The 60,948-nt window shown below is 44.3% G+C and overlaps 4 protein-coding genes and 1 pseudogene across 5 annotated transcripts; 2 read left to right on the top strand and 3 right to left on the bottom strand.

The window, feature by feature from the left end:
• The first annotated feature begins 1,134 nt into the window (after positions 1-1,134).
• LOC127782867 (uncharacterized) lies at positions 1,135-16,904 on the top strand (annotated as a pseudogene).
• A 2,197-nt stretch (positions 16,905-19,101) lies between these two features.
• On the bottom strand, positions 19,102-20,068 carry LOC127782736 (cytochrome b561 and DOMON domain-containing protein At5g47530-like). The gene has a single exon (XM_052310004.1). The coding sequence runs from the start codon at positions 19,977-19,979 to the stop codon at positions 19,365-19,367; it is 615 nt and encodes a 204-aa protein (XP_052165964.1). The 5' UTR covers positions 19,980-20,068; the 3' UTR covers positions 19,102-19,364.
• A 1,907-nt stretch (positions 20,069-21,975) lies between these two features.
• On the bottom strand, positions 21,976-31,264 carry LOC127783289 (LEAF RUST 10 DISEASE-RESISTANCE LOCUS RECEPTOR-LIKE PROTEIN KINASE-like 2.1). Of its 2 annotated transcripts, none has more exons than XM_052310531.1 (4): positions 30,568-31,264; positions 30,239-30,429; positions 24,089-24,157; positions 21,976-23,450 (listed from the first exon to the last, which is right to left on the bottom strand). In XM_052310531.1, exons 1-4 carry the CDS (start codon positions 31,164-31,166, stop codon positions 22,363-22,365), a joined length of 1,947 nt encoding a protein of 648 aa, XP_052166491.1. In that variant the 5' UTR covers positions 31,167-31,264; the 3' UTR covers positions 21,976-22,362. The 2 variants fall into 2 exon arrangements, with proteins under 2 accessions (XP_052166491.1, XP_052166492.1); XM_052310532.1 differs by having other exon boundaries at positions 24,089-24,154.
• A 4,089-nt stretch (positions 31,265-35,353) lies between these two features.
• Positions 35,354-51,697, top strand: LOC127781656 (pre-mRNA-splicing factor ATP-dependent RNA helicase DEAH1). Its single transcript, XM_052308663.1, has 27 exons — positions 35,354-35,698; positions 35,798-35,928; positions 36,029-36,226; positions 36,315-36,401; positions 36,506-36,592; positions 37,917-37,950; positions 38,039-38,093; positions 38,861-38,920; positions 39,044-39,115; positions 39,289-39,352; positions 39,849-39,928; positions 40,020-40,087; positions 40,205-40,262; positions 40,870-40,927; positions 41,008-41,070; positions 41,240-41,308; positions 41,598-41,687; positions 41,896-41,982; positions 42,133-42,248; positions 42,342-42,408; positions 42,493-43,533; positions 43,629-43,691; positions 50,565-50,688; positions 50,763-50,863; positions 50,969-51,031; positions 51,119-51,191; positions 51,289-51,697. The coding sequence occupies exons 1-27, from the start codon at positions 35,599-35,601 to the stop codon at positions 51,333-51,335; spliced, it is 3,156 nt and encodes a 1,051-aa protein (XP_052164623.1). The 5' UTR covers positions 35,354-35,598; the 3' UTR covers positions 51,336-51,697.
• Positions 51,698-55,067: 3,370 nt separating this feature from the next.
• LOC127781657 (probable fucosyltransferase 8) lies at positions 55,068-57,088 on the bottom strand. The gene has a single exon (XM_052308664.1). The coding sequence runs from the start codon at positions 56,996-56,998 to the stop codon at positions 55,208-55,210; it is 1,791 nt and encodes a 596-aa protein (XP_052164624.1). The 5' UTR covers positions 56,999-57,088; the 3' UTR covers positions 55,068-55,207.
• Between the last annotated feature and the right edge of the window lie 3,860 nt (positions 57,089-60,948).

The raw sequence follows: 60,948 nt of genomic DNA, 5'->3' as shown, positions 1-60,948 counted from the left end.
CTCGCGAATTAGTCCAGGGTTATGGAATGAGTTTTATCAATAGTCTACGTTTAATACTTTTAATTCGTGCCAAACATCCAATGTGACAGGGACTAAAACTTTTAGTCCCATCAAAACAGCCCCTTAGTTAACTGGCAAAATGATTGCCGTCAAAAAAGTTTTGGGGGGAGGGGGCGGGCCTTGTGTAAGGAAAGTCTAGTTAGCAAACGTTCGCCGCTAATGTATCTCGCGAATCTACCCTATAATTCACCAACTCACTCTTACACCTACATTACTCTTTCATCAAATCCAATGGCTCATATTCATCAAATCCAATGGCTCATATTCATCTAACTGTGATCGAACGTGCCAGATGAGACCCCCTCCCCTCCGCACTCCTTCCCCATGCGGCCACGCCCACGCGCGGACGCGCCTTCTCTCTCTCTCTCTCTCTCTCTCTCTCTCTCGTAACTCCTGTTCTCACACGCGCCCTTCTCTCTCGCGCACCGCTATTCTCGCTCGTTCCCCTCACCCATCGCCGCCGCGATTCTTGCCCCTCGCTAATCGCCGCCGCACCCAAACACCAAACCCTGCCCCGCCGCCGGCATGCCCCTACCCCTCGCCTATCTCCGCTGCGCCGCCGCTCCAAATCCCCAAACCCTTCCCCGTCCTCGGCACTACGGGTTACGAATGCCACCACACCTCCTCCATTGAGACGAGCCACCATGGAGGCCGCCGTCTTTGCTCCCCACCAGGTCGCCATCCTGGCACTGCCAGCGGTGGAGGCGGAGGCCGCCGCCGCCGCTGCACTGGGAGGATGGCTGCGAACGGCATGAGATCGATATCCAAGGGCGGGGCTATAATTAGGAGGTACACCCATGGACCATGGTGGACCGGTGTGTGCGGCGGATGCGGGCAAGGAGGGAATCGCGCAGCTGGTCAAGGCAAGATCCCATCTCTCTCTGTTAATCTCGATCTCCTCATGAGATTGCTCTTGAGGAGAGGGAGTACGTCCCTGAACTTGATTCCTTGCATCAGTTCATCCCTTCTGTTGAGGCTTTGAGTGGCTGGGGCTTTTGATGCTATGTGCTCTTGGTTTGACTCGATTTTTGCTCTGTTTTGGTGCATGCAGTAAGATCATAGAGTTGAGCGGGAATGGGCCAGAAGCTGTGGCTCGCTAACTGGCATATTGCACAGGTAAATTCCCATATGATGGCAGTAAGTTTTCCCCTAAATTATATCCCGGAAACTTCAATGTTTAGTTGCCAATTGAAATCTGTATAATGAGTTATTATTCGTTTCACACATTTTGCTGGTGAAACTTGCTTATTGCCTCTTTTTTGTTCTGCAGGAGCACAACCTTAGGAGGGATAGAGTCACATCATGGCTCTCTGATGATTTTGTAAATCCTGTTAAGTAACTTTTTTATTGATGGCATATTTAGCATGCTACTGATCTGTCCCCAATTTTTTTTCCATGAAGCTAAAATTATTGCAATATCAGTTTGCTTGCTCGAGACCTATAATCATAGCCAAAATATCTGAATTGGAGGTTTGGAGATGCTCCTATAGTGGCTGGAAATTCAGCCGGTCATGACTGGTAAGTTTAATTATTTTCTATTGTGATTTGCCATCTCCAGATTACCCTGCTCCTTGCAATAAATCAATCTCCCATGGTATTAGATTTTTTTTCTACTCTTCCGTCAATAAAAATGATGGCACATGATCGCTGGAGCTGTATAGGTGAACGTCGGCACACATGTGTTCATACTTCATACCGGCACAGGGGCACATTGCAGAAAAAAAAAAGAGAAGTAGATTTCAGGTTCGATCGCCGCTGCACCCCAAGGTCTCACGCATCGATCTGCACACTTATTTGTAGTCAAACTAATGCAGCTCCAAGGTTTTGATTTGATTTGCTAGATTTAGAAATAGCTTAACAAATTGTTCTGTTCAGGTGTCTCAGCTTCTGTGTTAAGAGCGTGCCGGATCAAGTACAAGAGCAGCCGACACAAGAATGCAATCCAGACTCATCAGCAAATGAAGAGGAGCGCAGCTGCGGTCCTGGGCTGGTAAGGAGATCAAGCAGGACCAAGACTACCAACTCCGCTATTATGGGCCAACCTGGGCCGTGTAATTCCTTTCTTGTAATAGGGGAAGAACTCTGAGTGAGAGAGAGAGAGAGAGTATAAGTATTAACTCTGTAAGAACATATTGCTATCTATCGACGAACTTGGAGGCGGCTTGGCGGTGGCGGCGCTCGATCCTGTCGGATCGAGTCGAAAACCTATCTGTTCTTGTGAGTTCTTGAGGGAAAGCGAGTTGGAAACTAGTTAGGAAGGAGAGCTGCTAACAAAAACTGGTATCAGAGCCACTCATCTCTTATCCCGTTCTTGATCCGGCAGTAAAATTCCGTTGGGGGGATTGGATTCAGCTTTGCTGAGATCCGCGAAAAGGAAATTTGCCTCCCTCGGTTTGCTGGATTCGGAACTAGGGGTGAGTAATTTTCAGTCACGCTGGAAAAGCCAAGGTACCAGACGAAGCAAACATTGAAAATCATGGAGAACGAGTCCAAGTTGGATCTGATCCTCAAGAAGATTACGGATACCGATCAAAAGTTGGCGGATCTAGAGAAGAATTCCAGGGCGGACATGAGCACTCTCAAGACGGTGATGGATTCTTGGCGACCAACTGTGGAAAAGAAGATGGGCGATCTCGCATCTGCTGTGGGAGGAATACAGCAGCAGCTGGATCAAATCCGAAAGACTGCTAAGCCGGAGCTGGGAGCGAATCAACATGGCCAATTTGGCGCCCACGATGCTACTTTACCATGGGAGGAGGTGTTTGGGGACGTGACCCCCACACCACCCCCGGCCAATGGTAACAACTTGTTCCCTTCTACTTCCCCTGCTCCTTACTTCCATGACACTTCTATGCACAATGCTATGTCTGGTTGCACCATCACTGCTAATGGTAGCCTACCACCTATGACATGCCCACAGTTTGATGGGGACAACCCACAAATGTGGAGGGAGAACTGTGAGGCTTATTTTGATACCTATGGTGTCAATCCCTCTCATTGGGTTAGGATAACCACTCTTAATTTCATTGGGAATGCTCCCTTTTGGCTTCAGTCAGTTAGGTCTCAACTGATAGGAGTTACTTGGAGTGAATTGTGTGATAAGGTCTGTGCTAAATTCACTAGGGATAGGCACCAACAGCTTATTAGACAATACATCCACATTAAGCAGACTGGTAGTGTTACTGATTATGTAGAGAAGTTTGATAGTATAATGCACCAAATGTTAGCTTATGACAGAGTTTGTGGAAGGGCTAAGGGATGCAATTCGTACTGTAATTATGGTTCAGAGGCCACAAGATTTGGATACTGCTTGTGCTCTGGCTCTCTTGCAGGAGGAGGCCATGGCTAGGGTCAGGCAATTTGGTTCTCCACGAACTGAATTCACCAGTAATCAGAGGCCCAGTTACAAATCTGCTGCTCCTATGCCTTTACCAACACCACTAGTTAAGCCTGTACAAATTGATGAAAAGAAGATCAGTGACCCTGCCAAAACTGTATTGAGGAATGATGGTATTTCTGCTCTAAGGAGTTACAGAAGGTCTAAGGGACTTTGTTTTACTTGTGGAGAAAGGTGGAGTAGAGATCACAAGTGTTCTCCTACTATACAGTTGCATGTCATGGAGGAATTGCTTGAGGCACTGCAAGTTAATGAGGACCCATGTGGTGATGACATTGTAGCTGAAGCTGAGAATTCATTAATGGCAATTTCCAGTCATGCTGTTGCTGGAGTTGAATCACCTAGATCTATAAGACTTAGAGGTTGGATTCAGGGGGTTGAATTGCTGATGCTGTTGGATAGTGGCAGTACTCATTCTTTCCTTGGAGAACATATTTCCAGCCGACTTCAGGGTCTAAGGAACTTGGATCAACCCGTACAAATTAAGGTAGCTGATGGTGGACTGCTGCTGTGCTCAATGGAGATACCTAACTGTGATTGGTGGATGCAAGGCAATCATTACAGAACCAACTTCAAAGTTTTACAGTTGGGTGGTTATGATGCTATATTGGGTATGGATTGGTTGGAAAAGTTTAGTCCTATGCACATTGATTGGTCCTAGAAATGGTTGGAATTTGTCAAAACTGGAGAAGTGGTGAGAATTCAAGGCATCCTACCGCAGACAGATCAGTGCTCAATTATTTGCCCTATACAAGTGAAGGGTCTGTTAAGGTCTAAGTCTGTGATGCACCTAATACACTTACAAAAGGCAGAATAACCTATAGATTCTGCAACTCCTTCAGTAATCCAGCAAGTTCTGTCTCAATTCCAAGAAGTCTTCCAAGAACCAAGTGGATTGCCACCTAAGAGGAATTGTGATCATAAAATTCCTCTACTAGAAGGGGCCAAACCAGTTAACTTGAGGCCTTATAGGCATACTCCTGTATTGAAAGATGAGATTGAAAGGCAAGTTGCTGAGATGCTGCACAGTGGAGTTATTCAAACTAGTAACAGTGCATTTTCATCTCCAGCTTTGCTAGTTAAAAAGAAGAATGGAACATGGAGGCTGTGTATAGATTACAAGCATCTCAATGCAATCACTATTAAAGGAAAATATCCATTGCCTATGATTGATGAGTTTTTGGATGAACTTTCTGGGGCAGTCTATTTCAGCAAGCTGGACTTGAGGGCTGGTTACCATCAGATTAGACTTCAACCAGGGGAGGAACATAAAACAGCTTTTCAAACCCATTCTGGACACTATGAATATAGAGTTATGTCCTTTGGGTTGACAGGGGCACCGGCTACTTTTCAAAAAGCTATGAATGACACTTTAGCCTCTGTCTTGAGGAAGTTTGCACTTGTCTTCTTTGATGACATTCTTGTGTACAGTCCAACCTTAGAGTCGCATGCACAACACCTACAGCAAATTTTACAACTGCTGCTTGACCATCAATGGAAGGTTAAGCTTAGCAAGTGTTCTTTTGCTCAAAAACAGTTGTCATATCTAGGCCATATCATTGTTGAGCAGGGTGTTGTAACACCCTGAAAATTCGACCGATGAAATCAAAACACTAAAAATATGGATTTTCAAAAAACTTTTTAAATAAATTGCATCATGCCGATTTTGTTCGACTATTTTGTTGGATTCGGATTTCGGAGTTCATAAATCGCAAATAAAGAACAATTGATTAGGAATAAAACCCAAAATTAAATAAGTAAAATAAATGACTAGAATATGATTTAAAATAAGGTCGAGGTGAGATTGGAAACAAATAAAATATTGTCGCGACCATATTAGCAATAATCAAATTTTGGTACGATGAAATAAGAATTAACCCTAATTAAAAATTCAAATAAATTATATAAATGAAATATGGGTGATATTAAATTAGGGTAAATTTTTAATTAGGATAACACAAATATGGAGTAAACTCCAATTATGCTAAAATTGGAATTTATAGGGCTATATTTAAATAGAAAATGGGCTAAAATTAGGATAAAATAGAAAAGTCACTGTTCATTGCACTCCAGGTGCTCGACACGGTCCCCCTAGCCCCGCCCCCCTCCCCTGCCGCGCGCGCCGCTCGCCGCGCGCCGCCCGCCCGCGCGCCGCCCGCCCGCGCGCCGCTCGCCCGCGCGCCGCCCGCCCGCGCGCCGCTCGCCCGCCGCGCCGCCGTCGCTATCTTCGCCGTCGCGTCGCCGTCGGCCTTGCGCCCCGTACCTCCGCCTCGCGCCCCGCGCTGCGCGCCCGCCTGCCGCCGCGCGCCCATCCCGTCGCCGCGCCGCGCGCTCGTCCCGTCGCCGCGCCATCGTCCTTTCGCCGTCGCCATCCCGCGCCGCAGCACCCGCCCATCGCCATCGCCGCCTTGCGCCCCGCGCGCACGCGTCGCTCGGCCGTCGCGTCGTCGCCTCGCGCCCCGCACCCTGCCGCGCCGCTCGCCCGTCGCATCGCCGCCTCGCGTCCCGCGCCGCGCCACCCGCCCGTCGCCATCGCCGCCTGCCGCGCCGCGCGCCGCCCGTCGCGTCGCCATCGCCGCCTGCCGCGCCGCGCGCCGCCCGTCGCGTCGCCATAATCCGCCGCCCTCCCCCTCTCCTCCTCCCATCTCTACAAATACCCCCCCTCCCTCTCCATTCTCCCCCACTCCATTCCCTCTTCCTCTCCCTCTTCCCCTCCTCCACACGCCGCCGTCGCCACGCCACCGCGCCGCCGCATTAGGCCGCTGCGCCACCGCTTTGAGCCACCGCGCCGCCCGCGCCACCGTCGTCCGCGTCGCCGCCGCCGTCGTCATCGTCGCTGCCACTGCCGGTGAGCCGCCTTTCCCCCTTCGCGTCCACCGCCGTCGCCGCTCGGGTAGGGAGAGAGGGAGCCGAGAGAGAGAGAGGTAGGGAGGAGCCGGGAGGAGGAAGAAGAAAAGAAAAGAGAGAAGAGAGAGGAAGAAGGAAGGAAAAGAGAGGAGAAGAGAAAAAGAAAAGAAAAAGAAAGGAAAGAAAAAGAAAAAAAAGGGAGAAAAAGAAAAGGAAATAAATAGGAAATTAGAGGGAGATTAGGGAAGTTTAGAAAATCTAAAATAATTAGAATTTAGTTATAGATTAGTTATAGTCGTAGGATTGTGAAATTTGATATAAAATATGGATTATTCTTGGTAATTTCTATAAGAAATCAATTCGCGGTAGTAATTTAGATGTAATTAATAACTAAGCAAATAGATGAATTTTTATAGACTATTATAGATTATTTTTGAATAATCTCTAGAACTAATCGACTCACGGTATAAATTCGGATTTAATCACTAGGAATTTCAGTCGTATATTATATTTAATCGTTTAGTCCTAGACTAAAATTAAATCGTATAATATTATAATTTTAGGATTCCGTCCGATATTTAGCTTGCGATAGAAATTTCCAACCTATTCAATGGATATAATGCTTGGGTAGATTAAATTAAAAACTTATGATAACAAAATATTTATACCCGCAAAATAGTTTAGGATATAAAAATCGAAATTGGGTTTGCCTTAGTTCGCGAATAGTAAAGTTAATATAAAAGAATCGACTTACGCGTTCGACTTCCATTTGGATTTATTTGGATTTTTATTTGAATTCTAACCGAATTCAAATCAATTTTCGCACGTAACTATAGAGCCCGAGGGAGTTGTGGATCCAAGTGAAGGCCAAGACCCGCAAGACTTTGAGCAAGGCAAGTCATCACTATTCTTTGAACATGTTGATCCCAATTGCGAAATTATTTTGTTTACAAATAAAATTGCATGCAATGATAAACATCCTACTTGTGATTATGCCATGCCTTGATTATTGTTTACCCTTAAAATCCTTGTAACCATGTTTACGTATGAGTCCCTAGTCAATTATGACAATTGCTTAGAAATGCTATTTTAGAATCATGCATACTCATATTTATCAAATGTTATGTGCTTGGGCAATTACCTTTGGGAAGGTAATTGAGATGCGGCATGTGGAGACATGAGCGCTACATTGCCATGATGTTGATGACATGATTTGTGAAAGGAGAAATAAAAACTAAACAACTGTTTTCGACTGGGGCGGCTGGAGGATTTGGGTGGTGTCCGGAAAAGGCTAGTGCTGTCCCTGGTCAGTTAAGGACCGAGCCATGAAGCTAAGCATGAAACGACCCCCATACAACCGCACTTCTCGTATGGGTATAGACCTAGCGGAGTAGATGGCTGAGCGGAGGCAGTATCCATGCGTAGTGGTCTTCTTTTAGGTGTGTGATGCGGCAAGCAGTCTGCTGGCGGATGCCCGGTACGGATGGCCAGGTGGATGGCGGATGCCTGTTCCGGATGGTCAGAGGCTGGCTTGGCAATACAACATGAGGATACCCATAAGAGAACAATCATGATGGACTGGGTTCAACGACAAGAAGCAACGTAGGAGTGTGTGTTTTTCCCTTCCCGGGAACGCCAGAACTCCTCTCACTGCTAGAAACGTATGACGCCTAGAGTGCATGAGGACTAAAGTTCATGGAGCGGGTACTGCCAATGCGAGGTTATCGAAAAGCTTTGCCGTGACGCGTCTCATGTGTTGGGACGAGGCTCATGTGTTGGGCAGTCGCGGAGTGCGGGTAAAGTGTACATCCACTGCAGTGTGAGTAAACCAAATCTATTCGAATAGCCGTGCTCGCGGTTATCGAGCACCGGGACATGTATTACACTTGGCTAGACTCTAAATTCTTAATTGTGTGGGATGGGATATTGCATGATGATTTCTATGCTGATGGAGCCACTTCCTGAGAGGCGGGAATGTGGACGTCCTCAGAAAACCATGACGACTCAATGGCGGGAAGCTATCCTTGGGATCACAATGGATGGTGGACAGAACCGTCATTGTTTAATATGAACACTGGTACTAAAATTTGATCAGTCTGTGCTAGGTCTTAGGCTTGTGAAAAGAATTACAAAACTTGCTTTGCGCAAAAGAACCATAGCCATCCTTTGAATACCCCTGTCATGTGCATTATTGCTGTGGTGGCTTGCTGAGTACGGTTGGTACTCACCCTTGCAAATATAAAATTAATCAGAAGCGGGAGATGAAGCTTCGGAGGATCCCTATGCCTACTACCAGGAGGGAGATGAAGACGATGGCGCTCAGTAGGTCTTAGTTACGGTCGTTGCCTGTGGCAATGGCGTACCGCTGCCTTAACTCCGCCGCCTTACCTACTTCTGTTTTTGGAATGTATTCCGGACCGCTTGGTCCGATGATTTAAGACTGTGCCTGCGGGCTTATGATGTAATAATTCATATTAGACTCTCGTGTATGTGCACTTGATATTTCAGCCATGAGTTCGTGTGTACCAGACTACTTGATCCAGGGAAATGGTACTGTTTATACGATTGATTCCTGTTATAAAAACGGGGGTCTACAGGTGTTTCCACTGATCCTTCTAAAATTGCTGGTGTTGTCAATTGGAAGACTCCCACCACAGTCAAGAAACTCAGGGGTTTCTTAGGTCTTGCTGGATATTATAGGAAATTTGTTAAGAATTTTGGTGTCATCAGCAAACCTCTTACTCAATTACTTAGAAAGGACACTCCATTTGTGTGGACCAGTGCAACCGTATCTGCTTTCCAAACTCTTAAGTCTGCTCTAGTGTCAGCCCCAGTCCTAGCTCTTCCAAATTTCTCCAAGACTTTTACCATAGAAACTGATGCCAGTGATACAGGTATTGGGGGCAGTACTGTCACAAGAAGGGCATCCAGTAGCCTTCGTGAGTAGGGCTCTGGGACCTAAAACTAGAGGCTTGTCGACCTATGAGAAAGAATACTTGGCCATATTACTTGCTGTTGATCAATGGAGATCTTATTTGCAGCATGGGGAATTCTTGATTTTAACTGATCACCATAGCCTTATGCACATTACTGATCAAAGGTTACACACACCATGGCAGCACAAGGCTTTTACTAAGTTATTGGGCTTACAGTACAGAATTGCTTATAGGAAGGGAGCACATAATGCAGCTGCAGATGCTCTTTCTAGGAAGTATGAAGATAATGACAACGCCTGTTTAGCTCTATCTGAATGCACTCCTACCTGGCTGGATGCAGTCGTTCAGGGCTACTACTCTGATGAATACTCTAAGAAACTTTTAACTGAAGTCTCTTTGGACCCAAATGCTAGGAATCAGTTTCAGTTGTCTCAAGGAGTACTGAAGTTTAAGGGAAGGATATGGGTAGGCAATAATACTTCCATTCAACAGCAACTGCTGAATAACATACATTCCAGTCCAATGGGTGGTCATTCAGGTTTTCCAATCACCTACCAAAGGGTTAAAGCTCTATTTGCTTGGCCACATATGAAGAAAATGATTTACCAATGGGTACATAATTGTTCTATTTGTCAGCAGGCCAAACCTGATCGTGCCAAGTTCCCTGGGTTACTCCAACCCCTTCCAATTCCTGAAGGCGCTTGGCATGTGGTAACACTGGATTTTATTGAAGGATTACCTAAGTCCAGACAGTTTAACTGCATTTTGGTCATAGTTGACAAGTTCTCCCGCTATGCCCACTTTATACCTTTGTCTCACCCATTTTCAGCTTTCGATGTGGCAGTAGCATATATGCAGAATGTTTACAAGCTTCACGGTATGCCAAGGGCCTTAGTTTCTGACAGGGATAAAATCTTCACAAGTAAGCTATGGGAGCATTTGTTCCAAAAGTCTGGTACCACCCTTCACCTGAGTACTGCTTACCATCCACAGTCAGATGGCCAAACAGAGAGAGTTAATCAATGCCTCGAAATGTTCCTCCGTTGTTTTACTCATGCCACTCCTTCTCAATGGTCTAAATGGTTGCATCTTGCTGAGTATTGGTATAATACATGTTTCCATTCGGCTCTAGAGAAATCACCATTTGAAGTACTATATGGGCATCCTCCTTCTCAGTTAGGCATCACCTTGGACAGCTGTGCCATTCCTGATCTACACACTTGGCTTCAGGAAAGGAGACTTATGACTGAATTATTGCAGCAACATCTCAATAGGGTGCAGCAACGCATGAAACTACAAGCTGACAAAAATAGAAGCTTCAGGGAATTCTCAGTGGGTGATCTGGTTTTCTTGAAGCTCCAACCTTATGTGCAGAAGTCTGTTTCTAACAGAGCGTGCCATAAGCTATCTTTCAAGTATTATGGTCCCTTCCCTATACTGGCCAGAATTGGTACTGTGGCTTATAAATTACTGCTTCCAGCCGAGAATTCTATCCATCCCATATTCCATGTCTCCCAGTTGAAGCTTGCTCATGGATTCAAACACTCTGCTGAAGCTGAGCTACCACACTCATTGACTTCAGTATCATTTCCTTTACAGATACTGGACTCTCATCATGTTAAGAAGGGTAATCGCATTATTCCCCAAGTCCTTGTTGTTTGGTCTGATTCTAATGCAGATTCTGCTACATGGGAGGACAAGGACGATCTCAAGCGCCATTTCCCTTTTGTACTGGCTTGGGGGCAAGCCAGTTCTAAAGAAGAGGGGCTTGTTAAGAGCGTGCCGGATCAAGTACAGGAGCAGCCGACACAAGAATGCAATCCAGACTTAGCAGCAAATGAAGAGGAGCGCGGCTGCGGTCCTGGGCCGGCAAGGAGATCAAGCAGGACCAAGACTACCAACTCCCGCTATTATGGGCCAACCTGGGCCGTGTAATTCCTTTCTTGTAATAGGGGAAGAACTCTGAGTGAGAGAGAGAGTATAAGTATTAACTCTGTAAGAACATATTGCTATCTATCGAAGAACTTGGAGGCGGCTTGGCGGCGGCAGCGCTCGATCCTGTCGGATCGAGTCGAAAACCTATCTGTTCTTGTGAGTTCTTGAGGGAAAGCGAGTTGGAAACTAGTTAGGAAGGAGAGCTGCTAACATTCTGCCTTTGTTTCAAATGTGTTTAGCTGTTAAGGAAAATAGGTTAGGCTTCACTTCCGAGATTATGCACTTGTTTAGAAATTTTTTACGATCTGATAGTCCCAGTTTCTGCCTTTGTTACAAATTGGCTGCCATTCCATATGAAGGAATCACAAAGTCAAAACACTGTTAGATTGAATGGGAAAATCATTTAATTTTTCGAAATTCTTCTATTTGCTATTACATGGCCTTAATTCTAGCAGCTAAAATCAAGATCATCTTGCCTATCTTATTTGTCTTTTCATTTCTAACAAAGCCAATCTCAACCAAATATTCCTTTTTTAGTAGGACAGATCGTCTTCCTCGTGCCCAAATGCCGTCCTCGGTCTTGCTACGCAGCCCCTCCAACCGTGCAAGTTTGGATCCTCTCGATAGCGGAGGGCGTCAGGCGGTGGGAGATGGATCTGCTCCCCCCGCCGAGTGCGTAGGTCCAGTCCTTTCCATTATTTTCCCTACTCTCTTTCTTGATCCAATTTGTGGAGAATTTGTTGCGTGCTCGACGTTATTACATGCAACCTGTTCTGTATATCTGGAATTCTTAGGTGCTGTTTGTTCCTTTCGTGTGTGTTTATGCGTTGGATTGTCTTCTACAACCGCAGGAGAAGCTAGGCTGAGAATCGCTGGTGAGTGGCGGGGAAGGGGAACGTTTAATTGCTTAGAGTTTCTTGGATGGGAGATTCTAGAGAGATCGCAGCAGGTTTATAAAATGCTATGATCTAGATGAATAGGTTTCCTGACTATTGTTGTTCATTTAAAACTGAACCAAATATGCTGAAACTATTCACTGAAAAAAGGTCAAACAGAATAATTCTACTGTCACACTGCACTTTCAAAAGTGTTTGTTGATACTGGATTTTATTCTCTTTATGTTCCTTCAGTATTTTTTCTTATATATCAGAATTAAATAGTTTACAAGAATATGAGTGAGAATTATTCTCCTTCTCCTTCTCCTGAACCACATCATATCGTTCTTAATTTTCCTGAAATGTCGCATGCATCCTATGGTTTTTTTGGACTGCTTTCCGTGGTGCCTAGCTGTTGGTGCCGTGCAATATTGATGATTTATGCGTCCTGTGTATTCGCAGCGTACAATGAAATTTGATCTGAACATAAGAAATTTGACAAATGCATTTCCATGATCCGAAAAGTTTATCTGCAGATTTAACATAGTATTCATGTTCATTTTACCTTTTTCAACTCATTTACATGAACAAAATTGCAGCCATGTAAAAGCCTAGCGCTTTCAGTTCAAATAAATAATTTATTATCATTTGCTATTAAATGCTTAATGCCTATATATTTGCTTTGCTACATATTTTTGCCTTAGTAGAAACCGGGATGTTTTGCCAAATATTTTGGGAGTTAAATTACTAATGCTAAGTGATGAATATGTGTCACATCCTGATTTTTGTTTTAGGATTTATAAATTATTTAATAAATTATTAATAGAATTTATATTAAATGTTCATTAATTTACAAGTGAAGTTAAATGTGGGAAATAAAATTTCCTTAATTTAAAGCATGGATGGATTTAATTTGTATTAAATTCTCCATGATTAATTATACTCTCTGAAATTTTCTCGGAATTTTCGGAGCTCAATTCCTAATGTTAATAATACAAAGAACAGTTTAGCAATTATTTAAATAATAAATTAATCATTAAATGATCTAGATATTATTATATTAAATACTTTGAGTGTCCAAGTATGTTCAAGATTTTTCTTGGAATTATTTAAGCATTGAAAGTATTTTTAACAATTGAAAGATCATCTCTTTGGTTAATTTATTTGAAAAGTAATAAAAATCCTCCTCCTCAGCCTGGGCCGAATCCAGCCCATTCCCTCCTCTCCTCTCTCCCTTCCTCTCAGCCCAGCCAAAGTCTGTTTTACCTCCCTGGCGCTAGAGTACTCCATCTTCCTCCTCCAGACAGAGCCGAGCCAGCCGTGCTCGTGCACTGCCGCCGCCTCCTCTTTCCAAATCCAACCTCTCCGTTGCTCTTTTTTCCAAATTAGTTGCGGGAATGGAATCCTCTCAATCTCCTCTTCCTTTTCCCCAAGAAATCCCTAAACTTTTCTATGGAAATTCTTTCCAATTTCGCGGATCAAATCTTTCCTTTTTCCGGCAAAAATAAACTTTCCCGAGTTTTTCCCGTCGATTTGGGCCCGGACCCGAGCTCCCATGGCTATATAAAGGACCCCCTAGTCGTCCTCTACCCATCCCCTCAAGTCCCGTCCGCCGCCGTCGCCGGAAACGCTCTCCCCCCGCTCTCCCTCTCTCTCCACCTCCGGCCGCCGCTCCAGCCGCCATTCGCCGTCGCCCCGGCCGTCACCGATCAGCGCCGTCACCTGCATCGGCTCCGCAAAGTCGAGCTCTACCCCGGCCACCCGTTCTTTTGCGCCGAACCCCGCCGGAAGTCGCCGTCACCGTGAAGGCCGAACCGTTGCCATGTTTTGATCTCCGGCGAGGCCCTGCTGCTCATCCCGTCGTCGCCTCCTTTGGGTTCGCAGCTGCGAGGTGAAGACCGTCCACCCCTCCGTTGTCGCCGCACATCGCCGGAAAGTCGTCGCCTTCGTGGACAGTACCTCGCCGCCCTTCGAAGCTCGTCGCCGGCCATCTTCCGTCGCTGTCCGTCGTTGCGTAAGTGTTGGTAAGAATCGCCGTCGCCTTCTCTACCTCCCGGTGCCCTCTGTTTGCATTATTGTGCCGTTGTTCGCCGGCAACCGCGCTCCTATGCCGTTCACCTGTGAAGTTTTCCCTAGGGCCTTAATCCGATATAACCTAATCCGCTGTCTGTCTAGCGTAGTAGTCGTCTCCGTGTGTTGCCGCCGGGTAGCCATCGTCATCTCTCCCTCTCCGATCGCTTTGGTTCGGTGAAACTTCTATCCGTGTTCCCTCGGTTTAGTTTTTAATCTCTCGTTTTTGTCGTCGAGTAGCCGCCGCCGTGCCACGCTTAGCTGTTGCCCTAGCGTCGCCGCTGCGCTAGCCGCTTAGCCGCCGCTGTGCCGCTTAAACCTAGCCGCCGCTTTAGCCTTTGCTCGGTAGTCAAGTTGTCTAGCTGTAGGTGCATCCCTAAATTCCTACCGGCCTATCGTTTGCCGTACCGGGGCTTTACCGTGAATCGTGTCTAGCCCACCGGTTTAGCCGCGGTCGTTGTTGAGTCGTTCGCTCGTTCGTTCGAACGAGGTGTTCCCCGTGCTTCGTCCGTTCGTCCGTGTTGAGTCCTCCTTTAGTTTAGAGCCGTTCAGAGCCGCCGGTTCCGTTCGCCGGTTTCGGTTGATCATTTGGGTGATCCCGTGTCACGTAGAATTGACTCATTGAGTCGATATCTCGTGAGGCTCGCTTGCCAGATCAATCTAAGCCATCCTATCTTGGTCAACTCTCGGTCAAGATTAATCTTAGCCGTCCAAAATTGATATAAATCCGTTCTCTCTTTTCAGTGGCATATTATTTCTTTTTAATATATGTCATCTACCAACTATAATCTAATCTTTTCCGGAGGTTGTTTTAATCTTTTATCTCAGTTATAAATCATTTGTAAATTATTTAATTAATTTGGAATAGTCTTTTCTTTAATAGGTTTAATTGGAATTTGATCTTGTAAAATTTGTAACTAATTCATATGAAATCGGAATGAGGCCGTTCAAGTCTCTAAATTCATCTAAAATCATGATCTACATGTTTGTTTACTTTATATGTATTGTTTATTTGGTTTTTATTAGTCTTTTTCCTCGTTTTGTGTGATAGCTTGTCGTTTCCGTCGTTGCGAAGGTTCGTGAGTGCGTCGGAAGTATTCAAGAAGACTAATTGAAGACCGATTATTGCAAGGCAAGTCACACAGATCCCAAACACAAGTCCTTTGAGCATGTTGATCCCGTTTAAAGCTATTGTTTCTATTCAACTATTGCATTTATTTTTGAATGTCATTGGGTGGAATTAACCTATTGTTTGTTATAGCCCTTTTGTTCTTGATTACTTTATTCCTTGATACCTTGGGTTATTATAACTTGACTAGTTGGGCTTTATATATTGGTTCAGCTAGATATTAGATATGATTGCTTAGCCATGCTTAGAAACATTAGCACACTATTGGGATAACTTATGACTCACTATTATTTAATGATGGCTTAATGATAGCTCATGATGGTTAATCATGATTGGTTAATTAATTAATTTGCCAACTAAAACCTGATGATGGTGGGTTGTGAGCACATGGTTTTGATGGTCGTGCTCATGGCAATTAAGGACCGGTTCGCGAGCTACTGTTGTGAAACATTAACCGTGCCAATCACAAGCCAGCGTAGGCAATGGCTTTACCTTTTGTATAGCATGGTTCATTGCAGAGCACCAGACTGAGAAGTGGCGGAGATAAGCCCACGGGGGTCGCTGGGGAGTCCATGCCTTGTTTTATAAGGGAGTGATTATGATCCAGGAATGGTGCACTGTGGTGAGTTGTGTTGTGCAGAGGGTATTGTCACAGCCTCTATTCGGGTACTTTCCAGTATCACGACGCATGGTAGACATGATGTTGAGGCTGTGTCTTGTAGGTACAGTGGTACACCTCTGGCCAGAGTAAAACTATTTGAATAGCCGTGCCCGCGGTTATGGGCGGGTTGAGCAATGTTTTTCGTGATTAGTCTCACACCTCTCACAATAATTATTGATGCTATAACTGGTAATAATTTGTTTAGCTCCTGGTTTGGAGTTAGATCTGTACAGCCGGGTATGGTTGTTCAGGATGGTTGGGCCTGTGCAGCATGGGTATGCTGTTCAGTGTTGATTAAAATTTCTGATTAATTACTCTACTGTTTTACTACTCTTAACTCTTTGCTAAATGCTGCTTTCGTAAATGAGACTATATTATGCCATCCTTTGGTATCCTTGTGCACTTGCATATTTGCTGTGTGGCTTGTTGAGTATGTCATATGCTCATTCTTGCAATAATCAATCAACCTCAGTTGAAGAAAAAGGATCCAGAAGGAGAAGACGTTTGGCTTATACTCCAGTTGAGTTGCCTGTGGGAGTGGAGCTGAAGCTATCACTAGACCGTTAATTTCGCTGCTGTTTTTCTTTTCTTTTGTAAGTATGTAATGTTATTATTATGATGGATTTGTATATTAAATTGTTAGTTTGTGTACCTCGGCTGATTTCTGGACGAGGATTTTATGCACAAATAAGTTTGGAAATTATTAGTGAATTTCCGGGCGTGACAATGTCTTTATAAGTGTGTGCCTCGTGGTAGGCGAATGCACTGTCTTCAATATGTTGCTTCTCCTGATATGCGTTCGATAGAGAAGTTCATGTGGCTTTTTGAGGTGCTCTATAAGGAGGAAGGTGACCAGTGAGGAGCAGAACTTGCTGAATGTTTCTAGGCGATGCATGTTTTGAAAAAATAGCACCTGTAGAACATATAGGTGATATTTGTATCTGTATGTGGTATAGAAAGTTAGATACCGTGAGCTATTGTTTGTGTTTTGAAAAGTTTCACTCACAGTGATGAAAATATTGCAGAACTCTATTCATGGCCAACTTTGGGAAGTTATTAACAGTATAATAACATTCATGAGAACAATACAAATCTCTCTATCGTTATTTTATTCGTGAATCTTAAATATTACCTTTTGGTTTTCACATTATCAATTATCACCGTTATGTTTCAGTCAAAATTATTACCGTTACGTTAGCACGGGTATATTACTAGTTAGTTAGTTAGTTAAAGACGGAGACAGTATGCGTTTTTTTCTTTTCTTTTCTCGTACGTTATTTCCATAAGTTCTCATCCTATCGGTTTCCTCTTTTACGTTTTTCCATTGTAACTCTTGCACGTAACCAAGATATTAGGGTTTTTTTTCTGTTTTTCTTTTCCATTCCGATTTTTTCACGTTTCTTTTTCCATTATAGTTTTTTTGTAACGGGAAATTTTCCATATGAACTATTTCCGCAAAAACTTTCCACCTATAGATCTTTTTATATAAAAAGTTTATATATATAGATTTTATGTATTTAAAGTTTATATATATGGATAGACTTTATCTATAGATACTTTATATAGTAAACTTTATATAGAAATTATATTTGTAAATAGAAAGTTTAATGGATATTGTTTTAAAAAATAGAGTTTTCATTCCATTCAAACTGAAATCAGAAAAAAGGATAAAAGTTATAACCAAAACAATAAAATAGGTGAAAATAATTAGATACGTGATTTTTTTCTAGCGTCATTAGACGCCGTGATTAAGAAAGGATGAGAGCATTGGAACTGTTCGCGAGATTTTCTCGTCGCGAAGGATTGTGAAATAGACTCCTCGGGCTTGTATGTAACGTTTATGTATTGTGCTGCTATTTCTTCCCTTCTATAAATTCCAGGCCGTCGTGCATTTCAAAAAATATATATATATAGTGGGATTTCCTAATCATTTAAGTTGTTCTGATTTAATTTCTATTTTGATACAATGAGTGCTCTCAAGATGCCCCTTTTAACCCATTTGCAGGAAGAAAATTACATAGGACTGAAGTCCTACACTCGTCTAAAGGACTTCGTCCCCTTACGTGACAAGTGTCCATTACGAATCTCAAAGAGACAACCTCTCTCCCCTCTAATCCCCATTCTTCTTCCTCCGCTCGGTGAGGCATCCCTCGAACCCGACCAAAGCGGGCGCGACGGCGAGTGGCTTCGGGCTCATGGATGACTGTCGGGAGAGTGCGACGATGACATTATGCTCAACTGCCGCTGCCAGTCGGCTTGCATCATGTTTGCTGTAGCGTGTGAACTCCGTTGGTCCGCTCCACAATATGTATTCGGGAGTTGATGTACACCAAGCCTCTTGATGAGAAAGCAGTCAACGATGTGATTTTCCAAGGTTCACTGTCCAAAAGAATCATCAAATGCTCGGATAAATTCAATCACCATTAATAATTAGCACTTAGCAGTAATGGAGATTGAAAGCAACGAGCAAAATCTAAGTGTTCACCATTAGTCACCATCGAATTGTCAATTGGCTGGGTGAGTGTTGCCGCTCGACACCGGCGGCCGCCACCGCGTGCGTTGGTCGTGCGTAAGCTCTACTTGGCCGTGTTGAGGAAGAACGGCAGAACACAGGAGATTGGGGAGAAAGGAAGAAGACAGAGGCTGCCTACTTTGAGATTCGTAGTGGACAGGTGTCATATGTAGAGGGACGAGGTCTTTCGGAGGACTGTAGGACCTCAGTCTTGTGTAATTTTCTTCCCCATTTGCAAGGGTAAACGCGGCATCATTTATGAACAATTGTGTCTCGTATGTACGAAGTGGTATCTCAGTTTAATGGACTGAAAAAAAAAAAGCAGCAATGCAAAGGTGAAGATTATCCCGTTCTTTTCGTTCTGTACAATTTACTGGTTTAGCGTTTGCTTTACAGCAATATTTCCTGAGGAGGTAGCTGCGGTGGCACAATATTTGGGACTGGATCCATCGAGCCGACCGAACTGGGATTGGATTGTTACTCTGCTCGGTCCTTTTGTGGCACATATTGCCTTACTGAATTCGTTTGCTTCTTTGATATTTATTATAAATATCCAAAATAGTGAAATCTTTTGTTTCGTATTGTGAACACTGCTTTTTTCCTAGTGAATAAGTGGCACATATTTATTACAGAATAGTTTTAGATAGTTTTTTGATAGATATAAATATATACATGTAGGTTTAAACACAAACAAGGGAAGAAATAGTACATTGCAAACTTTCCGGCTGTACATATATATAGACAATACATACATGGAGTCTCACTGACATAATCATCATACATATACTCCACACATCTAATGGGAGCCGATCTACCAGAAGCATAAATAATTAACACATGTGTACATGAATATACTTGTATACCAACATTACAAGCAGCCGGGCGTACGTACGTATACGATCGAACAAGTGTACGTATATACCAGTATATATGTACGATCGATCACTTGCTAAAGTCGATGCTGCCGACGGAGAGGACGTTGTCCCCGGAGGTGGGGTGCGCCGCCGGCACGTCGCCGGCCACCGAGCTGCCCTGCTGCCACACGTGGTTGAACTTGGTCCCCTTCCCGGCCGGCAGCGCCACCGTCGCGTACACCACCACCTCCTTCGCCTTGCCGTTCTCCTCCGCCGACACGCCGGAGACGGGGAGGGCCAGGTCCTTGGCCGCCGCGGGCGCCATGGACGGCGCGTAGCTGCCGAGCACCGTCGGGTACGCGACGAGGCTGCCGTTGGAGTGGCGGAACGCCACCACGGCCTGGGTGCCCACCATCCCGCTGCCGCTCGGGTTGATCCCCCACGCCACCCACCCCTTGCCGCCCGCCGGCTGCGGCGCGCGGAACGCGACGGCGACGGTGCTGGCCGCCGCCGTGTAGTTGTAGTGCAGCGTGGCGCCCAGGCGCGGCAGGGCGGCGCACGAGCCGTACTGCTGGTTGCTGGAGAAGGTGTAGCTCGCGCACGACGACGACGACTGCGCGGTGCACGGGGAGAAGGAGAAGGAGCTCGCCATGGCCGCGACCAGGAGGAGGAGGGAGATCACGACGCGGCGAGAAGCAGCCATCTCTTCTCCTTTTACCTACGTTAATTAGAACTCGGAATTAATTTGATTGTGTATTAGTGTGTGTTGCATTGGTGTGTACTGATACTGAAGGTGTGAGCTGCTTTAAGTAGGGTTCTAAAAGGGATCAGGGTTTGGTGAGGAAGAGGAGAGTTGCTTGGAAATGCCCAATAATTATGGATTAATTAATTACTAGCTAGGCAACACCATCCGTACAAGTAGAGTTGGCAGGTTTGATAAACTCCCTCCGTCCCATAATATAAGAGATTTTGAGTTTTTGCTTGTAATGTTTGACTACTCATCTTATTTAAATTTTTTTTGCAAATATAAAAAATAAAAGTCATGCTTAAAGTACTTTGGATAATAAAGCAAGTCACAAAGAAAATAAATAATAATTCTAAATTTTTTTAATAAGACAAATGGTCTAACAGTATAATTAAAAACTCAAAATCCCTTATATTATGAGACGGAGGGAGTATGTTCTAGCCTGTGGCCAGTTTAAGGGGTTACGTTGGTGATCGACAATATAAGCCTCCAGAAAATTAGTTGGGACAGACACGAAGTTCGGTGGCTTTTTCTGCAGATCAGTTTATATCCTGATGCTACGTGCTATAATGATATCATGCAAGATGTGCTGCATGCAATGCAAACCTTGATGATCTATATGGTAGATCACCTAATTAAGTAACATGGATATATAACACTACTAAAAAAAACCTTGATGATGTCTACTCGTGCAAATCCCATTTAGCTGGTGTGGTAGGTGTGTACCACGACTTATATTGGTGGCACTGCGCTAATTATCGGACTTCCTGAAACTTTCTTACCAATCGGTCGATCATCTAAAATTCGAACGTCGTAAACAAGCCAGTAAGCTTAATATATCTATCTGCATGTACTTCTGAAGTGTTAACTAATTAACACGATTTTTTATTTTGGATTATTTTCCTTCTTTTTCCCATGTAAAAAAAACTTTCATATGTGTGTTTTATTGGGATCCCATTTACATATACCAATTTATATATTGTACGACAAAATAAAATATACTATCTAAGTAGTTTCAATATTTTCTAAGTTAAACTTATTTAGGTTTGACTAAATTTACAAAAAAAATATAGCAATATTTTTAACACAAAACAAATAAACTATTTAAATATGTTCTATGTTAGACGTAATACAATTAATTTAGTGTTACAAATGTTGTTATATTTTTCAATAAACTTTATCAAACCTAAGTTTGAAAAAAAATGAAAACAACTTATAATATGAATAAATGGAGGGAGTATTTTCAAATGTGCTCTTAAGTGACTTTACATAGAAACTGAATAGCAAACTCGACGAGGAAAGGACAACAGGAATATTGCTTATTATTCTAGCATTTCCCACATTCATATTGATGTTAATGAATCTAGACATATATATCTATGTAGATTCATTAACATCAATATGAATGTGGGAAATGCTAGAATGACTTACATTGTGAAACGGAGGGAGTACTATTTGCCATTAATGAACAATCAGCATATCAATCGCCAGTTCTAAGAAAAACTGCCAAAGTAGCACATTTGCTACTTGGATGTCTCTAAACACATGTATTCAACCAACAGAAATAGAACTAAGGGAACACATACTACAACAGAATAACCATGTGGAGACGCTTCATTTTCTTGTTAGAGACATCTTAGACCGTCTCTAATGAGGCGTAGAGTCATTTTCATTTTATTGAGATGCTTTACTAAAGCATCTCTACAGAAAATAAGACGCTGAAACGTCGTCTCAACATCCATAGAGACGTTTTTACAGAGGAGCTCTGAGCATGTATATATTTACAACGCTAGCTCTATGCGTCTCTTTGTTTGTCTTTACAATAACTGAGACACTTTTATATTTCTTTTTATTAATTATACTAATATAGTAATAGGTTTCACTTTCACTTAGATAATATTCACACCGGAACAAGATCATCACATCATTGTCATAGACATACCAAATGCCACCAAACAGTATTGCCTCCAATTAAAGAAAGGAAATTATATTAAGAGTAGTCGTTAACAACTCATCCACAGTTACATAAAAGGAGACCATCTCCTTAAAATAATGATCTACCTTCAAGCTGATACAGGAGTTTTCTCTAGTGATTCAAACACACACTTACTTAAAAAATTCCCTAGCCGTCAAAGTACTCAAGTGTTGATGCTTATCGTAGGAAAATAAATTATTGGTACATATATAATTCATATAGGAGTAAATAAATATCATGATGAGGCTATTGTGACTATACATGTTGGAGGTCTGAATTTTCATGTGGTTGGTCAAGTTGAAGCCTCATCTTATCAAGTGGTCTAAAGACAAATGGATAAAGATGAACATGTTACAATTGGAGCGATTATCCAAAACTCTCATTATAATTTCCGCAACAAGAGATTCTTGGTGGTAGTTGCAGTTCAGTCAAGCTTCTATCAAACATGTCAATGACCTCACTCATCGAAGGTCTGTCCATAGGTGCAGATTGTATGCACCAAAACCCTATTATCACTAACTTGTGTGCAACCTCTGATGTGGAATTGCTACCGTCGATGCCTCCACTAGGAACACCACAAAACTGATTCAGGTTGTCATACAACCATTCAGGGAAATACTTGCTTCCACTCTCTGTGCTCGCATTGATGTTTTCCCTTTCTCCAACCATATGAAGAATCAGCATCCCATAGCTATATACATCAGACTTGGTGGTCACTGCTCCACGGTGCCCCCAAAACACCTCAGGTGCCATGTAGCCAATTGTTCCCCTTGCACAACCAATAGAGATTTTGCTCTCTTTTGGCTTACATAGTTTCGCTAATCCGAAATCCGATATTTTTGGGCAGAAGTCTTGGTCCAGTAAGATGTTTTGGGGTTTTATGTCAAGATATACAACACGATGATTACACCAATGGTGGAGGTAATCAAGGCCTTGTGCAACTCCAACCAAAATATCATATAGCTTCTCCCAGCTTATAAGGAACTTCTCTTGTTGCATGGTGTCATTTCCACCAACTGTGAATTTATCAAGAGAACCATTTGGCATATACTCATAGATGAGAGCTCTTTTTGATCCATGCTGGCAAAGTCCTAATAGAGTAACAACATTGATATGTGATGTTCTGCCAATGCTGGACACCTCATTAATGAAGTCTTCCCCATCATTGTTGGAGTCTTCCAGTATCTTAACTGCTATTGTGCTACCATCAGATAGACTGCCTTTGTAAACAGTGCCATATCCACCCTTACCAAGGGTGTGAGTAAAAGATTTAGTCATCTTTCGAACTTCAGAATAAGTGTAACTTTTAAGTTGTGATCGTAGGAGTGAATGAAGTCTTGGTGCGGTTGTTGATCTTTGCCAGGGGAGCAAGCACTTATGTTTCTTGTAAACTAGGAAGACTGCAAGGACTAATACGCTTATCCCCAATAAACTTGATGTAGAAGCTATTATGTCTGAAAAGGAATTAGAGCCACAAGGCATGAAAAAACTACACATATTTTCATAAAATCTTGGGAGATATTAATAGGTATTAGTACCTTGTAATTAATGAACACAAGCTAAAAACATATTGTAAATAAGGTCCATAACAAAGCACAAAAAATATTTTTTTCAAAGAGGTATAAATATCTCCACAGTTATGTCATGAGGAACCTTAAGCATAGAAAGATCATATTTTTATATTGTAGATTGAATTGTAGGTTACCACAAGACCTACATGATCAAAGTTTAGGTTGATAAAATAAAGTCCAATCTAAACAAGACCTCACTGCATGATAACCAGTTCAAATGTTAAAACAACCAAAACAAATGGCTAGGCTGGTACTTAATTTATTAACATTCATGCATGTTGCTTTGTTGGCATCTGCGTATGCTTGCATATGATTTGTTTTTCCCATGATTCAGAATTTAGGTGAGATTTTGAATTTACCTTATATATAACTGGGTTAATAATTATTCATATGTAAAGAAGTTTCTTGCTCTACAGTTCAAAATTGTTCTTAACTACAAACCGTGGTAAATTAGAATTTAACATCAACAATGATTAAAGAAGCAAAGAACAAATTAAAGGGTTGGGATGAATGATCCTTACATGTTTTTATCCTCTTCTTTTTTGATTCTGAAACAAGTGGAGAACCTGTTGAAGAGACTGATCCATCTGCTGAAAAATTACAAGCAATTTGTAATGTTTCTTTCATTCTGGTTTAGTATTGACTATTTACTAATCTAATATCTATTGTATAAATGATACCCGTCCTTCCCGTTCACTAATCCTGTTGTATTACTTGCTACAAACACATAACATATGTTAGTTAATTTAACCACACACCCTTAATTAATGACATTCATACGTTCTGTTTGTTGGCATCCATATATATGCTTGCATATGGGTTGTTCCCGTGATACAGGATTTACGTGACATATATTTTAATTTACCTTATATAACAGGGTTAGTGATACTACATACAAAATATTGATCTGCATGGACTACAAAGTGACACAAGTACATTAGGTCAGTATTTTGGTTAGTATTGATTATTTCAAATTTCCAAATGAACAATTTCAAAGAAACTTTCAATTTCTTATTTTATTGTGTTCAACTTTTAATTAGTATAACTAATTTAAAAAGCAAAAATTCCATAACAGTATCATATTGATGTATCAAGACAAAACTGCCTAACTTTATTGGGATCGAAGTTATTCCCTCAAACTCAAACAAATGACAATTAGAATATGTGGAGTTAAACAACATGGTCTTAAGTCAATAATGAACGCATAAATATTAAGATTTTATATTCAAAAAACGAATTTTCACGGAGAGAAAACTTTGTGCATGCATGCCCTTGAATTTTTTTTCCCTATATCTGCTTCATACCCCTAAGTTTCTGTAACATCCTAAAAATCCCTACTAATAAAAATCACTAAAATTTCAAACTTTTTAAAACTTTTGCATCATGCTGGTGTTATTCGTCTCTTTGTTGCAAAATATATTGTTTAAATCAAATAAGATGAGAAAACAAACTATGTTGATATGGAAGGACAAATACTAAAACCTAGAATATAGGGAAAATAAGAAACATATGTTGGAAATATAAACTTAATTATTAATATGGGGTGCAGTAAATCACAGGATTAGAAGTGTTGAAATATAGGTAAATTCCCTAGAGAAATGTGGGGATTGAATCATCTGAAAACTACCCACGCAAATAACCAAAGGAAGGCCCTAATTGTGATTTTTCTCGGGTTGCTACTGTTCATTGCGCGCCAGGTGTTCGATCTGTGCCTAACCGACCGAACGCCCGACGCCGCCCTCTCCAACCGGTGCCTTGCCGCGCGCCTGCCTTCCAGACCCGTGCGCCGCATTAGGCGTGCCCGTGCGCCTCACCGCGTCGCGCCACGCCGCGTGGGCCCGCGGCCGACCGAGCCGCCAAAAGCCCGCGCCAAAGCTGCGCCGCCACGGGTGCCCGCGTCATCCCGTCCCCTCGAGCGTCGCCCTCGGGATGGAGTGATAACGGCCGCCACGACGACCCCGCGTCACCCTAGGGCATAGCCTTACGCCCCCTATCGCGGCTGTTACCACTGCCCATCGCCGTCGCTCTTGTCGCCATCGCATCCCCGTCGCGTCTCCATCTTGTCGCCCCCGGTTGAGACCGATGGGTAATGCGGTGCCCTTTTTCCTAGCTAGCGAGACCTCTCCTGTATACTACGCGTAGGCAATCATGCCGCGCTTGTACATTGAACCAGAACCTGGGTGAGATCGAACCAAAGCCGAGTCATCGATTATCCTTATCCATTAAGAAATCGCCCTTCCTCTCGCTGTTATAAGCTCACTCCTACCCCGTCCTCATCCAAAATCAACCCCTCATTCGCTTCCCCTTTTCCCAGAGTTCTTGCTCCATCTCAGAGAAACAAAATCGCGCCGCCGCCGGGTGTCGAACACCTGGTGGGCGGGGGTTGCACCGCCGCCGCAGGGCCTCTCGGCCGGTGTGGGTGGCGGGGTGTGTTGAGGAGGTGTCCGCGTTGCTGTTGCTGCTGTTGGAGGGAGCCGGGAGCCGCTACGCGAGGGAGGACGAGCGTCGAACACCTGCGACCGTCGCCGACCGCCGTCTGCCCCTATTTCGACCGCACCGCGCCACGCGCCGTCTAACTTCGCCGTTCCGTCACTCCGTGGTAAGCCCTCACGCCTGTAGTAGCGCCTGGACACCTAGAAGCCAGCGGCCCCCTCGATTTGGGGTGCACGCCGCCGTAGCCATGCCGACTCCGGCCGCCACCGCGCCATGGTTGAGCTCGCCGTGGAGAGACCTCGTTCCAATGCAGCATAGGCTAGGTTATTGCTTTTCTGCACTCCCTATGAACCCTTGATGGTTAAATCATAGCCGGTTGCACTCGAATCGATCTCCATTGCGCCGCCGGCGTTCCCATGATCTCGGCACCACCACGCGCTGTCGCGCCGCGCGTCGGGGGGGTCGCCGTGCCTCGCCGCCGCCGCCGGAGGGTCTCCGGTGGTGTGCCGCCACTTGCCCCACCGTGCGCCGAGCCGTTCCGGCTCGGGCCGTTGCACCGTCGCGCGCCGCTTCTCGGCTCAGCCGCGAGCGGAAGGAAGAAGACGACAGGGAAAAAGAAAAAGAACGAGAGAGAGAGAAACCATGTGGGACCCACATAGTAGTTAGCGCACGTTAATCCTCTCCCTAATGATGTTTAGCCGAGTCTATGACGCGTGGGTCCGGTTGATTAGAAAATCTAACTAAAGTCAATATTATGTTTGCTGTCAATGACAAGCGGGACCCACCGGTGATTAAAAGGAGCGGATTACCCTTAATTAAAAGTGCCGGCCCCACCTGTCAATGACACAGCGTGATTTCCATTAGAAAATAAAACCGAGAAAAGAAATAGGAAGATGGCCCACGTGCCAGCCTCTGTGGTTTATGGATTGCAGATCGGAATAAAAACAAATGAATTAGGAACAGTAACTTTTCACAATTTCTCGAATTAACTCAAATTTGAATCTTTAAACTAGCATAACTCACTCATTTTAACTCGGAATTGAATGAAACTTGAACCTAAATTCATCTAAAATCAAGATCTATCTGATAGTATCATTTTCTCAAATTTATTTGCACTGTTTGAATTTTTGGTGAATTTATTTGAATGCTAATTAAATTCAAATCCGATCTTTCGCACGTAAATTAGATTCCGAGGGAATTGTTGAGTCGATTGAGGAGCAGGGACAGCAAGACTGCGATCAAGGCAAGTCATCACTAATCTTTGAGCATGTTGAACCTATTGCGAAAATTATGTTGATTTAAATAAAATTGCATGCTATATATATGAATATGAATGTCCTACTTGTTATATATGCCATGCCTTGATATTGATTATCTGTATGACCATTGTAAACCCTGCTATCGTGTGTACTTAGTCAATATTGAACAAATGCTTAGTCATGCTAATTAGAATCATGCATTCTCATATTTATCAAGTGCTAAATGCTTGGGCAACTACCTTAGGGAAGGTAGTTGAGATGCGGCATGTGGAGACATGAGCGCCACATTGCCATGACAAGGATGACATGAATTGTGAAAGGAGAAATAAAATTAAACACTGTTTTCGACTGGGACGGCTGGGGTACTTGGGTGGTGTCCGGAAAAGGCTAGTGCTGTCCCTGGTCAGTTAAGGACCGAGCCATGAAGCTAAGTATGAAACGACCCCCGTACAACCGTACTTCTCGTATGGGTATAGACCTAGCGGAGTAAATAGCCGAGCGGAGGCAGTATCCCTACATAGTGGTTTTCTTGATGGGTGTGAGGCAGGGCCTACGGTGGGGCAGCCATTGGTAGGACCGCGAGGGGCGGGTGCCTACAGTGGTGTCGCCATCGGTAGGACTGCCATGTGTAAACCTAAACTTAACTATAACTTAATGCATGTGTGAGTCTTCCCTTCTCATTCGTGGCAAGTCTCATTCATTGGGACGTAGGCTCATGTGTTGGGCAAGTCGCAGAGTATGGGTAAAGTGTACATCCACTACAGTGTGAGTAAACCAAATCTATTCGAATAGCCGTGCTCGCGGATATTGAGCACCGGGACATGTATTACACTTGGCTAGACTCTAAACTCTTAAAATGATGGGTGGGATATGCATGATGATTTTTCGACTGCTGGATCAACTTCTCGAGAAGCGAGAAGGGGTAGACCCCAGAAAACTATGACGACCAGTGGCGGGAAGCTATCCTTGGGATCACAATGGATGGTGGACAGAACCGTCGCTGTTTAATGAACTATGGAGATAAAATTTGATCAGTTTAGGCTAGGTCTTAGACTTGTGAAAAGAATTGCAAAATTGGCTTTATGCAAATAAACCATTAACCGTTCATTGTATATCCTCTATCATATGCATCGTTGTTGTGGTGGCTTGCTGAGTACGGTTGGTACTCACTCTTGCTATTACAAAATTTAATCAGTGGATGGCAATGAAGTCGAGGAGGATCCCTATGCTTATCTTCAGGAGGATGCGGAGGACGACGGCGCTCCGTAGGTCTTAGTTACGGTCGTTGCCGGTGGCAATGGTGTCGCCGCTGCCTTGATTCCACTGCTTATCTATCTATGCTTTTGGGATGTATTCCAGACCGTTTGGTCCTATGTTCTAAGACTGCCTGCGGGCCTATGATGTAATAATTCGCGCTAGACAATCTTTGTATGCGCACTTGATATTTCAGCAATGTAATCGTGAGTACTAGACTACTTGATCCAGGGAAATGGTACTATTAACACGAGTGATTCCTATTATAAAAACGGGGGTCTACAGTTTCACTTCTTCCTTTTTCGGCCCTATATGCCCATTCCATAGTTGTCCAATATCCCACCATGATATGTTCTCTAAAGACCATATTGCCGCTGGTTCATAACACTGAGTGCAAAACTACCTACTCCAAACCAAAATGTATGTTTGAAAAAAATTGAAATTATGAAAAACTAAAATATTTTAACAATGAAAATAGAAAATAAATTTGTACTATTGAGAAAATTTAAATCAAATTTGAATTAATCCAAATTGAGTACAAACAACAGATTATGCAAACCAAAAGATTTGGTATTGAAACTTTCAAAAAATAATTGCTTTTCAACAACATCGGCTGAAATAATATGAATGTTTATATTTTGCGATTTTCAGTTTGTCAATTTGGATAAATCAAATTTGAATTAATCCAAATTGAGTACAAACAACAGATTATGCAAACCAAAAGATTTGGTATTGAAACTTTTAAAAAATAATTGCTTTTCAACAACATCGGCTGAAATAATATGAATGTTTATATTTTGCGATTTTCAGTTTGTCAATTTGGATAATTTTGCCTCACTAATAAAAAAATCCATATAGTTGAAACAGTTTCCCTTTTTGTGGTTTTGATTTATAAAAGGAGGAGGATCTATTACACTTTTGATTTATAAAAGGAGGAGGATCTATTAGTTAGTGTAATAAGTAAAGGGTAATATAGTTATTTCAATAAAAATTAAGACCCATTCCTGGAAGAGCTAACATAATGGGCATGTGAGACATTAAAAAAAACTGAAAGGTCTTGTAAAAAAAAAAACCTCTGAAAGGCATATAAGAGATGAAGCAAAACTCAAGGGTATGCAAGCCAAAACTCAGATGCAGATGATAAGTTTTTAACTATAAATGCACATAATTGCTTAATTATTGTTCACAACATGATTTAAATCTAGGTAGACAGGTTATATACATAAATTTTGTTATCCCATTATGACCTATTAAATTAGTTATCACCGACGGACCGTATTGATCCATTACAGATGACAATTTTCTATAGTAGTGCCACCGAAGGTCCTTCCCTAGTTGGAAGGAAAGATCGTACCTAGTAATATATATCCTACCTTACCAGAAACTCAGCTATACCTGACGGCTAACATTTATAATATGTTTGTATTCAGCCGTCAAGGCTACAGAAAAAATTCTTGGCATATGGATTTGTTTTTTCCTGACGGTTTTGGACTGTCGGGGCTGTTTCTGGTAGTGCTAGTTCGATAGAACAAAATTTTAAGCTCACACATGTAAAAGTAGTTGCTTAAATGAAAGACATGTTTTGGCATGTGACTTTTCAGCAACATTGCTATTCTTATTCCTTAACTGCTGAAAAGTCACACTTTTACTCTTATTTTCAATGATATTAATTAAAGCCTCGTAATTTACTAGATTTGATAGAAAAGTACTTGCGGCAGTATATACCTGTGCTTGAGTTGAACGACCAAGAGAGGAGCTGGTGCGACTCGACAAGGTCTCCGGTGGCCGCCGAGAACCCCACGGCCGCGTCCTGCGGCAAGCCGGCGGCTCTCAGGTCCACCGCCGCCTCGACGCTGTAGCTCATCCCGTCGAGCGTGCGGAGGGTGACCGCCATCCTCGCCGCGGCGGCGTCGTAACTGTTGAGTTGTGATCCAAATTTATTTGCACACATGTAAAGATTAACTTCGGACGAAGCGAAGCAGAGACCCGTCGCCGGAGGCTTGGGCCGGAGCGAAGCGTAGGCTGAAGTGGATTGGGTCGTTTCCTAACAGTACCTGACCTCGGCCCGCATGACGCCGGCGAGGAGGCTCAACGTCGGCATCGCGGTGGTGTTCTTGGACGTGACGGTGTTGACGTCGATGCCGACGTGATCGACGGTGCCCTCGGGGTCCCACATCGGGTTGCTGAAGGTGTCGAACTCGACGCCGACGGTCCGCGGCGAGCCGTAGGGGCCGAAGTAGTTGTTGGACAGAAGCCCGAAGAACGCGCCGTCCGAGTGCGGCGGCAGGTTGTCGCGGGGAAGCCCGACGAAGAAGGCCATGCCGTCCGCCGGCTGGTTCGTGGAGTTGCGGCCGATGGCGAAGGAGAAGGCGGTGGTGAAGCTGGTGGTGGTCGTCCTCCCGCCGCCGACGTCGTCGTCCCAGAGCCGCACGAGCTGCCGGTGCGCCACGCGCCCGGCTCTCCAGACGCCCAGGTTCGTGAGGTTGATCCGGTCGCCGGCGTGGGCCGCGTCTCCCATGAACACCAAGTTCTTCGCGGCGTCCGCGGAGAAATCGTAGTCAAAGGAGAGCGCCGCGGCGCGTAGGGTGGTGGTGCAGCAGAAGAGGAGGAGGAGGTGTAGCTGTGAGCTTCGGTGATTGCCGGCCATGGCCATAGCCGATCGGAGCCGAGCTGCCGTGGCGTTGGCTTGCTTTGCGGCTTTGCTGCTGTTATTATCATGGGAATAATTTCCCGCGTCTTGGGGGAAAAAGAATTTGTGGCAAATGGAATTACACCAGCCTGTACGTGTCGTATAGCGATTGACTAATGGGACGATTGACAAATAGAATTTCGCTGTGCCGGCCTGGTCACGGTCACGCATATATATTGTTACATATTGGTACAATGACGTGTTGTCATTTTTGTTCGTTATTATAACTACACTCGTTTTATCACGGGTCGTCAGAGTAGACTCATAGTCAGATATTTGTTAACTATAATTGTCGATTTTACGTGTTAATTTATCTGCCAAGAAAAATCGGTGGTTGGCACTCAGCAGCATGACCGGCAAGTAGAGGCGTAAGTAGGCAGTCCCACTTTCCACGTAAAAATCTGCTTTTACTAGTTTGTTTTCTATATGAGTACAAAATTTGAAAGAAAAATAAATTAGAAGTAGCAAAAGTGGAGGAAAAAAAATCATTTTGCCCCTTCCACTAGCATCCGCCATCCCTCCCGGGCACTCCTAATGGGCGGGTGATCGCTCCCTCCCCCTCCCAAGCGATCACCCGCCTCCCCTTTACTACTTTATCTCCCCTTCTTTTCTTACTACTACACCATACAAATTTGAATTAAAATTCAAATTTAAAATGGGTATGTAAACTTTTTACTTATAAACTTTGAGTCTATAAACTAATATTTGAATTTAAATTCAAATTCAAATTCAAATTTGAAACGGGTATGTAAACTTTTGACCTATAAACTAATATTTGAATTTAAATTCAAATTTGAATCGGGTATGTAAACTTTTGACTTATAAACTTTGGGTCTATAAACTTTAGGTGTATAAACTTTAGATGTATAGAAATACTATATATAAAATATTTGAATTTAAATTCAAATTTGACTTATAAACTTTGGGTCTATAAACTTTAGATGCATAAAAATACTATATATAGAAAATATTTGAATTCAAATTCAAATTTGAATCCCGATATAATTCAAATTCAAATTTGAATCGGGCATGTAAACTTTTGACTTATAAACTTTGGGTCTATAAACTTCAGGTCTATAAACTTTAGATGAATAGAAATACTATATATAAAAAAATATTTGAATTCAAATTCGAATTTGAATCGGATATATAAACTTTTGACTTATAAACTTTTGGTCTCTAAACTTTATGTGTAAACTTGAGGTGTATAAACTTTAGATGTGTAAACTTGAGGTGTATAAACTTTAGGTGCATAAATTTACTAAAATAGAAAATTAATGCGATGCCAAAAAAGAAAACCAGGTGGAGGGAGGGAAGGAGAAGGGCGATCGATCGCTACCGATGTCACGGGCGATCGATCGCCCATTAGCACTTCCGATCCCTACGGCCGGCTGAAGACATCACTTGTTGGGCCAGCCCACATGAGCGATGAGACATAATAGTGGGTGACACAGTTCATGTGCAGGTTTTATGAAAGATGAGCAATGAGTGAAGCTATAGAAGAAACATGAGAGGGACAGAATAATGACAAATGAGTCTATAAATATAAGTGGTCAATGAGGAGCCAAGTGTGAATACATTACCACAGAAAAGCTGATCGAAAGTGAGAAAAATGTGAACCCTGAAGCTGTTTGTCCAAGCCAGGTCAATCCCTGGTTAGGTCAGGGGTAACAATTTTCAGTTAGGGCTTATTCGTTTCCTATATTTAATCCAAACGGGGAATCTGTCGAGTGAGGGATTGAGTAGATACCTACCATGTCACTCAAACCATATGGGCTGAATGTATCCCTTGCTTCCTCTAATCCTTTCCTTGAAACTGTGTTTTCGGTTTTGGCTAGAATTTTATCCATAGACCATATGGAGGAAACAATTGACTATATGGCAACGCCTTTAATCATTCCGACATGTTTTAACCATAGATCGTATATTGTACCGGCAAACAACTAAACAAATGAACTACACTCGAACAAGGGGTTTTTACAGATTCTAAAATTGATCATAAACTGATCAAACAGAAGTATATCGTTAATTCGTTATATCCAAGACTTCAATAATAAATAATGTAGTTGCATTAGGATTGGGGAACTAATGTGAATGTAAGAAGTATATAATAAAATGAAGGAAATGAGACAACATGCAAGGAAACACACCTCCGGCGAATCACGTGTGAGCACACGGATTGAGAGGCTCGCAAATCAGCTCAAACCGACTCAAAGTGGGACCAAACACTCGGGAACCGATATAGCAGCCCACATGTCAATGCCTCACCAAAGTCGGTGGGTGGAGGCGGTAACCATTGTTTGGCCAGACTAGTCTTAAATACAACTCCTAATGGCGTGTATATGTTTTAATTCGTAGGATCGTTCGAAGCAATCAGGTATGTTTTAATTCGCTACATTTCATTCAACATCATACATAGATTTTATCAAAGAATAAATTGCACTATGTTGTAAGTTATCATGTATTATAAATAATGAAACAGAGCACAACAATTTGTTTTGAGATCCACAAAATATGCCCCGACTATTCATACTAATATGCATATTTGCGGGTGTTCTAATATGCTCATAGTAACATGGGGTTTTACAGTATACTATAAAAGATATCCGTGCGTTGCAACAGGTAGAGCCAATTTAATTTTTACATATGTGTCGGTAGACAAATAATAACAGCCCATTGTTTTGTTTATTCATGTGCCTATCCGAATTAAAAGTAAAAGTGAATCTTATAGATTATTGTAACGGTATCCCTGGTAGTATGTACGAGCATGTGTGAAGACTGACTTGAAATTATGCTAACATGTCTCAAGAATTGTGCCTTGTAATACGAATATAATCAGATGATCTGGACAACGACATACGTGATATCCACACGGACTCTATGAGTTTCATTAGCTTGGTATCCACATTACGCGGACTCTCTTTCGTAGTTCGCTCGTGACTCAATGAATGTTATGTGTGACGGGAATCGGCACGGACGACGCACCATAGTTTTGACAAAAACATCTTAAATTTTTAAATCACGGGCGAGGGCGACGCAATCTCAATCGGGCATGCGGCAAGGGCAAATCGTGCGCTCGAGGGCATCGGGGGCCCAATCGGGCATGCAGAAAATCGCGCACGAGAGGACGTTGTAGGCCCAATCGAGGCGGCGCGCAAAGGCACGTGTGGAAAACGGACTCTGGCACGAGCTCGATCGCTGCGTGCGGCAGGTGGCGCGTGAAAAGGCGCATACCAAATTAATTCGCGTGCGTCTTGGATAAGAGGGATACACTGGTGTAAGAAAAAGGAAAGGATTTAACAAAAATATAAAATTAAAACCGATTCAAACACGGACGACATACCAAAATTTTAATGAAAACATCTTCAATTTTTATAATAGTAGAGAAGAGATATAGTAGAGATAGATATATAATAGTAGAGATAGAGAAGAGAGAGAAGAGATACATATAGAGATGGGCATGACTGTGGCTGTGTTCTTTCCCCAGGTTCCCAACTCCCTTTCCTATTTTCCGCGCTCACGCTTTTCAAACTGCTAAACGGTACGTTTTTTTTGCAAAAAAATTTCTATATGAAAATTGCTTTAAAAAAAATTAAATTAATCTATTTTTGAAAAGAATATTTGCTTAATTAATCACGCGCTAATGGACCGCTCCGTTTTCCGTGCGTGGGATATGGGTTCCCAATTGGAACTAGCGAACACAGCCCGTGTGAGCAAAAATACTACGGCTGTGTTTGCTAGAACTAGTTCCCATCCGGAACAGTCGTAACAGAAAATGGAGCGGTCCATTAGCGCATGATTAATTAAGTATTTGCTAATTTTTTTTTCAAAAATAGATTAATTTAATTTTTAAGCAACTTTTGTATAGAAACTTTTTGCAAAAAAACACACCGTTTAACAGTTTGAAAAGTGTGTGCGCGGAAAACGACGGAGATGGGTTGAAAAAAAGGTACATCCCGCGTTCAACTTGCACTACACAACTGTGATTAAGAAAAAAACACCACGGAAAAAAAGAAAGGCCCAAGGCCATAGCCCAAACACTATTTTAGAGCCCATATAGATAGCTACTGTTCACAAGTCTTTACCGACTTGGCCCAACCAAATAGAAAGAAGGCACCCCATCAGCCCCCAACTCTGCCCCCGCTCCTTTTTTTTCTTTTTTTTTTTTCCTTTTCCTGGAAAATTACTTCGCCGCCGCCGCCGCCGCTCCCTGCCCTCCCCGGTGGAGCGTCGGCTCCGCCGCCAGTTCATCCCTCGTCGCCGGCGGATTTACGGTCCGGGCTCCGGGGATCTCCACCTTTCCCATCGCCTCCCGCGGCTTCGCTCGTACCCGGCACGCGGGCGGCCGCAGCCTCACGTCGCCGCGCCGCCCCGAACCCTAAGCGGAGCGCCAGGCATGGCGAGCGACGGGCAGCTCAGGGACTGGGTCTCCGACAAGCTCATGTCCCTCCTCGGCTACTCCAAGAGCGTCGTCGTGCAGTACGTCATCAGGCTGGGTAGGCGGCGGCTGGCTGGCTTAGCTCCGTTCCCCCTTTTTCTTTTGTCGCGCCGGATTCGTATGCCCTAAAATTTGGGATTGATGTGTGTGTACGCAGCGAAGGAGTGCTCTTCCACCGGCGACCTCGTGGGGAAGCTCGTCGAATTTGGGTTCACGTCCTCCGCGGAGACCCGGAGCTTCGCCGCGGACATCTACGCCAAGGTTCCCAGGAAGGCCAGCGGTATCAGCGTACGCTCAGAGTGCTCCTCATTTGTTGCTCGTTCAAGTTGATGAGCAGCCACTGTTTGTTTGCTGATGGAATGAGTTGTGTTTTTCATCTCTGTCTCAGAATTACCAGAAACAGGAAAGAGAGGCAGCAAAGCTTGTGAAGAAACAGAGCACTTACAAACTGTTGGCTGATGAGGAGGACAACGATGCTGAAACCATCACATCGACGAGTCGACAGAGCTCCGCGAGTACATCCTCTAAGAGTAGAAAGCATTTTAGGAGGAAAGCTGAAGACCAGGACGATGGGAATGATGATGATGTAAGTGTAAGGCAGGCGCAGTAGCATGCTTTGGTTATGCCCCTTTCACATATTGTGACCCTGTGTCTCAACTCTTGTAATGTTTTAGGAAACAAAAATAAAACAGGATTCTGGGAGGAATGTGAAAAGACGAACAGAAGAGGTGGATGATGAAGATGATGGTAATGATACTGATGTAAGTTCTTCCAGGAACCACATTTTCCTTTTCATGAAATATTGGAAGTACGGTTGTTCAAATTAAGACGTGCTGAATGTGATTCAATGTTTGATGGCTTGTAGGAAGAGCAAGAAAGGATAAGAGATCAGCAGGAAAGAGCTCAGCTAGAAAAAAACATGAGAGAAAGAGATGCAGCCAACACTCGAAAGGTAAGCTGATATTCCTTGTATTTTCCAATTGTCTAATAATGACAATTTTCCTCTAGAAAGGGTGATGCCATTCCTTTCTTTTTGAAGAAATCAGTATCCTAAAAGTTGTGCGAGTAAACCTGATAAATGGCCAATACAATAGGCCCCATTTCTGTTCCAATAATTTTGCACTACTTTGAGAAGGGTTAGCTAATTAAGCTAGCTGGTTCTTTGCATGATATGGTCAGTTACCATTTAAGGCCAGTTAATCATTTTGTTTTAGTTTCTATAGAAAAATGATCAATCTTTGTGGTAATTGTTAAATGATCTCCAATTCCTCTTGGATCTGCTTTATTCTGTATTCATGCGGATTGACATCCTTCCTTTTTATGAGGAAGGTTTTATTTCTAACCTGACTAGACAATCTAGTTAAGTGTATCAGCAAAAACCTAAGATGTGAACGTTGCCATTTTGGTACAGAGATCTAACTCTGACTTCAGTATGCAGTGATATTTAGATTGGGAGTGGTATAAGTATGAAGTAGAATTCCTGAATAATTTTCCTATTTCGACAAAAGGACTAATCAAGAACGCCATATTGGTTAGTGATAACTAATGGTCATGTCACTGGATGTTTTTCAAAACATTAGATTTGTGTATAGTTGAATCCATATCTGCACTTATTTAAGCTAGCACATATTGTATCGTTTTCTGAAGTATTACAGTTCCTTACTGTTCCAGTATTTATGTTCATGAATAATGAAAAGCCCAGTGAAAAATAACTAATGAAACAACAATTCTTGTTTGATCTGAGAGCTGGCTTGTCACCCACGGAGTTTAATCTGAAAAGTGAAAACAGTCAATTTTGTGTCTTGAAGCCCACTAAGAAAAGTAAATCCTTTGAGAAGCCGACGACCTGCTATGTATATTCAGATGGCCTGCTGTGCCGCTACTTCCATATCTCTAAGAATTCAACTCAGAATTTTAGTGTTTCAAATGGCATATACTTAGGAGGTGCCCAGGAGCAAGGTGTAACCTCTTCCTTCAGTTGGTTTTGTCTGCCTCCTCTAGGCAGCAGCTTAGCCAAATTAACTGGCAACCAAGCCTGCCTAGCATCAGCACCTCTTAAAGAGACCTTTGGTTATATCTTGGTTAAATTTAATTGTTTTACCTTAGCTATCTGCTCAGGTAGATTAGTTATGTTCATTAAACTCACTTCCACAATCTAAATGTGAGGGCACATAATTTAGTTGTGAAATATATATCTTGAGAGAACACAAAAAAGACAAGCATTGAGTTGATCAGGTTCCTTGAACTAATATTTGCTCATGGTTTATTTTCTATAGTTGATGGAGCGACAGTTATCTAAGGAGGAACAAGGTATGGCTAGTTGGACGTGTAAATGTTATCTGCTTCACTAGTTCATTGTTATCATTGTGAAATGTATTTATTTGATATCATTTGGCAGAGGAGATCACCAGGAGATCTCAAGCAATGGACAAGAATGACACTTCAGATCTGAGGTTTTTTCCCTTGCAATATTTGTTGTTCTCTTTGTCTGCTCGTATTTTTTTTCTGCAGTTCTCAACATGTGTAACAAATCAGTTTGAATTCGTAATAAGTCAGTTAAAACCTGGTAATTGGAAATAGTTGATCCTATCAGTAATTTATGAGAAATGCACATTTCTGAAAGAGCTTCAGTTTTGGGTGAACATGTTCATGAAATTGAGCACAAATGGTGGTTGGTATTCCATGTTTGTAGTGTTCCCATGTGGTAAATTGTCTATCCTCGCATTTGGAGATGAAAAATAAGGTAGTATACAGATAAATCACTATTTTGGTTCTTGATTACCGTAGTTTTCATCTATTTTACTCTAACCAGAGAAGAGAGATCAAACAACAAACTTAGATTTAAATATATTCGTTGATGTAGGTGAAGTTTCACTTGTATGTTCTGTGTACTTCTCTTTCAGCAAGTACTACTAATAATTGGAATAAACTGATGGCATTGATATATAGTATATCAGTTGTTCCTTGTTCCTATAGGCATTGTATACTCCATGCCTACTCTTGTTGTGCTAATAAATGCAAATGCATATGGCTTTGTTTTGAATGGTCATATTATTAATAAGTGAATGCTGATTGTAATTGCCCTCTTCTCGCCATTGCATTGATTTGAAGCACTTCCTTTTGATTTGTAGATTTAATGTACCTTCCTTATGCAAAAAGCCACATAATTACACTGACCAGTTCTTTGAGAGTTGACTCTTCTTTCCAAATCAATTTGCAGAAAATTTTCAAGGCAAGCCTACTTACAGAAGAGAAGGGACAAAAAAATCGATGAGATCAGGTCTGTGTTCAGTACAAGAGTACTTCTATTATAGGTTTAGGTTCATTTCTGTTGAATTCATTCCTTTTCGTTTTAGTAACTGGTAGAGGTATTAACTTACTATATCTTGGGAGTTCATTGCAGGGATGAAATTCTAGATCATGAGTACATTTTTCAGGATGTGAAACTAACTGAAGCAGAAGAAAAGGAGTTCAGGTGATAATTCTAAGTCCTATACAAACTATTCTCTGCTACCAAATTTCGACCAACAATATTCGACCAGATTGGCTTATGCCCTTATGGATTTCTCTATTTATAAGATGCATGGACATAAATTTTAGAATGCGCATCCGCAAGTAATCTTGATATCTGATGATTCCTGTGTGTAGATACAAAAAGAAGATTTATGATCTTGTGAAGGAGCATGTTGAGAGTGCAGATGATGTTGCTGAGGTAAGTTCTTCTATACTGGGTAATATTGTCATTATTCTGTTTAGTTTAAGTACAGCAATTGCTACTCAGTACTCAGTAATTAGAGTACTACTGTATCATTCCTTGCCAATCATGTTTATTTATTTTAAAGTGCTATTAGGTATAGTAAGTACTAACTACTGGTTTGCCCTCTTTGCTACTTATACAAAATAATCCAAAAAATGCATCCATGAAGTAATCTGTAATATTTGGTTACTCTTGAACTAACCTTTCATTGGTTGTACTAAAATTGTGATTACCTATAATTCTGACTGCAATCACAATCAGACATCATGTAATTATGTTTGTTTGTCCATCACAAGTGACCTATATCCATATGACCATACCATGTGTCAGAATGGTTCCTGTTCTACACTCTTAGTCTTCAAACATAATTTCTTAAAATTCAGGCTAATAAGAATATAAAATTACTTCAACATTGTCTAACGCCAAGAAATCATAAACATGTGAATTTCAGTACAAAATGCCTGAAGCTTATGACATGGGTGACAGTGTCAATCAAGAAAAGAGATTCTCTGTAGCAATGCAGCGTTACAAGTAAGTTATAATTTCGTAGGACTGATATATGAAAGTGTAATTTGCGAGGACTTCATTTGCACATCTTGATTTTCTGAATTTGCACATGAAGAGATCCTGAGGCCAGGGATAAAATGAATCCTTTTGCTGAACAAGAAGCATGGGAAGAGCACCAAATAGGTATAGTGTTCTGCAATCACATTAAGCTTCAAATATTTGTGCCTTTTAAGGCATTGTTTTAGCTCTGCCTCTGTGTTGTATATTTAGCAAGGGACTAACTTGATATACTTGATTCAGGAAAGTCTAAACTGCAATTTGGATCAAAAGATAGGAAGCGGTCTTCTGATGATTATCAGTAAGTTGGTTACCATATTTTGGTGTCTTCTGAATTATTCATTGGCAAAAATCTCCAGAGAACGTATGATCTATAGCATATAAGACATTCCCTCCATCCCAAAATATGAGGCGTGCATGTCTTTTACACGGTCTTCGATACTATACTTTGACCATTAGTTTCTTTCGTAATATATTATCACCAACTATAATATTCATCATAAGAAAGTATTATGAGACATGAATCTAATCGTATCATATGCTTGACATTAAAAAATGAATATTATTAGTTTAATTATTAGTCAAACGTACGAATGTTGACTTTCCTAAAATCGTGGATGCCTTATATTTTTGGACAGAGGGACTAGTTCTTTTAGTGGACTGCTCTTAATTATGTCAAGCTTGTTGGATTGTGTTGTTGTAGAAACTAGTAGGCAATATTTTCAAGTTTTGTTACTTGTAAGTTAGTTTGGTCTCAGTCATTAATAAACTGGCTATTCTTGGGAATTGAACTGGACTAATACCCCATAATGAAAGCTTAATAAGTCAAAATTAACTTTTCTTTGTTGCCTTGACTGGCTTGTTGTTTAACAATTGATTGCTGCTTACACCCATGTTCACCTTCTTAGGTATGTATTCGAAGATGGCATTGATTTTGTTAAATCTTCAGTCATAGAAGGAACGCAGGTAATTGGCCACTTGTTTTTTTATTCTCTCCGGTTGAAATGGATTGAAAATATTGTTTTACTGACATGTCTTATTTATAGCATGAAGAAGACTCAGATCAAGAGGATATCGATGAAAAGGATATGTTAAAAAGGGAGCTCCAGGTGTGTGCAACTAGATTCATATCTGATAATGCAAAGTATTCGCTGTAACTTTCCTTTAGAAGTTACAACACAACTATCTACTTCAGAACATAGCAATTGCTTGGTTTAGTTCCTTCAGTTGTCCATCTTTGGTTTCTGTTATATGTTCCAGCATGTTTCTTTGAACCAGGATGAGCGTAAAACTCTTCCAATCTATAAATTCAGGGATGAACTGCTCAAGGCTGTTGAAGAGTATCAGGTTTGCATTAATCCACATTCCAAAACTTGTGTGACAATTTTCTTTTAATAACGAATAACGTTTCAACACTACACTCCCCCAGAGTCGAAATAACAAAATTTTGATGTTTCACTCCTTTGCCTTCTGCAATCCATACTGTTTAAATTGATAAAACTTCCACAGTTCATCCCAGTTTTAACTGCATAAATGAAAGGACTAAGGTCTGATTCTAGTTGTTTTTATTTGATTATGGTTTAATACGCCCACAATGCTGCTCTACTTGAATTTTTAGGCATTTAATTCCTTGTAGGTTATTGTCATAGTAGGAGAAACTGGCTCTGGTAAAACAACACAAATACCTCAATATCTTCATGAAGCTGGATATACAGCAAAAGGAAAGGTACGCCATCGACATTTTGGGTTCTATTTCATTATTGCCAAGGAAGTTCAATAGTGCATATATAAGGTACTAGGTATAAATTATTTTATATAATGTCCCTCAAATTCTGCATGCCATTTTCCTTACAACATTCTATCTGGTTCTATCTATAATTCTAGCGACTTCTTGGCTCCTGCATGGTACTCAGCACTAATTTTATAAATTGCAGGTGGCATGTACACAACCTCGTCGAGTTGCAGCAATGAGTGTTGCAGCGAGGGTGTCCCAAGAGATGGGTGTTAAACTAGGACATGAGGTTTGTTCTTTTCACAGTTGTCACATCACATTGTAGAATTCGCAGTTGTCACATCACATTATAGAGTGCCATATATGTTTGTGTCGTGGATATTCTGTCATATCAGCTTAATTTTTTATGAAATTTGTTACATTTAATCCCACTCAACAGGTTGGCTACTCTATAAGGTTTGAGGATTGCACGTCTGAGAAAACATTGATTAAGTATATGACTGATGGCATGCTTCTGAGGGAGTTTCTTGGCGAACCAGATTTGGCAAGCTATAGGTATCTATTAGGATATCCTCTTTTTTTTTTCTTCCCAACCAAAATGATTTGCCATATTGCACTGGCCTCATCCCTGTTTTAATTTTGGTGCAGTGTTGTTATGGTTGATGAGGCTCATGAGCGTACACTGTCTACTGATATCTTATTTGGTTTGGTGAAGGTTAGCATTCGTGGTGACATATGTTATTGTTTCCAGAAGCAGACACATGGTCAATAACTCTTGTGTGTGATGCTTTACCTGCAGGATATTTCACGGTTTCGACCAGATCTAAAGTTGCTCATTTCAAGTGCAACCCTTGATGCAGAAAAATTTAGTGACTACTTTGATTCAGCTCCTATTTTCAAGATACCTGGGAGGCGATATCCTGTTGAAGTTCATTATACAAAAGCTCCAGAAGCAGATTATATAGATGCAGCCATTGTCACTGTTTTGCAGATACATGTGACGCAACCCCCTGGTGATATTCTTGTATTCCTTACAGGACAAGAAGAAATTGAAACAATTGATGAAATCCTTAAACACAGAACAAGAGGCTTAGGCACAAAGATTGCAGAACTACTTATCTGTCCTATATATGCAAATCTGCCAACTGAACTTCAAGCTAAGATATTTGAGCCCACCCCAGAGGGTGCTCGGAAGGTTGTTCTGGCCACTAATATAGCAGAGACTTCATTGACCATTGATGGTATAAAGTATGTCGTTGATCCAGGCTTTTGTAAGATCAAGTCATACAATCCCCGAACAGGGATGGAATCTCTACTTATCAACCCTATCTCAAAGGCATCAGCAAACCAGAGGGCAGGAAGATCTGGACGCACTGGACCAGGAAAATGCTTCCGCCTGTACACAAGTTATAATTACATGCATGACCTTGAGGATAATACTGTTCCAGAGATTCAAAGAACCAACCTTGCAAATGTTGTGCTTACACTTAAGAGTCTTGGTATTCATGACTTGGTTAACTTTGATTTTATGGATCCACCTCCATCAGAGGCTCTATTAAAGGCCCTGGAACAACTCTTTGCTCTCAGTGCACTCAACAGTCGTGGAGAATTGACCAAGACTGGCAGAAGAATGGCAGAGTTTCCATTGGACCCTATGTTGTCAAAGATGATAGTAGCTTCAGAGAAATATAAGTGCTCTGATGAGGTCATCTCCATTGCATCCATGTTGTCAGTTGGCAATTCTATATTCTATCGTCCAAAGGATAAACAAGTGCATGCAGACAATGCAAGGTTGAACTTCCACACTGGCAATGTTGGGGATCATATAGCTCTACTCAATGTAATCTTATTTGTCCTTGTATTGTTTTCAGCATGTTATTAGGCCCATTGGATTTAAGCAATCAAAGGGCTAATTTCTTTATTTGTTCCTTTTAGGTTTACAACTCATGGAAAGAAACAGACTATTCAACACAGTGGTGCTATGAAAACTATATACAGGTCAGTTTTTAGTTCCATGATGTTAACCTGATTTCTAGTAGTTCCATTTAAATATTTATCATGTAGACTTAATAGTTACAAGCAATTATTTTTTGGTTTTCTTCATACCATTGTCAGTCTTTTCGTGTTCCATTCATCCATTGTAATTAGTTATGTCTTAATACTTCCAATGTCCAATGTGGAATGACCCATGGTGATTTTAATGCTAGTTTGTTTTGTACTCCTATACCTTATTTAACCACGTGTGCAGTCACCAAATGGTAAATATCAGTTGTTTGAGGGGTGTCAACTGCAGAACATAGTTATCCTGGTATATGGTGCGAGAGCATTTTGACCCTCTAGTCGTACATGTCAAGTGCCTCGGCACCCAACGACGCCGGACCGCGGCTACGTAGCTCGTAGCTGCGCTCCAGTCCTCACCGCGAGGTTTTGCCCCTCGGCTGGTGGCTTGCGATTAGTGGAGAGAGAGATTAGGAATGACAATCTATTGGCTGCCCTTCCAACGAGACTGATTACAGGATTATATGGCCACTGGCCTAACCAATTATAGAAGGCTATCCTTAATTCTAGGGACACCAAAAGTAGCAGCAGATTTCTTCTTTCCTTTCTTCAGCCACTGGACGTCGCCGTCGCGCGCTCGGCCGCTCGGCGCATGTCATGCCTGCGCCTGTACGTGCGGCCGTACATGACATCTCCCCCTCCGTCGAAGTCCAGCTCGTCCTCGAGCTGAAACGCTGGGTACCGGGCGCGGAAGTCGTCGAGGTCTTCCCAAGTGGCCGACTCGTCAGCTCGTCGCGCCACTGGACGAGCACCTGCCGAACGCCGCGAGCCAGACTGCCGCGTGTGACGCGTGCAGGTTCTGGAACCACCGCCCCATGGAGAGTAGGAGGCAGCGCCGGGGTGGAAGTGGGCGGCGTGCCCACAAACTTCTTGAGCATTCCTACATGGAAGACATGAAGACGGGCGCCCGGTGTTAGAACCTCAATGGTTACTCTCATTGAGAAGAGGATGGTACAAGAGATGGGGCAATTTTCTGGTTTTCTCTCATTCACAAACACAAAGCCATACCTTCCCGAGGAAGGTTGGATACATATATATATAGCCATAGCTGGCTGCAAGCCTATTGCTGCACTCTTCTAGTCTAAAATTCGAAATTTGAAAGGGATGCTGTCCTAGAGGGCATCCCAACTGAATAAAGCATAAAGGGGGGCATAAAGGAGATGCTAACCGCTGCTGTCCTACTAACCGCAGCTGTCCTAGCAACTGAAAATATGCTAAAGGAGTAGATGCTGTCCTGAAAAAGGTGAAACTACCCAAAAGCAAAAGAAATAATCACAAACAAGGACCACAAAGACTTATCCATCACCCGGCGGAAGCTGCAGCCGCACGGCCACATCGTTGATGACTTCGGTGACGCGGTAGGGCCCGACGTATCGAGGCTTCAGTTTCCCCGTAGTGGTGCGCGGCAGGGACGAGGCTGCTCGCTGGCGGAGACGAAGGAGCGCCCAGTCGTCCACCTGATAGGACACCGGCCGGTGAAGCCGGTCGTAGTGCTTCTTTTGCACTGCTTGCGCTTGCTCGAGTCGGTAGCGGACGTCGGCGAGGAAGGCCTCGCGAGCTTCCATCTCCAGGGCGACAGCGGCGACGTGGGTCTCGCCAGGCTCGTAAGAGCAGATGGAGGGTGGGTCGCGGCCGTAGACCACTCGGAACGGCGTCTCGTGGAGCGAAGATTGGTATGCGGTGTTGTATATGTACTCTGCCCACGGTAGACAGCGCAGCCACTGTCGGGGGCGATCGCCGGTGAAGCAGCGTAGGTACATGACGGTGACACGATTAGCTGCCTCCGTTTGGCCGTCCGTCTGGGGGTGGAATGCCGACGACATGAGTAGCTTGGTGCCCATGAGGCGCATGAGCTCGCGCCAGAACCCCGAGGTGAACACTGGGTCGCGATCGGACACGATCGACTGGGGTAGTCCATGAAGGCGCACGATGTCGGTGAAGAAGGCCTGCGCCACGGACTCCGGCGGTGTACGGGTGCGCCAAGGGGATGAAGTGGCAATACTTGCTGAAGCGGTCCACGACGGAGAGGATGATCGTCTTGCCATGCACCCGGGGAAGCGCCTCCACAAAGTCGAGGCCGATGTCTGCCCACACAATGGACGGAACTGGAAGGGGCTGTAGCAGGCCGGCCGGGTGGAGATGTTCCGACTTGTAGCGCTGGCAGGTCACACACGCCTTCACAAAGTCCTGCACCAAACGATGCATGTGAGGAAAATGGAAGTCGCGGCGGAGGCGGTGGAGTGTGCGGTGGACGCCCTCGTGGCCGTCGTCATGGACCGCGGCCACGATCTCCTGTAGTAGCGGCGAGGCCGGCGGGATGTAAAGCCGCCCGTCGTAGGTGACCATGTCCGTGACCACGGCCCACGGCGCCGCGCGTGTGCCTGCACGGACCTCTTGTGGATGGCGACCAGGCTCGGATCCGTGGCCTGGGCGTGGCGCAGCCGCTCGATGAAATCGAAACGGGGTGTGGAGATGGCCAGGAGCTCGCCCTCCTCGACGTCGCGGCGGGAGAGGGCGTCGGCGACGGTGTTCGTGGCACTTGATCTGTACTCCACCGAGAAATCGAAGCCCAAGAGCTTCCCGACCCAGTGGTGTTGCGGAATCGTCGCTAGGCGCTGGTCGAGGAGGTACTTGAGGCTGTAGTGGTCCGTCTTGACGGCAAAACGGCGTCCCCATAAGTACGGCCGCCAGTGCCGCACAGCCTGGACGAGGCCGATGAGCTCGTGCTCGTACGCGGCGAGGGCGCGGTGACGAGGGGCGACGGGGCGGCGGCTGAAGAAGGCGACCGGATGGCCCTCCTGAGTGAGTACCGCGCCGAAACCATGGGACGACGCGTCGCACTCGACGATGAAGAGCTTGGCGAAGTCTGGCATTGCGAGTACTGGGGTTGTAGTGACCGCGGTCTTGAGGGCCGCAAACGCCGCCGCCGCCGCATCATCCCAAGAGAAGCTGTCTTTCTTGAGGAGGGCAGTAAGCGGCGCGGCGACCGTGCCGTAGTTGTGGACGAACCTGCGGTAGTAGCCCGCCAAGCCGAGGAAGCCGCGCAATGCCCGAGGCGAACGGGGAGCCGGCCAGTCGCGGATGGCCTGCACTTTGGACGGGTCCATGGCGACGCCCGCCGCCGATATCACGTGGCGGAGGTAGGCGACCGAGGAGGCGCCGAAGGAGCACTTAGTGCGCTTGACGAAGAGGTGGTGTCGGCGGAGCTCGGTGAGGACGGCACGAAGGTGACGGAGATGGTCCGCCCACGTCTTGCTGTAGATCAAAATGTCGTCAAAAAAGACAAGGACGAACCGGCGCAGGAAGGGGCGGAGGACGTCGTTCATGAGGGCCTGGAACGTGGCCGGGGCGTTGCAGAGTCCCAACGCCATCACCAAGAACTCATATAGGCCGTCGTGGGTGCAGAACGTGGTCTTGTGGACATCCTCTGGGCGCATACGCACCTGGTGGTACCCGGACCGAAGGTCGAGCTTGGAGAAGAACCGCGCCCCGTGGAGCTCGTCGAGGAGCTCGTCGACCACGGGGATGGGAAATGCATCCTTGACGGTGAGCGCGTTCAGGGCGCGGTAGTCGACGCAGAAGCGCCAAGACCCGTCGGGCTTCTTGACGAGGAGGACCGGCGACGAGAACGGGGAGTCGCTGCGGCGGACGATGCCTTGCTCGATCATGGCGGCACATTGCCACTGTAGGTCGTCCTTGTGGGCCGCCGGATATCTGTACGGGCGGACAGCCACCGGCTGCGCGTCCGGCTTGAGGATGATACGGTGATCGTGCGCGCGCTGGGGAGGCAGACCCGTGGGCTTGGCGAAGAGGTCCCCAAATGTCGCCAAGAGCCCATCCAGGAGGAGCTCGCTGTCGGTGGTGGCGGCGAGGGCCGGGGCGCCGGGGGTGGGCACGCCGGACCAGCAGACGGTCCGCCCTTGGCGCAGGAACGACATCCGGCGGCTAGCCAAGTCCCAGACGATGGGCCCCAGGGCGCCCAGCCAACGGGTGCCGAGCACGACGTCGAAGCCCGCCAGTGGCATCACGAAGAGGTCGGCCGGGAACAGGACGCCGTCGATGGTGAGCGGCGCAGCCTTGAGGACGCCCGCGCAGGTGACGCGCTCGCCGTTGGCAACCATGGCCGTTAGCCGGGGGCGTATGTGCAGGGGCATGCCGGAGCGCCGCGCCGCCGCCTCCGAGATGAAGTTGTGCGTGCTGCCGGAGTCCAGGAGGGCGACGAGCGACGCCGGCCCAGGCGCGACCGCGATCTGCATGGTGTCGGCGGCGGGTACCCCGGCTAGGGCCTGTAGGGAGAAGACAGGCGCCTCGGCGTCCTGGTCTGCGGCAGCCTCTGCGTCGTCGGCGTCGTCGAGTTCCACCCCATCGATGAAGAAGACGCGGCGGCAGACGCGGTTGTGGCCGCGCGTATACCGCTCGTCGCAGTTGTAGCAGAGGCCAAGGCGACGCCGTTCCGCCTGTTCCGCCTGGGAAAGACGTTTCACCGGGTTCCCGGCCACCGGCGCGACCGGCGCGGCGGCTCGTTCAGGGGCCGGCAGGGCGAGGCGGGGCGGAGGCGCCGGAAGAAGAGTGCGCGGAGCAGGCCGGGCGGGTGGCGGCGTCGACGTGGACTGCTCGATCAACTCCAGTTGCCGCGCCAAGCTCATCGCGGCGGCCAGCGACTGAGGGTTGTGCACGCGGACGGCGTGGCTGAGCAGGGGCAGCAGACCGCCCGTGAAGAGCTGGACCCGCTGTGCTTCCTCCAAGGGTCCGGCGCGAGGGAGCAGCGCCTGGAAGCGGTCTTGATACTCCGTGACCGTCCCTGTGCGTCGGCAGTCGGCGAGCTCGAAGAGCGGCGTGGATCGGAGCGGGGGCCCATACCGGAGGTTGAGGAGGTCGACGAAGCGGCGCCAGGGCGGAATGCCCTCGTCCCGTTGGACTTGAATCCACCACATCTGGGCACCATCTTCCAAGTTGTACCCCGCCATCCAAACTTGCTCCTCCGCCATGATTTTCTGCTGGTGGAAGTATGACTCACAGCGATTAATGAATACGAGCGGATCGGACTTGCCATCATACTTGGGAAAATCAAGTTTCTGGAAGCGCGGAGGTGGCCGGTCGGTGTTGGTCTCCCCCATGCCCGCCCTGGGACCCGAGGACGACGACTTGTCGGTGGAGAGTGCGAGGATTGCCTTGGTGTTGGCCGCCGCGGTCGCCTGGAGGGCCTTGACGGTCTCGGCGAGCTGCGCGATGGTGGTCTTGAGGTCGTCGGTGTCGCTCATGGCGGCAGCGCAGGAAGCGGATGAAGATGAGGTTGGGACGTCGGCACGGCGGGCGGTGTAGGGGAGGTGGTGCGGGAAGGAGAGGATCGCCGGGATCGTGATACCAGGTTGTCAAGTGCCTCGGCACCCAACGACGCCGGACCGCGACTACGTAGCTCGTAGCTGCGCTCCAGTCCTCACTGCGAGGTTTTGCCCCTCGGCTGGTGGCTTGCGATTAGTGGAGAGAGAGATTAGGAATGACAATCTATTGGCTGCCCTTCCAACGAGACTGATTACAGGATTATATGGCCACTGGCCTAACCAATTATAGAAGGCTATCCTTAATTCTATGGACACCAAAAGTAGCAGCAGATTTCTTCTTTCCTTTCTTCAGCCACTGGACGTCGCCGTCGCGCGCTCGACCGCTCGGCGCATGTCACGCCTGCGCCTGTACGTGCGGCCGTACATGACAGTACAACTCAATTGACTCTTGCTAACTTCTCCAATATAAGTTTTGGTCAACACAGTGTGAAGGGAAACACATTTGACAATTATCCTGTTTTTTACTTCAAACTAGTCAGGGCCTTGCTAAAACCTGAAATTACATCCCAATCCTGGCACACAAAAATGGAGACTTTGACAGATTAACAAGTAACACAAATTTGCTTCAGATGCACCATAGGGATATAAACGAACCTATAGGACTACTAACATCCTTATTGAATGAACATAGGGACTAACCTTGCTTCGCGTAACTTGATGTTTTGAGACCAACACCTATGGAAGCATCGGACTGTGATGGAAAAATCCTACTGATATACTAGTCCTACTGAGTGGATAATCCTCCCACACCATATCAAAAGAGTCTGGTATCTGAAATGGAAGTGGTGCCAAATCTAGGGTGAAGGAAGAATACTTTTCTTGGAAGAGATGTGGGAGCTCATGATGAGCAGGGCTCGTTCACTAAAACATCATTTATAAATATGCCTTCAATTTGTAAATCATTATGGGTGGATTTTCTGCTGGCTATTATATTCAGTATAATATAATACATGTAAACACCTTAGGGCAAGTTTTATTGTGGAGGTGATAGTCACCCTTAATTTAGTCCATATCATCAACTCACTACTTAAGAGGCAATATATACAACAAATTACCTGTAGCACACTTGCCCCAATACATCATATTAATTTTACTTTATGTTTCCTATCAATTCATTGGTCTCTTTTTCTCATCTCTCTTGGAGTTTGTGTAGATTCATTGGTCTCTTGTTCTCATCTCTCTTGGAGTTTGTGTAGATTCATTGGTCTCTTGTTCTCATCTCTCTTGGAGTTTGTGTAGAGGTTGCTCCTTGCATGAGAGTTGTCTCCTCTCTCCTTTCATATCTCTCATCCACCTCATCGTGGGAGCTTACATGGCACTTAGGGGCAAGTGTGTAGAGGCTTATAGCACTTGCCCTTAGTTAACCTTGTTGCTGGTCATGTAATAAACATCCATGCACTGCATCAATATTGTGCTGTTATCTTTGGTTCTTCAAGTTTGTCCGATATATTCTTTTCCTTGGATAAACCAGGTCCGCAGCATGAAGAGAGCAAGAGATATTCGTGATCAACTGGAGGGACTTCTAGAAAGAGTTGAGATTGAGATTTCTTCAAATGCCAGCGATTTGGATGCTATTAAAAAGGCTATAACATCAGGTGTGTGCTTTCAATTTTCTGTTTGCAAATTTTCTGAAAAAATATATTTTTTAACATGAGTGCTCGTGATGTAGGTTTCTTCCATCATTCTTCACGGTTGCAGAAGAATGGTTCATATAGAACTGTTAAGAACCCTCAAACTGTATTTATTCATCCTAGTTCTGGATTAGCACAGGCAAGTTCTTTCGTTTACTGCTCTTGTTTTGTTTTTAATCCTTGATATGATAGCCTTGTGTTTGCAAGTTATAGTTCTAAACTTCTGTATGCTTATTGAGTGCAGGTACTTCCTCGATGGGTAATATACCATGAATTAGTCCTTACAACAAAAGAATATATGCGTCAGGTCTGCACAACTAAATCAGAATTTTGGCAGAACTATAACAATTGCTTAGTTCGTGTGAATGATTGTGATATGATGTGAACACTGCAGGTAACGGAACTGAAGCCCGACTGGCTGGTAGAAATAGCGCCACACTATTATCAACTAAAAGACGTTGACGACAGTAAGTGTGGATTCTATGTTATTATTTAGTGCAAGCTAATTTATAGGCAGGTTGTGTATCGGCTATGGGTTACTAAAGCCATTTTTTCCTCTCACAGCTGGGACTAAGAAGCTGCCTAAGGGCCAAGGACGAGCTGCATTGTAACCACCCCCTGTGATCGAAGGTTTTTATCTTAAAAGATTCAGAGCCTAGATGGCATAGAGTGAAAATGTACATAGCTCCTCTTTTAGTTCTTAGGTATTGATCCCTGCCTCATCTCGATTAGCAGTCAATTGTCGATTACGCGGGCATATATTTCGAGAGACGTGCTGGCATGTACACGGCTGTAATTTGTATCAGCTTTGTGTTGATGTAGAGATGTAGATACTGCACAACCTGATGCCTACTAGGACTAAAGTTCTGCATGTTTACCTATGCTTGGAAAATAACGAAGAGGATATGCTGCACCAACCTGTTTCTGCCATTCTGCCGTGTGCCATATGCATACATGAAAATATTTCATACTACCTCTATCCCATTATTAAAGGGCTGTCTGGACAGGATTGTTTAATGACCAGGTTTTCTCAGACTATAGAACAGCATGATGTCTGGACAGAGAGACTAGTTGAGCGCGCTACGGGCGCACTCGGCAAAATTAAGTGGGCTTGTAGGTTGCCCACTGGGTTAGCGGCAAGGCCCGCCCTGACTGTACGTTAGCAGGTGTGTGGAGCTGGGCTTGCCTAAGGGTGTGATTGGTTACTCGTATCTACCTAGTCTGGCCTATCTTTCTCATCCAGGATGAGTTGGCCCTGGCTAAGAGGATACACGTGCAGCTGTTTGGTTTTCTGCATCAATCTAACCTGGCTAGTATGAGATACTATTTGGTTATTTGCACGAGAGATATGGTTCGAACGAGATTTTGTTTGGTTGATTGTATGAACCATAGGTAAGAGGATATCTTTTTCTTTAGGGTGATATTACCGCTTGAAGACATGGAATAATTCTACTACTTTAGAGTTTAGTCAACTGAACTTTTTTTCTATATCAATCTTTCTATTGGTAAAACAATTCATCGATTCAACTAATATAGCATACAGTGAATTTTTCTATATTACGGACTAATTACCGGCTGAAGAAAGGTAGAAAAAAGGAAGGGAAAAAACACAGAATCAATCATGGTACCGCCATTGTTTAATCAACCACGGAAGAAGAGGAAAAATAAAAAGAAAACAAGGAGAAAATGTATGGCTTGGTGCCCTAGGTGCGCTGGGCTGGTTAGCTAAGTTGGCTGAGCTAAGGGTTAGGATAGGCAGGCCGGCCGATTAGGCTGGCTGGTTATAAGCACAAGCGAAATGGTATATTTGTAAATGAAAAATAATTTATTAATAAAACTTTTATACATGTGTTTTTAATAATCTAAAAGCAAAGGCTGACAAATAAACTACGATGAAAAAAAAAATCAAAATCAACTTCAAATCTAAGGTTGAAAATTTAAATTTTGACTAATAAGTATAAGCATTAGCAAAAAGATGATGCCGTAGTTCTATAAGGTTAGGTCTATAAGGTTAAGGTTTTGGCTCAAGAAGATTTCAAAAATAGTTCAGTAAATCTAAAATATTCTTTTGTAAGGAGCTTAATTTCTAAATATAAATAAAGATTATAGATTAGGGTTTTGTCTTTGCATTTCAAGCGGTTGAAAACATTTGAAATTTCAATCACCTAAAAAACTGCATCCAAGACTAAAATTACAGCGGTATGCAATATGCAATATGCAATTTTACCTTTGTCACCTAGAATGTTGTTGTTATATATGGTTCTACTTTATTTTTATCTGAGTTTGAATATTTATTTCATGTTATTTTCTAAGTTTATATGAATTGTAAGTTTCTTTCGTGTAGTTCGGTATTTTTTTAATTCTTTAGGTTTAAATAGTTTATTACTGATTTTTTTATCTAAGAAAGAGTGAGGAGTGATGAGAAAACTATTAGATTGTCATCCAAGAGAAAAGATAATTGATTGAAATTAATATAGACACTCACTATTTTATATTTGCCACTGGCAAACACAAACAAGGAACCAAGAATATCCAGCATGATGTGATTTTGAAAAATCATTTCTTTTCATTGCTCTAATTTTTTGGTTCTCGAATTTTTTTTTATATAATTAGAGAATGTTACAGAGAGTGGATCATGCATAAGCACAGCATGCATGCCATGCATGCGTTGCGGTACCAGTGGTGTTTGGCTAGATGGAGTCCCACTAAGAAATGAAATCTCTCTTTCCCGTGGCAAAGAAATAAAGAACTTTTGTGAGGTGGCCATCTCAATCTTCATTTTGTTTTTCGTAACTGCTTAGATATTAATCACGGTCTTTACTCCGTTTCGACAGTGCGTGTATATATAGACTGCTTGAGCATCTCCAGCAGTAGCCCCTACTTTAGAGCTCCTAAAGATTAAATGGGGGCTGCCACCAATTCTTTAGGACTCTAAAAATATCATTAACTCTAGCAGTAGCCCCTATTTCTTTTTCTCTTTTATTTTAGTATAAATTGTATGTTTGTGTCTACTTTAACACCACAATAATTCAAACATAAATAATTCTAGCGCATGAAATTCAACCATATTGAAATTTAAAATTTTAAACACCATGATTCAAATTTGAATTCAAAATTTTTAACATGAAAATGACATGTCCTACAAGAAAATATTGAACACGACCCATAGTTGACAGAAAATACAACGAAACAAACTACCGAGCACCATGAAGCGCCCACAAATGTTCCATAAGAAAATTTAATTTCCACTATCTCAAATAACAAACTAGACAATTATATTCATAATAATACAGTACGGAGTATATATTTAACACTCAAAGCCTATAAAAAGAAGTGTTACATACTAACTGATAACTCTACTGATCCATAGCAACGACAGTTCAGTGCAGTGCTACTAGTATGTACAGTGCCACAATCCAATGCAGTGCTACTAGTACAAGCACAGTGTTTGAGATTCTTCTCTACCACCGAAGAAGTCTACTACTCCTACAGTTCTAAAAAAAATATAAAACAAATCAATGTCCAGCACAAAAAGTGGTCAAGTATAATACTACTACTTCTATGCTAGTAGTACTCCTACCACACAGATTAGTTCAATCCAGAAAACTCTATGGGGGCAGAGAGCGGCGAGCAGAGGGTGGCATGTAGGCTGGCTTGGAGCAGTGGCCCTCCGGCAGTGCGTAGGCGGCAGCCCTCCATCCGGTGGGCCAATGGGGCAGCGTGGGGGCGGGCAGCTGTTGGCTCTCCTGCCGGCGAGCGGATAGCGGCATGCGGGCAGACAGCGGTAGGGACGATGGCTCTGCAGCGGGAGGACCATGGCTGTGCGGGGTGGTGTGTGGACAGCAACGTGCAGACCGACGGCGGGAGGTGGTGCGACACCGTGTGGACGGCGGACTCGTGAGGGTGGCGGCCGGAGGCCCTTGCGGATGATGGGTGACAGAGGTAGGGGAAATTCTCACCTTTTTGTGCCAATCTTGCCGGAGGTGCAGGGGAATCGATGGCCGCCGGCGCCGGAGCCTAGATGAGATCCAGCGTCGCGGTGCCGCGCAGGAATGTGACGAGAGCGCGAAAGTGAATTGTCGTTTGGCGCCAGAAAAATGTCGATAGGGGCTGTGCTCGGAGCCCCCAGGACTAGGGGCTTGGGGGTGGATCTGAGGGCCTCCTCATTTTGGGGGCTGGGTTTAGAGTCTCTGCTGGATCTAGTTTTTTTATGTTAACCCTCATAATTTGTTTAGGGACTGGGTTTAAGGTCCCTGCTGGAGATGCTGAAAAGATATATAATGAACATATATTAATCAACTATTAACTACTACAATTAAAATTGATTTATTTGATCTTTTTTAAAAACTTTTACATAAAATTTTATTGTATTAAAACACACGGCTTAGCAAAATTAGGAAGCGTGCTCATAAAAAATACTGTAAGGAAAAAAAAAAGAAGTCAAGAACCAGCTATCGACTCAAAATTCAATGAGAGAACGTGATCAATCGAAAAACTTCACCCCTCTATCAAAGTCCTCGCAGACCTTGACGTGCCGGGCCACGTCCTCCTTGTCGACGACGGCGGCCATCTCCCGGCACTCCGCCTCGCCCACCCGCGGCGGCGTGAGGTTGCACGGCTCCATGGACACGGCTCGCCGGCACGGCGGCGCGGGGACCCTGTGGCCGTGCGCGGGCATCAGGATCGTCGGCCGCACGCCCGCGAGGCTGCTGCCCACGTACCCGAACGTCGACATCCCGGACGTGACGAGCTCGTCGGAGAACCCCAGCAGGAGGATCTCCGCCAGCGCCTTCTGGTTGTGGAACAGCCTCTGCGTCGCCTGCCTCTCCTCGTGCGTCGGCTGGAACACCCCCACCCTCACCCTTCCCCTCGTCGCGTGCTCGTAATACGTCGCCCGGATCCTCTCGTAGTAGTCCGGGTACAGCGACGCGATCAGGATGGCCGTGTAGTTGCCGCCACCGCTGCCATTGCTGCTGTTGCTGTCGTACGCCGTGGCAAGATCGTCGTCGTTGTCGTTGTCGGTGGTGGTTTCCGGTAGAACGTGTTCTTGGCGGGAGCAGGTGAGGATCTGGTTGTAGAGGTCGTCGACGGGGATGGAGGCGAAGTTGAACATCCTGATCTGGACGCCGATGCGGCGGCTTGCCTGGGCTAGGTAGGAGTTGTAGTAGCGTGTCACCATGCCCCACACGGCGTTGGTCGGGTGGAGGAGGTAGCGGGCGAGGAGGTGGCACGCGCTCTCCTTCGCCGGGAACAGCCGCCGGAGCTCGCCGTTGAACTCGGCGACGGAGTAGAGCGACGGGACGAAGTAGAGGTCGCTGTACAGCAGCAGCCAGTTCACCTTGGCGAGCGCGCGCTGGTCGTCGCCGCAGAAGAAGAGCTTGTCCGCCATCTGGTACCCTAGGCTCAGGTACACGTACGCCGGCGGCGGCGGCAGCGCGGCCGTGGCGTTCTTTGATGCCGGGTCGTCGTCGTTGTTGACGACGGCGGTGATCTTCTTCTTGTTCAGGAGGGTCGTGTACGACTGCTCGGGCCTCGGCCCGAGGCCGAAGAGGTTGGCGACGGGGAAGTCCGGCGGGAGCAGCCATGTCGCGCCGGGGAAGGGCTCGCAGAAGAGGTCGGAGGAGTCATGGGGCAGGTCGACGAGGAGGACGCGGTCGGTGAGGAGCGCGTAGAGGAAGCCGCTCACCATGGAGAGCATGCGGTTGCCGAGGCCGTCGAAGGGGAGCCAGACGACGTAGTTGCACTCCACGCCGCCGGCGCTGCGGCCGGACCGGAGCTGCTCGACGGAGCGGTTGTACAGCGGCGTCCCCGGCGCGCACCTCCGGTGCCGAGCCTCGTAGGCGCGCAACTTGTCCAGGAGGTGCGGCGACGGCGCGTAGGGGAAGTGCTTGTAGTAATGCGCCGCCTGGTACCGGCTCCGGCACGACCGCCGGTCCATGCCCGGCGCCAGCAGCCCGCCGAGGAGCTCGTCGGCATGCTTGGCGGCGCCACCGCCATGAGAAGGGTTTTTCGTCGTAAACCCTCCGTTCATGGCGGACAGCTTGGAGTTCGCGATCTGCAGAACCTCCGACGCGCTCTCCCGCCCGAGGACGAAGAACGCGAAGAGGAGCAGCGCCACCAGGCAGCCGACGACCAGCACCCGGCGCCACCGCTCCTTCTCCTCCCTCCTCGGCGCGCCGCCGCCGCACGGCTCCCGCTCCGCCGCCACAGCCGCAGCGTCGTCGTGCTCCAGCTTTGTCGGCACGCCTCCCGCTCCGGCGCCGCTCATCTCCATCGTCGATGCACCACCACCACTGCACGTTCGCGCATGGCCGATCGGGAGCGGCCGCGTCGAGGCTTAATTTTGTACTAAGTTGGCGCTTGAGTTGCCGTTCATTAGCGTCGCACCGTGTATTGAAGATCGCGGCACGATCCGGCCGTGAAGTTGACTTGGCAGGTATATTTTGTTTGCGTATCAAGCTAGATCGAGCATGAATTCAACGAGTTCGATCGCGAGGACTAGCAGGAGCATGTAACGTAGAAGTATGTTTGTATCCAAATAAATCAGGACCACTTTTAAGCTTTGTTTAGTTACCTGCATCGGTAATAAAGCTGACGTTGCCGTCACGTTTCTTCTTCAAGTTGGCATGTTTTCAAATTATTTATTGTTAAACTTTGTTTAATCAAATATTTTAATTGTTTTTTGAAATATATTTTTAACTTTGATGATCAGTTTACATATAGTGTTAATATCGTAAGATTCATGTTTTTAGTTCACCGTAAGAATACTTTCATATTACATATAAGTCATATGTTGTTAATCTATTGAAATTGATGATCAAATTGGCAACTTTTAATTTATGAAAACTATAACGGCTAACAGTTTAAAACTAAGGGATACTAGGTTTATTATTCGTCTAAGTTGCTTTCATTGAATAATAGGACTCTAGGAGTAGTTGAGACTTAAGAACTTTGACTGCGGTGTGCAGGAGTTACTTGAGCGAGTTTAATACTACAACCAAATGTTATCCTTTTCTTTTGTGTTCTCTCTCTATCACATATACTTGTAGATTGGTATATAGTCTGCTATCGCACCTAATTTAATAGCTAAGCGTCGTATGTAGATGTGAGCAGCCTACAGACCGAACCAGCATATGTATTCAACCGTGCGCAATTAAGTATAGAAACTGGAAGTTTTGTAACTTCCTCTCTACTAAAAGTGACGCCTCATTATAAAAAAATATTGAGCATTAATTTTACGGTTACTATATTTTGTCGACGGAAAAGAAATGCGAAATTACATATAGCTGTACCTGCTCCTCTGACGATCAGGAAAGTGCATGTTATAGCGTGAGATGCATGCATCTTGACTACAAATCAAACTAGATGTTTAACCCAATTAATTAAATTCTTTCTGACGTTAGATGGAATGGCAGACTGCTGCCATTTCAATTCAGTCATACTCCCCTCTTTTTTAAATGATAATGCTGTTATTTTTAAATGGGTGTTTAATCATTTATCTTATTAAAAAATTTTATGTAAATATATAAGATATAAATCATACTTAAAATATTTTGAGTGGTAAAAAAACTTACAACAAAATAAATTATAATTACGTAATTTTATAGAGTAAATTTCACAAAACTACATATTTTATGGTTCAAGTTGCAGAAAACCACACATATTTTGACACTTGGCACTTAAGTACATATATTTTGGTAGTTTAGTTTCACAAAACCACACTATCGATGAATAGATTCACTTGTGATATGACGACGTGGTTGTTGCATCTAGTATGAGGACGTGGCATCATATTAATTTCGTGCAATGGCTAGTAATAGGATGCCATGTCCTCGTCCTAGGTGAAACAACCACATCATCTCGCGGGTGAATCTATACATCGAAGTATAGTTTTGTGAAACTACACGACCAAAATATATGTACTCAAGTGCCAAGTGTCAAAGTGCGTGTGGTTTTCTGCAACTTGGACCACAAAATATGTAGTTTTGTGAAATTTACTTAATTTTTTAATAAGACGAATTTGGTCAAGCGTGTGATAAAAAAGTTAACGGTGTCATCTATTAAAATACAAAGATGATGCTCTGCTATGCTTAAGAAAGTCACATTCTGAAAGGGCTAACACTAACTAATTAAGGCATTGCCACGAAGTTCAGAGTCTTCAGACTACAGACCTGCAGATGACAAGGCTGAAATCCACTTGATGGCAGTGTAGGGTCACCAAGAGAATATGGAAGAAATTCAAAGGTGGATCAGCACGGATCTATAAATGGATAAGTGAGACGACTGTCACTCAATAGAGCATTGGTGGAACCTAGTGTTGGAATCCCAAACACCCTCCGCCGTAATCCTAGGTTCTTAGGAAATTTGGTGCGAGCGAAATGCTAGAATTTTTCGCTAGAAAGCATCAATACCAAGCACAATATTAGCCAAGATCACAGAGGAAGCTAGTGCACGGGTGAAGATAAGAGCTTTTAGACTCCAAGAGTTCGGAATTTTGGAAGACATCACCTAAAGATTTTCCTTCCCCAGGGCCATTTTTAGCTCTTTTGACAGACCTATACATATTTTTTGCGTATACTTTTACTCCCTCTCTATTAATATACGAGGCAAAGCTTTTTTCCTCCTTTTAAAAAAAATAAAATAAAAACAAGGCTGAAATGAGAACGTTCGCACCAGCCCAACCGCGCGCGAACAGGTTTTTCTCCATTTTTTTTACCTCTTTCGGATTCAGCCTGCTCCTTCTTTCCTTTTACAACCCAAACAAGTGAACTTTTGCAGGTATATGTTTCTTTTAGGACACATGGTCTCCGCCGGAAAATTAACCAAGACCTATGGAAGGCGGTGAAGCTCATATGGCAGGATTCCTCAACGGTGAAGCGCTGCGGCCGAATCGGAGCTGCTCGACGGAGCGGTTGCACAACGGCGTCCCCAGGGTGCACGTACCTTCAGTGCCGAGCCTCGTAGGCACGCAACTTGTACAGGAGGCGTGGTGACGATGCGTATGAGAAATGTGAGGCAATCTACTGATACCATATAATGGCCTTGCACCAGTGGTCTGAGTGTGCACGGAATTAGAGGTTATGGATTTAGCTCTGATACCACTCGTTGTTCTAATCGAGGGAAAGCCTTGCTATACACCCTAAAAGTTAGCTCAAGGTGAGAAACTCGTTTACTTTTAAGTTAGTTCAAATCTCTCCAAATAACCAGCGTGGGACTATTCCCAACACCCTCTCTGGAGCCCCCTATCTCCATAGTCGATGCACCGGCCGGCCACCATCACCACCTCTGCACGTACGTACACGCGCGCATGGCTGGCGACCGGAGCAGCAGCTGCGTCGAGGCTTTTGTACTACGTTGGGCTCGCGGCGTGATCCAGCCTTGAGGTTGCAACTTGGCAGCTATATTTCGTTTGCGTGTCAAGCTAGATCGAGCTTCTGAATTCGACGAGTTCGAGGACTAGGACTCTAGGAGAGCATCACGTACGTTTGAATTAACTTTGGTTAGTTAATTACTTGAATTGGTAATAAAGCTGTACATTGATGGTATTAGCTGCAATGGCCAGCTAGCACTTAGCAGGTTGCTTCTTCAAGTTGGCCTGTACTAGGTTGAGGATGTTCTTTCCAAATTATATATGAGAGTTGCTTTAAAAAAATCATATTAATTTATTTTTTTAAAGAATTAATAATTAATTAATAATGCGTTAATGAATTTTTCCGTTTTACGGGTTGAAGGGATTAGTTTTCAACACTGGAAAAAGAACACAACCTGATTATTCGCCTCAGTCTCTTTCAGTCACTGAATAATTGGAGTAGTTGAGACTTGCGAAAATAATTTGACCGCGTTACAGGAGTTACTTCCAAATTCCAACAGGCGTATGCAGATGCGCAGCCCACAAATCGAACCAGCAAACGGATTCACAATTGATTAACGCGGCCGCCACCCCTTCGTGCTAGAAACCGGAAGTTCCGCAAATTTCCTCTCTAGAGAAAGTGACGCCTCAATAGAAACAAAAGTATATTAACTATCGATTTTTATTCTGTCGACATAATATAAAAGGGAAATTATGTACAAAACTGACAAGCAGGAAGCATGCATGTTAGCGTGAGATGCATCTGAATACAAATCAAACTAGCTGTTCAACCTATATATGATATATCCAGACTTTTTTTCAGATTCATACGCACACCTAATTAAATTCTTTATTACGTTAGATTAATTTTTTTA

The sequence above is a fragment of the Oryza glaberrima genome, chromosome 8 (genome assembly GCF_000147395.1).
Source record: "Oryza glaberrima chromosome 8, OglaRS2, whole genome shotgun sequence".
NCBI classification, from domain to species: domain Eukaryota; kingdom Viridiplantae; phylum Streptophyta; class Magnoliopsida; order Poales; family Poaceae; genus Oryza; species Oryza glaberrima.
This window is presented reverse-complemented; position numbering and strand designations above follow the sequence as displayed.

Excerpts from the sequence above, each read along its gene's own strand:
- LOC127781656 (XM_052308663.1), top strand. The coding sequence starts at position 35,599 with ATGGCGAGCGACGGGCAGCTCAGGGACTGGGTCTCCGACAAGCTCATG. Across the intron at positions 38,921-39,043 it reads AAAAAAATCGATGAGATCAG|GGATGAAATTCTAGATCATG; the intron begins GTCTGTGTTCAG and ends AGTTCATTGCAG. Across the intron at positions 43,534-43,628 it reads ATCATATAGCTCTACTCAAT|GTTTACAACTCATGGAAAGA; the intron begins GTAATCTTATTT and ends TGTTCCTTTTAG.
- LOC127783289 (XM_052310531.1), bottom strand. The coding sequence starts at position 31,166 with ATGGCCATGGCCGGCAATCACCGAAGCTCACAGCTACACCTCCTCCTC. Across the intron at positions 24,158-30,238 it reads GTCGTTCAACTCAAGCACAG|CAGATGGATCAGTCTCTTCA; the intron begins GTATATACTGCC and ends GTAATTTTTCAG. Across the intron at positions 23,451-24,088 it reads AAAGAAGAGGATAAAAACAT|ACATAATAGCTTCTACATCA; the intron begins GTAAGGATCATT and ends ATTCCTTTTCAG.
- LOC127782736 (XM_052310004.1), bottom strand. The coding sequence starts at position 19,979 with ATGGCTGCTTCTCGCCGCGTCGTGATCTCCCTCCTCCTCCTGGTCGCG.
- LOC127781657 (XM_052308664.1), bottom strand. The coding sequence starts at position 56,998 with ATGGAGATGAGCGGCGCCGGAGCGGGAGGCGTGCCGACAAAGCTGGAG.